We start from the raw sequence: 72,089 nt of genomic DNA on the forward strand, positions 1-72,089 counted from the left end.
CTGCCTCAAGGAGAGGGTGTATAGTTTGTTTAAAAGGCTGAAACACTCAATGATCCTGAGGTACACTACTGATGAATGTGTCCTAAATTTCTAAAAGTAATCATATAGAAATGCGGAGAAATAACAAATAAGGTGTTCTTAACCACTCTTAACAACTTGAAACAAAAAACAAATAAGGTGTTCTTAACCACTCTTAAAGAAAACAACTACGTCTACCAACAACTAATAAAGCATCTAAACAACAAATATAAGACAAATTACTCTGGACCTATACTACTAAGAGGAAACAAGCATCCTTTTAAATGTAAGTCACCTTAAACCCTGGTTAGGGGACTTCTCCTTGAAGCCAGAATATGCCTATATTCTTTAACCCAAATGGGATAACTACAAAACATGAACCTGACACTCTACCTAACATAATACGGGATTGGAGAATCTTGATAACGTGCGACGGCCCGTGCATTACCTTTGGTCCCCTATACCAAACTGACCATGCTGGCCAGGGGGGAACATAGGAAAAGTACTCACCAATACATACCAGGCTACCCAAACTGGGTAGACGGGATCATCAATACAGTACTCACCCAACCTAATCTAGCCTGTGCCTCGGAAAGCAGATTCTCCTTATAACCCATTATATGTATTATCTAACCAAATCTCTCTCCCCTTTCTTTCCTCCTCTTAAAGGCATTGACATGGCGCAAGATAAGGTGTACAACAACTTCCAACTATTGTTTAGAGTCTATTCTCATAAATTAACAACTATACAAAATAACTTAGCTTACAATTTTTTTTTTTTTTTTCTCTTTTTTCATTCTTTTTCTCACTCTCTTCCCCTTCTCTCAGGAAACTGAGAGAGCTGGGACGGTAGAGAATAGCCCGAACAGGCAGGAGGAGAATGCAGTCCGAACAGACGGCTCTCCTTCCCTCTACCTCCCTTCTACATATACGTCTCCTCCACTTCCCTCTCCTCTCCATCCCTAATCCTAAAACCCTGACCCTAACCCTAACCCTAACTCTAGCTCTAAACCTAACCCTAACGTTAACCCTAAGACTTAACCCTAAACCTAACCCTTAGCCTAACCCTAAACCTAAGCCTAGCCCTGGTTCTAAACCTAACCCTAACCCTAACGTTAACCCTAAGACCTAGCCCTAAACCTAACCCCAAACCTAACCCTAAACCTAACCCCTATCCTAACCCTAAAACCAAATCCTAACCCTAACCATTGACGAATAGAGGTCGTACCCAAACTCAACAAAATCCAAGGAAAAAAAAGATCCCACTGACAAATAGAGGTCGTACCCGAACTCTACAAAATCCAATTGAAAATGGAAGAAGTTTCCCAATGACAAACAGAGACGGAACTTACCTATACTCAACTAAATCTAAGAACATAGATATCCCACGGACAAATAGAGGTCGTACCCAAACTCATCAAAATCCAACCAACAAGAGTAGAAATATTTCCTAAAATAAACCAATTGACCGGGGGACACACACCAGGGTCTTGACGAAGCCCAGGTGGCCTGCCTCAAGGAGAGGGTGTATAGTTTGTTTAAAAGGCTGAAACACTCAATGATCCTGAGGTACACTACTGATGAATGTGTCCTAAATTTCTAAAAGTAATCATATAGAAATGCGGAGAAATAACAAATAAGGTGTTCTTAACCACTCTTAACAACTTGAAACAAAAAACAAATAAGGTGTTCTTAACCACTCTTAAAGAAAACAACTACGTCTACCAACAACTAATAAAGCATCTAAACAACAAATATAAGACAAATTACTCTGGACCTATACTACTAAGAGGAAACAAGCATCCTTTTAAATGTAAGTCACCTTAAACCCTGGTTAGGGGACTTCTCCTTGAAGCCAGAATATGCCTATATTCTTTAACCCAAATGGGATAACTACAAAACATGAACCTGACACTCTACCTAACATAATACGGGATTGGAGAATCTTGATAACGTGCGACGGCCCGTGCATTACCTTTGGTCCCCTATACCAAACTGACCATGCTGGCCAGGGGGGAACATAGGAAAAGTACTCACCAATACATACCAGGCTACCCAAACTGGGTAGACGGGATCATCAATACAGTACTCACCCAACCTAATCTAGCCTGTGCCTCGGAAAGCAGATTCTCCTTATAACCCATTATATGTATTATCTAACCAAATCTCTCTCCCCTTTCTTTCCTCCTCTTAAAGGCATTGACATGGCGCAAGATAAGGTGTACAACAACTTCCAACTATTGTTTAGAGTCTATTCTCATAAATTAACAACTATACAAAATAACTTAGCTTACAATTTTTTTTTTTTTTCTCTTTTTTCATTCTTTTTCTCACTCTCTTCCCCTTCTCTCAGGAAACTGAGAGAGCTGGGACGGTAGAGAATAGCCCGAACAGGCAGGAGGAGAATGCAGTCCGAACAGACGGCTCTCCTTCCCTCTACCTCCCTTCTACATATACGTCTCCTCCACTTCCCTCTCCTCTCCATCCCTAATCCTAAAACCCTGACCCTAACCCTAACCCTAACTCTAGCTCTAAACCTAACCCTAACGTTAACCCTAAGACTTAACCCTAAACCTAACCCTTAGCCTAACCCTAAACCTAAGCCTAGCCCTGGTTCTAAACCTAACCCTAACCCTAACGTTAACCCTAAGACCTAGCCCTAAACCTAACCCCAAACCTAACCCTAAACCTAACCCCTATCCTAACCCTAAAACCAAATCCTAACCCTAACCATTGACGAATAGAGGTCGTACCCAAACTCAACAAAATCCAAGGAAAAAAAAAAAAAAAAAAAAAAAAAAAAAAAAAAAAAAAAAAAAAAAAAAAAGATCCCACTGACAAATAGAGGTCGTACCCAAACTCTACAAAATCCAATTGAAAATGGAAGAAGTTTCCCAATGACAAACAGAGACGGAACTTACCTATACTCAACTAAATCTAAGAACATAGATATCCCACGGACAAATAGAGGTCGTACCCAAACTCATCAAAATCCAACCAACAAGAGTAGAAATATTTCCTAAAATAAACCAATTGACCGGGGGACACACACCAGGGTCTTGACGAAGCCCAGGTGGCCTGCCTCAAGGAGAGGGTGTATAGTTTGTTTAAAAGGCTGAAACACTCAATGATCCTGAGGTACACTACTGATGAATGTGTCCTAAATTTCTAAAAGTAATCATATAGAAATGCGGAGAAATAACAAATAAGGTGTTCTTAACCACTCTTAACAACTTGAAACAAAAAACAAATAAGGTGTTCTTAACCACTCTTAAAGAAAACAACTACGTCTACCAACAACTAATAAAGCATCTAAACAACAAATATAAGACAAATTACTCTGGACCTATACTACTAAGAGGAAACAAGCATCCTTTTAAATGTAAGTCACCTTAAACCCTGGTTAGGGGACTTCTCCTTGAAGCCAGAATATGCCTATATTCTTTAACCCAAATGGGATAACTACAAAACATGAACCTGACACTCTACCTAACATAATACGGGATTGGAGAATCTTGATAACGTGCGACGGCCCGTGCATTACCTTTGGTCCCCTATACCAAACTGACCATGCTGGCCAGGGGGGAACATAGGAAAAGTACTCACCAATACATACCAGGCTACCCAAACTGGGTAGACGGGATCATCAATACAGTACTCACCCACCCTAACCCTAACCCTAACCCTAACCCTAACCCTAACCCCTAACCCCTAACCCCTAACCCTAACCCCAACCTAACTCTGAATCTAAACCTAACCCCAACCCCTACCCTAACCATATTCCCCACCCTAACCCTAACCCTAACCCTAACCCCTAACCCTAACCCTAACCCTAACCCTAACCTAGCCCTAAACCTAACCCTAAAACTAACCCTAGCCCTGGTTCTAAACCTAACCCTAACGTTAACCCTAAGACCTAGCCCTAAACCCGACCCTAAACCTAACCCTAGCGCTTAACCTAACCCTAAACCTAACCCTAAACTTAACCCTCAATCCAACCCTAAACTTAACCCTCAATCTAACCCTAAACTTAACCCTCAATCTAACCCTAAACCTAACCCTAAACCTAACCCTAAACCTAGCCCTGTGCCTAACCTTAGACCTAACCCTAAACCTAACCTTAGCTCTAAAACCATCACTGTTACCCAATCTTTTTTATATTAAAAAAAAAAAAAAAAAAAAAAAAAAAAAAAAAAAAAAAAAAAAAAACCCACCCCTTTCCCCAACCCTAAAATCTCTAATTACTACAGATGTAGTTAAAATGAATAGTTATGTGGGAAGGTTTGTTTTTATATATATATATTTTTTTCATATATATTTTTTTATTATGTTTTTATTATATTTTTTATATATATTTTTTTATATATTTATAGATTTTTTCTAAATTATTTATGTATTTATTTATTAGTTTTTTCTATTTATTTATATATTTATATAATAACTACGGACATTCCAACACGGAGCGTTCTCCGTGCCCAGGTGTATAGCCCCACGCGTAGTGTGTGTAGTCAGCCGGATCCACCGAGAGTGATGGAGTGCCACTTTAATCGCGGCGCGAGTTTCGCTCGCGATGCCGATGGACTGCCTTTACTTCTCTTTGAGGGCCGGTTTTCTCGGCGGCGAGTTGCTCGCTGTCGACCGGATTGTTTTGGACAGAAGTTGTCCACCCGGAGATTATTTTGTTTTCCCGCTGTCATGTCATTACAAGCGCTACCGCTATCGCTCATGGTACCGTTTTTTTTAAAAAAACCTACAACATCCCCACGTTAATGAAACACTTCCGCGATGTTTTTTCTGGTTAAAATAATTTCAGTAGGCTATTGAAAATTATTTAACATACAAAAACATAGTCAACTAATAAAATAGAGGAATTATGGGATAATTATAGAGGACCAATCAGAGGATGAACATCACGCTAGAGACTCCACTTCAGGAAGTAGCGGCCGTTCCTACCGAAAAAAACCGCTATGAACCATGGGTACTTTTAATTTTAATTTCTTCACGCATTTTATTGCACGAAAAAATATTTATATGCCACCAATCGTTTAATGAAATTCTAAATATAATATTCAGGACCCCACTACATTATTAAAAACATAAAATCCCAGGAACCAGGAGGGTGAAAGATATAACCCGAGTAGACCCTATACGAAATTTAAGTGATAAAATAATGAAGACCTGGCTGGGGTAAGTGTTATCCAAGGTTTCTAGGTGTAAAACTAAAAAAAACATAGATATATTGGACAATTCCTGGAGTTGTGCGGTGTACGGGACACAGGAATTGTTCCTTTAAAAGTAGAATGCTGTTTTTACAGCAATTTAAATTTTCACACCCTTATTTCCTCATCCCTTGGTCCAAACTTAGGGACCAGGCCGTGGATGCACCGGGACCTAGACCTTTTAGAACTAACTACCTATCTCCATCCTTTAACCCAACCTGTATAATAATACCTAGGAGATAACAGTAACCACTTACTCTACTAGGTCTAATTTATCCTTACTCCCAAGACATACCCGTAATCAGATCTTATTATCCATTATAACCGAAGTAACCAAACTATCATCAAACAGACGATAGCTTACCCAAGAAAATAACCAAAACCCGACCAACTTGAATAACGTTAGAACAACGGTATTTCAATTTAGCCAAACTCGACTATCTCGTCTAACAACAGCAGAAATGTACCTGGGATAAATTAAAAGGCAACGTATCCAAGCTCAACAAAGTCCAACCAATAATACCGGAGGCACCTTAAGAAAAAACAGTGATACAAACTTACCCAAACTCAACAGAATCCTAGGACAGAAATATCTTACCGACAAAGAAAGACCGTACCCAAACTCAACAAAATCCGAATGACCATAGTAAGAACTACCCAATGACAAAGACAGAACCTAACCAAAAAAAACTCAAAGTCTAAGAAAAAGAATATCCTACCAACGTATAAAGGTCGTACCCAAATGCAATGAAATCCAACTTACACATTTTTTTAAATAAAACCAATTGACCGGGGGACACACACCAGGGTCTTGATCAAGCCCAGGTGGCCTGCCTCAAGGAGAGGGTGTATAGTTTGTTTAAAAGGCTGAAACACTCAATGATCCTGAGGTACACTACTGATGAATGTGTCCTAAATTCCTAAAAGTAATCATATGGAAATTCAGAGAAAGAAGAAACAGGGTGCGCTTAACCATCCGTAACAACTTGAATCAAAAAACAATAAGGTGTACCTAACCAGGCTTAAACTCGTAATAAAAAACAAACAAGGTTTTCTTACCATCCGTAACAACTTTAAACAAGAAACTAACAAGGTGTACTTAACCACGCTTAAACCCGTAATAAGGAACAAACAAGGTGTTCTGAACCAATCCGTAAAAACTTGTAACAGAAACAAATAAGGTGTACCTAACCACGCTTGAACCCGTAACCAAAAAAACAAACAAGGTGATCTTAACCATCCGTAACAACTTTAAACAAGGAACTAACAAGGTGTACTTAACCACGCTTAAACCCGTAATAAGGAACAAACAAGGTGTTCTGAACCAATCCGTAAAAACTCGAAACAGAAACAAATAAGGTGTAGCTAACCACGCTTAAACCCGTAACCAAAAAAACAAACAAGGTGATCTTAACCATTCGGAACAACTTGAAACAAAAACAAACAAGGTTTATTTAACCACGCTTAAACCCATAACAAATGAACACCCAAATAAAACAAATAGGGTGTTCTTAACCATCCATAAACAACTGGAAACAAAAACAAACAAGGTGTATTTAACCACGTTTACACCCAGAACAAAAAACAAACAAAACGTTCTTAACCATCCGCAACAACTTGAACAGGAACCTAACTCTCTACCTAACATAATACGGGATTGGAGAATCTTGATAACGTGCGACGGCCCGTGCATTACCTTTGGTCCCCTATACCAAACTGCCCTTGCTGGCCAGGGGGGAACATAGGAAAAGTACTCACCAATACATACCAGGCTACCCAAACTGGGTAGACGGGATCATCAATACAGTACTCAACCAACCTAACCTAGCCTGTGCCTCGGAAAGCAGATTCTCCTTATAACCCATTATATGTATTATCTTACCAAGACCGTGCATTACCTTTGGTCCCCTATACCAAACTGCCCATGCTGGCCAGGGGGGAACATAGGAATATTACTCACCAATACATGCCAGGATACCCAACTGGGTAAACGGAATCATCAATACAGTACTCAACAAATCAAACAAGGTGATCTTAACCATTCGTAACAACTTGGAACAAAAACAAATAAGGTTTATTTAACCACGCTTAAACCCATAACAAATGAACACCCAAAAAAAACAAATAGGGTGTTCTTAACCATCCATAACAACTTGAAACAAAAACCAACAAGGTGTATTTTGCCACGGTTAAACCCAGAACAAAAAACAAACAAAACGTTCTTAACCATCCGCAACAACTTGAACAGGAACCTAACTCTCTACCTAACATAATACGGGATTGGAGAATCTTGATAACGTGCGACGGCCCGTGCATTACCTTTGGTCCCCTATACCAAACTGCCCTTGCTGGCCAGGGGGGAACATAGGAAAAGTACTCACCAATACATACCAGGCTACCCAAACTGGGTAGACGGGATCATCAATACAGTACTCAACCAACATAGGAAAAGTACTCACCAATACATACCAGGCTACCCAAACTGGGTAGACGGGATCATCAATACAGTACTCACCCAACCTAATCTAGCCTGTGCCTCGGAAAGCAGATTCTCCTTATAACCCATTATATGTATTATCTTACCAAATCTCTCTCCCCTTTCTTTCCTCCTCTTAAAGGCGTTAACATGGCGCAAGATAAGGTGTACAACAACTTCCAACTATTGATTAGAGTCTATTCTCATAAATTAACAACTATACAAAATAACTTAGCTTTCAATTTGTTTTCTCTTTTTTCATTCTTTTTCTCACTCTCTTCCCCTTCTCTCAGGAAACTGAGAGAGCTGGGACGGTAGAGAATAGCCCGAACAGGCAGGAGGAGAATGCAGTCCGAACAGACGACTCTCCTTCCCTCTACCTCCCTTCTACATATACTTCTCCTCCACTTCCCTCTCCTCTCCAACCCTAATCCTAAAACCCTGACCCTAACCCTAACCCTAACTCTAGCTCTAAACCTAACCCTAACCCTAATGTTAACCCTAAGACTTAACCCTAAACCTTACCCTTAGCCTAACCCTAAACCTAAGCCTAGCCCTGGTTCTAAACCTAACCCTAACCCTAACGTTAACCCTAAGACCTAGCCCTAAACCAAACCCCAAACCTAACCCTAAACCTAACCCTTATCCTAACCCTAAAACCAAATCCTAACCCTAACCATTGACGAATAGAGGTCGTACCCAAACTCAACAACATCCAAGGAAAAAAAATATATCCCACTGACAAATAGAGGTCGTACCCAAACTCTACAATATCCAATTGAAGATGGAAGAAGTTTCCCAATGACAACCAGAGACGGAGCTTACCTATACTCAACAAAATCCAAGAACATAGATATCCCACGGACAAATAGAGGTCGTACCCAAACTAAACAAAATCCAACCAACAAGAGTAGAAATATTTCCTAAAATAAACCAATTGACCGGGGGACACACACCAGGGTCTTGACGAAGCCCAGGTGGCCTGCCTCAAGGAGAGGGTGTATAGTTTGTTTAAAAGGCTGAAACACTCAATGATCCTGAGGTACACTACTGATGAATGTGTCCTAAATTTCTAAAAGTAATCATATAGAAATGCGGAGAAAGAACAAATAAGGTGTTCTTAACCACTCTTAACAACAGGAAACAAAAAAACAAACAGGGTATTCTCAACCACTCTTAACAACTTGAAACAAAAAACAAATAAGGTGTTCTTAACCACTCTTAACAACTGGAAACAAAAAAACAAACAGGGTATTCTCAACCACAAATATAAGACAAATTAATCTGGACCTATACTACTAAGAGGAAACAAGCATCCTTTTAAATGTAAGTCACCTTAAACCCTCGTTAGGGGACTTCTCCTTGAAGCCAGAATATGCCTATATTCTTTAACCCAAATGGGATAACTACAAAACATGAACCTAACACTCTACCTAACATAATACGGGATTGGAGAATCTTGATAACGTGCGACGGCCCGTGCATTACCTTTGGTCCCCTATACCAAACTGACCATGCTGGCCAGGGGGGAACATAGGAAAAGTACTCACCAATACATACCAGGCTACCCAAACTGGGTAGACGGGATCATCAATACAGTACTCACCCACCCTAACCCTAACCCTAACCCTAACCCTAACCCTAACCCTAACCTAACCCTTAGCCTAACCCTAAACCTAAGCCTAGCCCTGGTTCTAAACCTAACCCTAACCCTAACGTTAACCCTAAGACCTAGCCCTAAACCTAACCCTTATCCTAACCCTAAAACCAAATCCTAACCCTAACCATTGACGAATAGAGGTCGTACCCAAACTCAACAAAATCCAAGAACAAAAATATCCCACTGACAAATAGAGGTCGTACCCAAACTCTACAAAATCCAATTGAAAATGGAAGAGGTTTCCCAAAGACAAACAGAGACGGAACTTACCTATACTCAACAAAACCTAAGAACATAGATATCCCATGGACAAATAGAGGTCGTACCCAAACTCAACAAAATCCAACCAACAAGAGTAGAAATATTTTCTAAAAATAAACCAATTGACCGGGGGACACACACCAGGGTCTTGATCAAGCCCAGGTGGCCTGCCTCAAGGAGAGGGTGTATAGTTTGTTTAAAAGGCTGAAACACTCAATGATCCTGAGGTACACTACTGATGAATGTGTCCTAAATTTCTAAAAGTAATCATATAGAAATGCGGAGAAAGAACAAATAAGGTATTCTCAACCACTCTTAAACAACTTGAAACAAAAAACAAATAAGGTGTTCTTAACCACTCTTAAAGAAAACAACTACGTCTACCAACGACTAATAAAGCATCTAAACAACAAATATAAGACAAATTACTCTGGACCTATGCTACTAAGAGGAAACAAGCATCCTTTTAAATCACCTTAAACCCTCGTTAGGGGACTTCTCCTTGAAGCCAGAATATGCCAATATTCTTTAACCCAAATGGGATAACTACAAAACATGAACCTAACACTCTACCTAACATAATACGGGATTGGAGAATCTTGATAACGTGCGACGGCCCGTGCATTACCTTTGGTCCCCTATACCAAACTGACCATGCTGGCCAGGGGGGAACATAGGAAAAGTACTCACCAATACATACCAGGCTACCCAAACTGGGTAGACGGGATCATCAATACAGTACTCACCCAACCTAATCTAGCCTGTGCCTCGGAAAGCAGATTCTCCTTATAACCCATTATATGTATTATCTTACCAAATCTCTCTCCCCTTTCTTTCCTCCTCTTAAAGGCGTTAACATGGCGCAAGATAAGGTGTACAACAACTTCCAACTATTGATTAGAGTCTATTCTCATAAATTAACAACTATACAAAATAACTTAGCTTTCAATTTGTTTTCTCTTTTTTCATTCTTTTTCTCACTCTCTTCCCCTTCTCTCAGGAAACTGAGAGAGCTGGGACGGTACAGAATAGCCCGAACAGGCAGGAGGAGAATGCAGTCCGAACAGACGGCTCTCCTTCCCTCTACCTCCCTTCTACATATACTTCTCCTCCACTTCCCTCTCCTCTCCAACCCTAATCCTAAAACCCTGACCCTAACCCAAACCCTAACTCTAGCTCTAAACCTAACCCTAACCCTAACGTTAACCCTAAGACTTAACCCTAAACCTAACCCTAGACCTAACCCTTAGCCTAACCCTAAACCTAAGCCTAGCCCTGGTTCTAAACCTAACCCTAACCCTAACGTTAACCCTAAGACCTAGCCCTAAACCTAACCCTTATCCTAACCCTAAAACCAAATCCTAACCCTAACCATTGACGAATAGAGGTCGTACCCAAACTCAACAAAATCCAAGAACAAAAATATCCCACTGACAAATAGAGGTCGTACCCAAACTCTACAAAATCCAATTGAAAATGGAAGAGGTTTCCCAAAGACAAACAGAGACGGAACTTACCTATACTCAACAAAACCTAAGAACATAGATATCCCATGGACAAATAGAGGTCGTACCCAAACTCAACAAAATCCAACCAACAAGAGTAGAAATATTTTCTAAAAATAAACCAATTGACCGGGGGACACACACCAGGGTCTTGATCAAGCCCAGGTGGCCTGCCTCAAGGAGAGGGTGTATAGTTTGTTTAAAAGGCTGAAACACTCAATGATCCTGAGGTACACTACTGATGAATGTGTCCTAAATTCCTAAAAGTAATCATATGGAAATTCAGAGAAAGAAGAAACAGGGTGCGCTTAACCATCCGTAACAACTTGAATCAAAAAACAATAAGGTGTACCTAACCACGCTTAAACTCGTAATAAAAAACAAACAAGGTTTTCTTACCATCCGTAACAACTTTAAACAAGAAACTAACAAGGTGTACTTAACCACGCTTAAACCCGTAATAAGGAACAAACAAGGTGTTCTGAACCAATCCGTAAAAACTTGAAACAGAAACAAATAAGGTGTACCTAACCACGCTTAAACCCGTAACCAAAAAAACAAACAAGGTGATCTTAACCATCCGTAACAACTTTAAACAAGAAACTAACAAGGTGTACTTAACCACGCTTAAACCCGTAATAAGGAACAAACAAGGTGTTCTGAACCAATCCGTAAAAACTTGAAACAGAAACAAATAAGGTGTACCTAACCACGTTTAAACCCGTAACCAAAAAAACAAACAAGGTGATCTTAACCATTCGTAACAACTTGAAACAAAAACAAACAAGGTTTATTTAACCACGCTTAAACCCATAACAAATGAACACCCAAATAAAACAAATAGGGTGTTCTTAACCATCCATAAACAACTGGAAACAAAAACAAACAAGGTGTATTTAACCACGTTTACACCCAGAACAAAAAACAAACAAAACGTTCTTAACCATCCGCAACAACTTGAACAGGAACCTAACTCTCTACCTAACATAATACGGGATTGGAGAATCTTGATAACGTGCGACGGCCCGTGCATTACCTTTGGTCCCCTATACCAAACTGCCCTTGCTGGCCAGGGGGGAACATAGGAAAAGTACTCACCAATACATACCAGGCTACCCAAACTGGGTAGACGGGATCATCAATACAGTACTCAACCAACCTAACCTAGCCTGTGCCTCGGAAAGCAGATTCTCCTTAGAACCCATTATATGTATTATCTTACCAAGACCGTGCATTACCTTTGGTCCCCTATACCAAACTGCCCATGCTGGCCAGGGGGGAACATAGGAATAGTACTCACCAATACATGCCAGGATACCCAACTGGGTAAACGGAATCATCAATACAGTACTCAACAAATCAAACAAGGTGATCTTAACCATTCGTAACAACTTGGAACAAAAACAAATAAGGTTTATTTAACCACGCTTAAACCCATAACAAATGAACACCCAAAAAAAACAAATAGGGTGTTCTTAACCATCCATAACAACTTGAAACAAAAACCAACAAGGTGTATTTTGCCACGGTTAAACCCAGAACAAAAAACAAACAAAACGTTCTTAACCATCCGCAACAACTTGAACAGGAACCTAACTCTCTACCTAACATAATACGGGATTGGAGAATCTTGATAACGTGCGACGGCCCGTGCATTACCTTTGGTCCCCTATACCAAACTGCCCTTGCTGGCCAGGGGGGAACATAGGAAAAGTACTCACCAATACATACCAGGCTACCCAAACTGGGTAGACGGGATCATCAATACAGTACTCAACCAACTTATCCAAGGTTTCTAGGTGTAAAACTAAAAAAAACATAGATATATTGGACAATTCCTGGAGTTGTGCGGTGTACGGGACACAGGAATTGTTCCTTTAAAAGTAGAATGCTGTTTTTACAGCAATTTAAATTTTCACACCCTTATTTCCTCATCCCCTGGTCCAAACTTAGGGACCAGGCCGTGAATGCACCGGGACCTAGACCTTTTAGAACTAACTACCTATCTCCATCCTTTAACCCAACCTGTATAATAATACCTAGGAGATAACAGTAACCACTTACTCTACTAGGTCTAATTTATCCTTACTCCCAAGACATACCCGTAATCAGATCTTATTATCCATTATAACCGAAGTAACCAAACTATCATCAAACAGACGATAGCTTACCCAAGAAAATAACCAAAAGCCGACCAACTTGAATAACGTTAGAACAACGGTATTTCAATTTAGCCAAACTCGACTATCTCGTCTAACAACAGCAGAAATGTACCTGGGATAAATTAAAAGGCAACGTATCCAAGCTCAACAAAGTCCAACCAATAATACCGGAGGCACCTTAAGAAAAAATAGTGATACAAACTTACCCAAACTCAACAGAATCCTAGGACAGAAATATCTTACCGACAAAGAAAGACCGTACCCAAAACTCAACAAAATCCGAATGACCATAGTAAGAACTACCCAATGACAAAGACAGAACCTAACCAAAAAAAACTCAAAGTCTAAGAAAAAGAATATCCTACCAACGTATAAAGGTCGAACCCAAATGCAACGAAATCCAACTTACAAATTTTGTTTAAATAAAACCAATTGACCGGGGGACACACACCAGGGTCTTGATCAAACCCAGGTGGCCTGCCTCAAGGAGAGGGTGTATAGTTTGTTTAAAAGGCTGAAACACTCAATGATCCTGAGGTACACTACTGATGAATGTGTCCTAAATTCCTAAAAGTAATCATATGGAAATTCAGAGAAAGAAGAAACAGGGTGCGCTTAACCATCCGTAACAACTTGAATCAAAAAACAATAAGGTGTACCTAACCACGCTTAAACTCGTAATAAAAAACAAACAAGGTTTTCTTACCATCCGTAACAACTTTAAACAAGAAACTAACAAGGTGTACTTAACCACGCTTAAACCCGTAATAAGGAACAAACAAGGTGTTCTGAACCAATCCGTAAAAACTTGAAACAGAAACAAATAAGGTGTACCTTACCACGCTTAAACTCGTAATAAAAAACAAACAAGGTTTTCTTACCATCCGTAACAACTTTAAACAAGAAACTAACAAGGTGTACTTAACCACGCTTAAACCCGTAATAAGGAACAAACAAGGTGTTCTGAACCAATCCGTAAAAACTTGAAACAGAAACAAATAAGGTGTACCTAACCACGCTTAAACCCGTAACCAAAAAAACAAACAAGGTGATCTTAACCATCCGTAACAACTTTAAACAAGAAACTAACAAGGTGTACTTACCCACGCTTAAACCCGTAATAAGGAACAAACAAGGTGTTCTGAACCAATCCGTAAAAACTTGAAACAGAAACAAATAAGGTGTACCTAACCACGCTTAAACCCGTAACCAAAAAAACAAACAAGGTAATCTTAACCATTCGTAACAACTTGAAACAAAAACAAACAAGGTTTATTTAACCACGCTTAAACCCATAACAAATGAACACCCAAATAAAACAAATAGGGTGTTCTTAACCATCCATAAACAACTGGAAACAAAAACAAACAAGGTGTATTTAACCACGTTTACACCCAGAACAAAAAACAAACAAAACGTTCCTAACCATCCGCAACAACTTGAACAGGAACCTAACTCTCTACCTAACATAATACGGGATTGGAGAATCTTGATAACGTGCGACGGCCCGTGCATTACCTTTGGTCCCCTATACCAAACTGCCCTTGCTGGCCAGGGGGGAACATAGGAAAAGTACTCACCAATACATACCAGGCTACCCAAACTGGGTAGACGGGATCATCAATACAGTACTCAACCAACCTAACCCTAACCCTAACCCTAACCCTAACCCTAACCCGTTTTCTTACCATCGGTAACAACTTTAAACAAGAAACTAACAAGATGTACTTAACCACGCTTAAACCCGTAATAAGGAACAAACAAGGTGTTCTGAACCAATCCGTAAAAACTTGAAACAGAAACAAATAAGGTGTACCTAACCACGCTTAGACCCGTAACCAAAAAAACAAACAAGGTGATCTTAACCATTCGTAACAACTTGAAACAAAAACAAACAAGGTTTATTTAACCACGCTTAAACCCATAACAAATGAACACCCAAAGAAAACAAATAGGGTGTTCTTAACCATCCATAAACAACTGGAAACAAAAACAAACAAGGTGTATTTAACCACGTTTAAACCCAGAACAAAAAACAAACAAAACGTTCTTAACCATCCGCAACAACTTGAACAGGAACCTAACTCTCTACCTAACATAATACGGGATTGGAGAATCTTGATAACGTGCGACGGCCCGTGCATTACCTTTGGTCCCCTATACCAAACTGCCCTTGCTGGCCAGGGGGGAACATAGGAAAAGTACTCACCAATACATACCAGGCTACCCAAACTGGGTAGACGGGATCATCAATACAGTACTCAACCAACTTTAATGAAACACTTCCGCGATGTTTTTTCTGGTTAAAATAATTTCAGTAGGCTATTGAAAATTATTTAACATACAAAAACATAGTCAACTAATAAAATAGAGGAATTATGGGATAATTATAGAGGACCAATCAGAGGATGAACATCATGCTAGAGACTCCCCTTCAGGAAGTAGCGGCCGTTCCTACCGAAAAAAAACGCTATGAACCATGGGTACTTTTAATTTTAATTTCTTCACGCATTTTATTGCACGAAAAAATATTTATATGCCACCAATCGTTTAATGAAATTCTAAATATAATATTCAGGACCCCAACTACATTATTAAAAACATAAAATCCCAGGAACCAGGAGGGTGAAAGATATAACCCGAGTAGACCCTATACGAAATTTAAGTGATAAAATAATGAAGACCTGGCTGGGGTAAGTGTTATCCAAGGTTTCTAGGTGTAAAACTAAAAAAAACATAGATATATTGGACAATTCCTGGAGTTGTGCGGTGTACGGGACACAGGAATTGTTCCTTTAAAAGTAGAATGCTGTTTTTACAGCAATTTAAATTTTCACACCCTTATTTCCTCATCCCCTGGTCCAAACTTAGGGACCAGGCCGTGGATGCACCGGGACCTAGACCTTTTAGAACTAACTACCTATCTCCATCCTTTAACCCAACCTGTATAATAATACCTAGGAGATAACAGTAACCACTTACTCTACTAGGTCTAATTTATACTTACTCCCAAGACATACCCGTAATCAGATCTTATTATCCATTATAACCAAAGTAACCAAACTATCATCAAACAGACGATAGCTTACCCAAGAAAATAACCAAAAGCCGACCAACTTGGAAAAAGTTAGAACAACGGTATTTCAATTTAGCCAAACTCGACTATCTCGTCTAACAACAGCAGAAATGTACCTGGGATAAATTAAAAGGCAACGTATCCAAGCTCAACAAAGTCCAACCAATAATACCGGAGGCACCTTAAGAAAAAATAGTGATACAAACTTACCCAAACTTAACAGAATCCTAGGACAGAAATATCTTACCGACAAAGAAAGACCGTACCCAAAACTCAACAAAATCCGAATGACCATAGTAAGAACTACCCAATGACAAAGACAGAACCTAACCAAAAAAAACTCAAAGTCTAAGAAAAAGAATATCCTACCAACGTATAAAGGTCGAACCCAAATGCAACGAAATCCAACTTACAAATTTTGTTTAAATAAAACCAATTGACCGGGGGACACACACCAGGGTCTTGATCAAACCCAGGTGGCCTGCCTCAAGGAGAGGGTGTATAGTTTGTTTAAAAGGCTGAAACACTCAATGATCCTGAGGTACACTACTGATGAATGTGTCCTAAATTCCTAATAGTAATCATATGGTAATTCGGAGAAAGAATAAACAGGATGCGCTTAACCATTCGTAACAACTGGAAACAAAAAAACAATAAGGTGTACCTAACCACGCTTAAACTCGAAATAGAAAAACAAACAAGGTTTTCTTACCATCGGTAACAACTTTAAACAAGAAACTAACAAGATGTACTTAACCACGCTTAAACCTGTAATAAGGAACAAACAAGGTGTTCTGAACCAATCCGTAAAAACTTGAAACAGAAACAAATAAGGTGTACCTAACCACGCTTAAACCCGTAACCAAAAAAACAAACAAGGTGATCTTAACCATTCGTAACAACTTGAAACAAAAACAAACAAGGTTTATTTAACCACGCTTAAACCCATAACAAATGAACACCCAAAGAAAACAAATAGGGTGTTCTTAACCATCCATAAACAACTGGAAACAAAAACAAACAAGGTGTATTTAACCACGTTTAAACCCAGAACAAAAAACAAACAAAACTTTCTTAACCATCCGCAACAACTTGAACAGGAACCTAACTCTCTACCTAACAAAATACGGGATTGGAGAATCTTGATAACGTGCGACGGCCCGTGCATTACCTTTGGTCCCCTATACCAAACTGCCTTTGCTGGCCAGGGGGGAACATAGGAAAAGTACTCACCAATACATACCAGGCTACCCAAACTGGGTAGACGGGATCATCAATACAGTACTCAACCAACCAAAAAAACAATAAGGTGTACCTAACCACGCTTAAACTCGTAATAAAAAACAAACAAGGTGATCTTAACCATCCGTAACAACTTTAAACAAGAAACTAACAAGGTGTACTTAACCACGCTTAAACCCATAATAAGGAACAAACAAGGTGTTCTGAACCAATCCGTAAAAACTTGAAACAGAAACAAATAAGGTGTACCTAACCACGCTTAAACCCGTAACCAAAAAAACAAACAAGGTGATCTTAACCATTCGTAACAACTTGAAACAAAAACAAACAAGGTTTATTTAACCACGCTTAAACCCATAACAAATGAACACCCAAAGAAAACAAATAGGGTGTTCTTAACCATCCATAAACAACTGGAAACAAAAACAAACAAGGTGTATTTAACCACGTTTAAACCCAGAACAAAAAACAAACAAAACGTTCTTAACCATCCGCAACAACTTGAACAGGAACCTAACTCTCTACCTAACATAATACGGGATTGGAGAATCTTGATAACGTGCGACGGCCCGTGCATTACCTTTGGTCCCCTATACCAAACTGCCCTTGCTGGCCAGGGGGGAACATAGGAAAAGTACTCACCAATACATACCAGGCTACCCAAACTGGGTAGACGGGATCATCAATACAGTACTCAACCAACCAACTCAACCAACCTCACCCAACCTAATCTAGCCTGTGCCTCGGAAAGCAGATTCTCCTTATAACCCATTATATGTATTATCTAACCAAATCTCTCTCCCCTTTCTTTCCACCTCTTAAAGGCATTGACATGGCGCAAGATAAGGTGTACAACAACTTCCAACTATTGATTAGAGTCTATTCTCATAAATTAACAACTATACAAAATAACTTAGCTTACAATTTTTTTTCTCTTTTTTCATTCTTTTTCTCACTCTCTTCCCCTTCTCTCAGGAAACTGAGAGAGCTGGGACGGTAGAGAATAGCCCGAACAGGCAGGAGGAGAATGCAGTCCGAACAGACGGCTCTCCTTCCCTCTACCTCCCTTCTACATATACTTCTCCTCCACTTCCCTCTCCTCTCCAACCCTAATCCTAAAACCCTGACTCTAACCCTAACCCTAACTCTAGCTCTAAACCTAACCCTAACCCTAACGTTAACCCTAAGACTTAACCCTAAACCTAACCCTTAGCCTAACCCTAAACCTAAGCCTAGCCCTGGTTCTAAACCTAATCCTAACCCTAACGTTAACCCTAAGACCTAGCCCTAAACCTAACCCCAAACCTAACCCTAAACCTAACCCTTATCCTAACCCTAAAACCAAATCCTAACCCTAACCATTGACGAATAGAGGTCGTACCCAAACTCAACAAAATCCAAGAACAAAAATATCCCACTGACAAATAGAGGTCGTACCCAAACTCTACAAAATCCAATTGAAAATGGAAGAAGTTTCCCAATGACAAACTGAGACGGAACTTACCTATACTCAACAAAATCTAAGAACATAGATATCCCACTGACAAATAGAGGTCGTACCCAAACTCTACAAAATCCAATTGAAAATGGAAGAAGTTTCCCAATGACAATCAGAGACGGAACTTACCTATACTCAACTAAATCTAAGAACATAGATATCCCACGGACAAATAGAGGTCGTACCCAAACTCATCAAAATCCAACCAACAAGAGTAGAAATATTTCCTAAAATAAACCAATTGACCGGGGGACACACACCAGGGTCTTGACGAAGCCCAGGTGGCCTGCCTCAAGGAGAGGGTGTATAGTTTGTTTAAAAGGCTGAAACACTCAATGATCCTGAGGTACACTACTGATGAATGTGTCCTAAATTTCTAAAAGTAATCATATAGAAATGCGGAGAAAGAACAAATAAGGTGTTCTTAACCACTCTTAACAACTGGAAACAAAAAAACAAACAGGGTATTCTCAACCACTCTTAACAACTTGAAACAAAAAGCAAATAAGGTGTTCTTAACCACTCTTAAAGAAAACAACTACATCTACCAACGACTAATAAAGCATCTAAACAACAAATATAAGACAAATTACTCTGGACCTATACTACTAAGAGGAAACAAGCATCCTTTTAAATGTAAGTCACCTTAAACCCTGGTTAGGGGACTTCTCCTTGAAGCCAGAATATGCCTATATTCTTTAACCCAAATGGGATAACTACAAAACATGAACCTAACACTCTACCTAACATAATACGGGATTGGAGAATCTTGATAACGTGCGACGGCCCGTGCATTACCTTTGGTCCCCTATACCAAACTGACCATGCTGGCCAGGGGGGAACATAGGAAAAGTACTCACCAATACATACCAGGCTACCCAAACTGGGTAGACGGGATCATCAATACAGTACTCACCCAACCTAACCCTAACCCTAACCCTATCCCCTATACCAAACTGACCATGCTGGCCAGGGGGGAACATAGGAAAAGTACTCACCAATACATACCAGGCTACCCAAACTGGGTAGACGGGATCATCAATACAGTACTCACCCAACCTAACCCTAACCCTAACCCTAACCCCTAACCCCTAACCCCTAACCCCTAACCCTAACCCTAACTCTAACCTTTGGTCCCCTATACCAAACTGACCATGCTGGCCAGGGGGGAACATAGGAAAAGTACTCACCAATACATACCAGGCTACCCAAACTGGGTAGACGGGATCATCAATACAGTACTCACCCAACCTTAAACCCTCGTTAGGGGACTTCTCCTTGAAGCCAGAATATGCCTATCTTCTTTAACCCAAATGGGATAACTACAAAACATGAACCTAACACTCTACCTAACATAATACGGGATTGGAGAAACTTGATAACGTGCGACGGCCCGTGCATTACCTTTGGTCCCCTATACCAAACTGCCCATGCTGGCGAGGGGGGAACATGGGAAAAGTACTCACCAATACATACCAGGCTACCCAAACTGGGTAGACGGGATCATCAATACAGTACTCAACTAACCCTAACCCTAACCCTAACCCTAACCCTAACCCTAACCCCTAACCCTAACCCTAAAATAAACCAATTGACCGGGGGACACACACCAGGGTCTTGATCAAGCCCAGGTGGCCTGCCTCAAGGAGAGGGTGTATAGTTTGTTTAAAAGGCTGAAACACTCAATGATCCTGAGGTACACTACTGATGAATGTGTCCTAAATTTCTAAAAGTAATCATATAGAAATGCGGAGAAAGAACAAATAAGGTGTTCTTAACCACTCTTAACAACTTGAAACAAAAAATAAATAAGGTGTCCTTAACCACTCTTAACAACTGGAAACAAAAACAAATAAGGTGTTCTCAACCACTCTTAACAACGTCAAACAAAAACAAATAAGGTGTTCTTAACCACTCTTAACAACTTGAAACAAAAAACAAATAAGGTGTTCTTAACCACTCTTAAAGAAAACAACTACGTCTACCAACGACTAATTAAGCATCTAAACAACAAATACAAGACAAATTACTCTGTACCTATACTACTAGGAGGAAACAAGCATCCTTTTAAATGTAAGTCACCTTAAACCCTCGTTAGGGGACTTCTCCTTGAAGCCAGAATATGCCTATCTTCTTTAACCCAAATGGGATAACTACAAAACATGAACCTAACACTCTACCTAACATAATACGGGATTGGAGAATCTTGATAACGTGCGACGGCCCGTGCATTACCTTTGGTCCCCTATACCAAACTGCCCATGCTGGCCCGGGGGGGAACATAGGAAAAGTACCCACCAATACATACCAGGCTACCCAAACTGGGTAGACGGGATCATCAATACAGTACTCAACCACCCTAACCCTAACCCTCTAACCCTAACTCTAACCCTAACCTAGGGGAGATATTGGTTACCGCCGGGTACCGGTCTGGATCCTCCGACCCGGGGGCTACCAGGAAAGCAGGGCTTCTGCTGAGTTGACCCTGGTCCCTGATGGAGGATTCGGACTGGGAGTACTCAAGTTCTCAACTCGGGGGCTACCAGGAAAGCAGTGCCGATGCATTGTTTACCCTGGTCCCTGACTGAGATCTCAGTTAGGTCCGTCTCGATATTCGTTCCAGGGACTAAAATGGGAAAACAGCGCCCCGGCCTGGTTGACCATGGTCCTGTAGTGGCACGGTGGCGCAGTGCATTGCACTGCTGCCTCGCAGCAAGAAGGTCCTGGGTCCGATTACCGCCTGGGGCGCTGTTGGCACCGTGCTCCGGCGGGTTATCTCCTAAATAGGAGCCTTTCTGTGTGGAGTTTGCATGGACCCCCCCCAAAAACATCGTCTGACCAGCGATTGACACTTGTCCCCGGGCGCGTCCACTTATGCTGCCCACTGTTCCTGGCTGTGCCCCCGGAGGAAGGACAAGCCAGGATGGGTCAAATGCAGAGGATCCATTTCACCGGCCACCATCAAAGCGTGTGTGTGTGTGTGGTGTGTTGCGTGACGAATAAAGACTGTTTCTTCTTTCTGTTCTCCTTAGCGGTATTCTGGGACGTTCCTCCCACTGTGTGCACTCTGGTCCGGGGGTTACTAGGAAAGCAGTGCCGATGGAGGACTCACACTGGGCTCCTGGTACTGGGTCCCAGAACAACCGTCTGGCCCCGGATGGTTACTAAGCCCCCTTGGTACTTCCATACCCTTTATAAACTCCAGAATTTTTATACGGTCTCCAGGCCTTAGTCTGAGCGGACCGTGGCAACCTTGCGGTGTTAACAAACAGTCTGTTCGGCTAGGGGGTAAGTATGCGGCCCCCCTTGCGTCCACTTGGACAGCACGCAGGGTGTGGTGGGCATCAGGACCTTGATCGTTGCCCAGTCTTCTATGAGGGTTAGCTTCACCCATGCAACAGCACATTACACTACACATGGTTAATCCAACCCTGCCCCAAAACTGATTTGACATCTTTAAATCATTCACACCCTCATTTCTTCATCCCCTGGTCCCTAAGTAGAGCCGTGACCCTTAAGCCCCGCCGCCTCCATCGCCAACTTTTTTTTTTTTTTTTTTTTTTTTTTTTTTTTTTTTTTTCAAAAAAATGGATGTGTGGTTTATTTTTTATTTAATTTGTTTAACCCCACTCACCTGTTTTTTCCCAACGAGGATATTTTCATCCACATTCCCCAAAAAAATATTTTTATAAAAAGATGTGTTGTTTTCATGCCCCATCCTCTCACACCTGGCCACACAGCCAAAAGGAGCCGGAGGTAAGCCATCTCCAGATGCCACTCTTTTTATTATTTTTTCTTCTCACACAGAAGTCATTTTCTCATATGTGTCCCACCACAGCAAAACTCGCCATCTCGCACATTTTCTAAAATGGCCAGGAGAAGGCAAATAAGTTGACAAAACCTTTCTTGAAGGAAAATGAGATTTATCCAGATTCGTCTTCCTTTGTTTTTTCTTTTTTGTTTTTTTTAATCTCTCAACGTATTTTCAAAACCGAGTTTGATTTATAAAAAGTACAAAAATGTTAAACCGTGGAGTTAAATATTCCCATTAGATTAAATGGGGAAATGCAGTTCACTTACAGGGACGTGGAACAGCGCTGAATAATGCCATTTGATCGTTTCCTTTAAAGCGAGCGTCCAGGTGAAGATCATTCATCCATATTCCATGTGATGTTAAGTCACAATGTGAAACCGTTTTGACAGAATTCAAACTTTAAATCATACTAAGCTTCCATACACAGAGCCACTGTTAATGAAACGGCGAAGAAGAAAATCCCTTCATGTCACGCACCTACGTCACTTCCGTAAACAGCCGGTTAAAGCGCAGCATGGGGGTGTTTCGGTCTCACTTGTCTGTGAAAACTTTCTTCTCTGTATCATTATGTTTTACGCGAAGTGGTTGGAGGAAGCTCTGAATCATATTTCGGACCTTAATCTGACCACTGCGATAGATCGAAGTCAGTGTTAGCAGCGCTTACTGGACTTCATTTTCTGCAATAATAGTCAGTTCTCCGACGGTGACGCGGAGAATGACAGCGACGCTGAATGTGGTATTACTCTGGACTTCGAGAACATTTAGCAAGCGGATTTCAAACTTAATGTGACGATGAAACTGAATATTTTCAAGAACCACCGGTTGAGACCGACGATACGTCCGTTGTTGCTACAACGGAAGAAGTTGATGATGTGATGAAGACAATTGAGGTTGGTGACAGACTTTCAGATTTGCATTGTGGGAGCTGAATGAATGAATCAGCCTCAATCTCAGAATCAGTTTGCCACACCCTTGTCATTAACAAGTCTTGGCTTTAAAAAACATTTGCTTGATTTGCACAAGTCACACCTTGTTTGGAAGCTCTGATTCTCCACTTTCAAATGATGCAAAAAAAATCTTGAAGCCACCAAATGACCCTAAAGTATGCGGTGGGTCACATATTTTGTTTCTTTCCCCTCATTTCATGGACACGCCTAGCCTGAAGTCAAAAAATGCCGAAACACAGCACGAATAGGCATGTCCAACGACGTCATTACCATTCAGCCAAAATGGCTATTTTTTTTAAACAGAAACCGTATACTTGGCTGCTACCCAATGGTTTTTTTAGAGTCTTGGGTGATGTCCCTCTCAGATTCCTGTGATGGCCAGTGCACATCCATTTTTGGGAAGGACTTTCCTTCCTAAACACGGCATTACCCACCTCCCTAACCCCTAACCCTACCCTAACCCTAAATCTACCCTAACCCCTAACCCTCATTCACAAACTTCGGAACATGTCATTCACATGCCAGACACCCGCATCCCCAAGCAAGTGCTCTACGTCCAGCTAAGGGAAGGACCACCAAAGGGGGACAAAAAATAAAAACGGTACAAGGATAACATCAAAACCCACTTGAGGAAGTGCCGCCTCAACCTTGACAACGGTGAAGAGACTGCTCTGGCGGAGGAGTCTCTGAAAAAACGGCAAGAAAATAAAAGAAGTGCCACTGTAAGAGGCATCATCGCAACAGAAAGATCCAACACGGCTCCAACCACCACTACAACCGCTCATCACTGTCCCCGCCGCCACCACACCTGTGGACCAGGAATCACAGGGATTGGTGGAACAAATGCTGCGCTTTTATAATCTCAGATCATCCACTGGAGGGAGCTGTTGGAAGCCGTTCTTGAGGATCATTAAAGTTTGGCTTTGGAAGTTGAGAGTTTGAACTCCACTTGCAGATTGGCAGCACAAGATAAAAACAACAACAAAAAAGCTGACCTTTTACCCTGACACCAGTAAAGCGGGGAGCTTGAACCAGACAAACATAACAACATTTCAGATTTATTAAAAAATTTAAACGATCATTTACAAATTCACACTAAAATATACAAAATGATTCTTTCAGAAAACAAAAACAATTATTAAAATTAATCCTCGAAGAAACAAACTGAACTTTAAACATTTCTGGACAGGAAGTTCAGACTGGCTGGAACTAGTTCCACTGGTTCCCTGCTGCAGTAGCCAGTTCCAGCAATTTGAGTTTAGAATTGATGCTGACTTTTCTGTAGATTATAAAAATATGTCAAAACTTGTGTGAATGTAAACAAACTTCAATATTATTTTTCTACATTTTATTCACATTTTTTTGCTCCTTCTGAGAAAAGAGCAAAGGGACGGACATTTCAACTGAGACACCGGACCTGGATGTTCTGAGGTTGGCGCTCCAGGTGGAACATGACAGCCATGTTGTCCAGATCTGAGGATGGAACATTTATCTGGAAATGGAGATTCCTGACTCCAATGGAAGCAACAGCAGCCTGGACCTGCTGGGACACCATCAGGTCTGCATGTTCTGAAGTGGTCTATGGTCTGGACTCTGATCCACATGAAGTTCCTCCTAAAGTACTTCCTGTGAAGAACATTCCATCTGAAGAGACAGAACCATCAGAACCAGACCAGGTCTGGGTTCTACAATGAGACCAGAGGAGAGCTCAGAAGACCCCCCCCTTCCCGGTAGAACCGGTCCATTCCCGGTCCCAGGTCACACCTGGAGCCGGTTGTGTTTGAGTTTCCACGTCCTGGAGCGGATCCTGAAGAAGAAGAAGAGCATCATGAGAAGCAGGCAGGAGAAGACGTACAGGACCAGACACAGGCTCATGTCCACGCTGGTGAAACCCAGGGTCCAGGCTCCTGATCCGGACGGTGTGTGTACTCCATCCTGGGTCTTAACTCCTCCCTGCTCCTCCCCGGGTGACTCTTTCTCTGCCTGCAAAGCCCCCTGCAGGTCGTGGGAAGGGGGTGCAGGGAGGTACTGAGGAGAGAGGTTGGCCGCTCCGTAGTGTCCCCTCAGAAAGACCAGGACCTCCTCCTGGTTCCATATGTGGACTCCATCCTGCTCCTCATGGCAGGACGGGCAGAGCAATGGACCGGGCCAGGAGGACTTGGGGAAGAGGGGGTCCTCGCTCAGAGATCCTAAGGAACAGAACCAATCAGTAGAAACATCTGGTCAGCTGGTCAATAAGAACATCTTTTCAGCCTGAACATCTGGTCAGTAGAAACATCTGCTCAGTCAGAACAACTTGCGAGTCGGAACATCTGGTCAGTAGAAAAAACTGATCAGTCAGAACAACTTGCGAGTCGGAACACCTGGTCAGTAGAAAAAAATGGTCAGTAGGAACATCTGGTCAGCTGGTCAGTAGGAACATCTGGTCAGGCGAAACAACTGGGCAGTAGGAACAGCTAGTCAGCTGGTCAGTAGGAAAATATGGTCAATAGGAACATCTGGTCAGTAGGAACAGGAATATCTGGACGATAGAAACATCTGGTCAGTAGGAATATCTGGACAGCTAGTCAATAAGAACACCTTGTCAATAAGAACATCTTGTCAGCCTGAACATCTGGTCAGTAGAAACATCTATTCAATAGAAACATCTGCTCAGTCAGAACAACTTGCGAGTCAGAACATCTGGTCAGTAGAAAACTGGTCAGCAGAAAAAACTGGTCAGGAGGAACATCTGGTCAGGCGGAACAACCGGTCAGTAGGAACAGCTAGTCAGCTGGTCAGTAGGAACATCTGGTCAGTAGGAACATCTGGTCGATAGAAACATCTGGTCGATAGAAACATCTGGTCGATAGAAAAATCTGGTCAGTACAAACATCTGGTCAGTAGGAATATCTGGTCAGCTGGTCAGTAGAAACATCTTGCCAGCCTGAACATCTGGTCAGTAGAAACATCTGCTCAGTAGAAACATCTGCTCAGTCAGAACAACCTGCGAGTCAGTACATCTGGTCAGCAGAAAAAACTGGTCAGGCGGAACATCTGGTCAGGCGGAACAACTGGTCAGTAGGAACAGATAGTCAGCTGGTCAGTAGGAACATCTGGTCAGTAGGAACATCTGGTCAATAGAAACATCTGGTCAGTAGGAATATCTGGTCGATAGAAAAATCTGGTCAATACAAACATCTGGTCAGTAGGAATATCTGGTCAGCCTGAACATCTGGTCAGTAGAAACATCTGCTCAGTAGAAACATCTGCTCAGTCAGAACAACCTGCGAGTCAGTACATCTGGTCAGTAGAAAAAACTGGTCAGTCAGAACAACTTGCAAGGACTTGCAAGGAAGGAAAAGCTAGTCAGTTGGTCAGTAGGAAAATATGGTCAATAGGAACATCTGGTCAGTAGGAACATCTGGTGGATAGAAACATCTGGTCAGTAGGAATATCTGGTCGATAGAAACATCTGGTCAGTAGGAATATCTGGTCAGCTGGCCAGTGGGAACATCTGGCCAGTGGGAACATCTGGCCAGAAGGAACATCTGGTCAGTAGAAACATCTGGTCAGTAGGAATATCTGGTCAGTAGGAATATCTGGTCAGCTGGTCAGTAGGAACATCTTGTCAATAAGAACATCTTGTCAGCCTGAACATCTGGTCAGTAGAAACATCTGCTGAGTCAGAACAACCTGCAAATCAGTACATCTGGTCAGTAGAAAAAACTGGTCGGTAGGAACATCTGGTAAGCTGGTCAGTAGGAACATCTGGTCAGGCGGAACAACTGGTCAGTAGGAACGGCTAGTCAGTTGGTCAGTAGGAAAATATGGTCAATAGGAACATCTGGTCAGTAGGAACATCTGGTCAGTAGGAACATCTGGCCAGTAGGAACATCTGGCCAGTAGGAACATCTGGTCAGTAGGAATATCTTATCAGTAGAAACATCTTGTCAATAGAATAATCTGGTCAGTAGGAACATCTAGTTGGCTGGTCAGTAGGAACCGCTGGTCAGTAGGAACATCTGTGTGTACTGAGTGTGACTCAGTGTGTACTGGGTGCTTACTAGGTGTGTACTGGGTTTGTATTGGGTGTGTACTGAGTGTGTACTGAGTGTGTACCGGGTGTGTACTGTGTGTGTACTGTGTGTGTACTGTGTGTGTAATGGGCTGTATTGGGTGTGTACTGGGTACAGGGTGTTTACTACCTGCCAGCCGGGTGTTGACCAGGTTGTGCTTGGACCAGAGCCAGATCACGGCTTCTTCTGTGGTCTTCACTTGTTCCAGACTCTCTGCCGCCATCTGCTCGAAGTGTGCCCCGCACTGCCGGCAGCCGAAAAAGGAGGTGACGTAGCCGTGCACCGCCTGCAAGACAGCCGCCGGGTCCCCGTCCAGAGCTGGGCCACCAAACAGGACCAAGAAAAAACAAAACCCATCAAAACCAATTCCTTCCTCCAGAATTTGGTCCTCTTTGGACCATGCCCAAGGAGGACGATATGACATTGTTAAAGGTGCAGTGTGTAGAATTTGGCAGAAATGGAATAAAATATTGATAAGTATGTTTTAATTAGTGTATAATCCCATGAAAATAAGAATCATTGCATTTTTTGTCACATTACAATGAGAAGTTTCTACCTACATAGGGAGTGCGTACGCTTCATGGAGGCCGCCAAATTGCGCCGCCATGTTCTACAGTTGCCCAGAAAGGACAAACCCATCACAAGCTCCAGAGAGGGATTTTCGTGTTTCACTGTCCCTTCCACAGAGGCCACGGCAAGGGGGGAGGAGTATTGAGTTGGTTGCAATCTGCAACCTCTCCACTAGATGCCACTAAATTACACTACACCTTTAGGATAAGACTTCAGGACTGGTATCTCCCCCTGGTGGTCGGTGCGTACCTGTGTTGGCCAAGGCGTGAGGGGCGGCATCGTACTGGACGCTCAACAGGTGGAACAGGGTCCACAGAGCGCAGGGGTACCCGCGGAGTCCGGCCCTGCTGCCCTGGCACCCCACCCAGCGCAAGTCGGAGCCAAGAAACATGTCCGGGATCTGGGACAGGAAGTCCACAGTGAACATCCTCATCTGAATTAGGGCTGTCAAACGATGGTTCCATATTTGAATTGAAAATAAAATGCCGTTCCAATCTAAAAATAAACATTAAAAACACATGCAGTGTTTCAGCAGAACTGTATTGTTTTATTTCTTTAATTCATTTAAAGATTAATTAATTAATTTATTTATTTATTTATTTAAATCTTTCGCTTCGTCCACATCCACTCTGTGCTGCTGGTCAATGAGCTTTGTCTGTGCGCTGCTGCTCCGCCCATCGCTCTCCGCCGAGCTTGAGCCTAGGTACACAGTCCTAAGCCGCCGACCACCACCGACTAAGATGGAATGTACTCTAGTGCAGAGGTTCCCAACTACCGGGCCGTGGCCATTTGCCACTGGCCGAGAATGCGGGCGGGAAGGTTTTCAGAAGTGATCTGCTCCGCAGCAGCAGGAAACGGAGTACATGAAATACATCTAGAATAAAAACACTGTTTATTTTTGCTTTGTTTGGAAAAAAGGTTGCTCAGATTGAGCTGCCCCCCCACCCACATTTTAAAATTGTGATAGATATTGGAATATATTGAAACAAATGTGTTTTTTCAGAATTCAAAGATGATTGTCGGCCAATGACAGCCCTATTCTTAACCTCTGGTTAATGTGCTGTAACTACGGTAACCAACCATCATCTTGTTGTCCAGCAGGTCCAGCACGGCCTGGTAGGGAATGGACCCCATGGTTTCCACTGGAAGACTGAAGAGCCAGTCTGAGACAGTCTGTAGGAGCTTCTGGACACAAGTCCTCCCTGGGTACAACTAGGGGACAGACGAAGGAGTGTGGATCAGGTGGGACAGTCTGGATCAGGTGGGACAGTCTTGTTCAGGTGGGACAGCCTGAACAGTCTGGTTTAGGTGGGACAGTTTGGTTCAGGTGGGATAATCTGAACAGTCTGGTTCAGGTGGGACGGTCTGGTTCAGGTGGGACAGTCTGGACAGTCTGGTTCAGGTGGGACAGTCTGGTTCAGGTGGGACATTGTGGACAGTCTGGTTCAGGTGGGACATTGTGGTTCAGGTGGGACAGTCTGGTTCAGGTGGGACAGTGTGGACAGTCTGGTTCAGGTGGGACAGTCTGGGTCAGGTGGGACAGTGTGGGGTCAGGTGGAAGAGTTACCTTGGTAACCACAGTGATAAAGTTTCTGAAGGTCTTAAGCTCGTCCCCCTGCAAGGCATTGTGGGTCGCCATCTCTACTCTCAGCAGGTAGTGAAGAGCTGACTCCAGGTCGACCATGTAGAGATTAGAGCTGGAAAGACAGACAGGAAGAGAGAGACAGGTAGACAGAGGAGGAGACAGGTAGGCGGGGGGGAGACAGGTAGACAGGAAAACAGACAGGGTCTTGTTAAGTCTGACGATTTGATGAACACAGACAGAAAAAGCTGATTGACCTGCAGCACAAAGCGGAGCAAAACATGTTGATATGAAATTATGTTTCTGTTGATGTTAAATAATATTTTTCTGTTGATGTTAAATAATGTTTCTGTTGATGTTAAATAATATGTTTCTGTTGTTATTAAATAATATTTTACTGTTGATATTAAAAATGTTTCTGTTAATTTTCAGATTGGAACGACATTTTATTTTTCGTTTCAAATGGAAATCATTGTTTGACAGTCCTAGTCTGTTTGTTGGACTGTTTGTTTCTGTCTCATGTCTGTTAGCCTATCTGTCTACGTAACTGTTTTATTAGATTAGATTACATCACATGTGTCTGTCTGCTGATGGATTTAGAACAAACAAATTAATGTGATGTAATGTTATGTAATGTAATACCAAGTGATGTAATGTGATGGAATATAACATGTTGTGATGTAATGTGACATGTGATGTAATGTTATTTGTGAGATGTAATGTAACATAATGTGATATGTGATGTAATGTGACATGATGTAATGAAACATGATGTGATGTTAAGTAACATGTGATTTAATGTAATGTGATGTTATATATTGTAATAATGACGTAACATGTGATGTGATTAAATGTAAAGTAATGTGATGTAACATGATGGATGTAATGTAGCATGTGATGTAACATGACGTGATGTAATGTACCATACAATATGTTAAGTAATGTGATGTAATGTAACATGATGTGATGCAATGTGATGTAAAGTAATGTGACGTGATGTAATGTAACATGATGAAACGTAATGTGATAAGTGTAATGTGATGTAACACAGTGTGATGTAACGAAAAGTAATGTGATGTAAAGTAACGTGATGTACTGTAGTTTAATGTAATATGATGAAATATAAAGTAATTTTATTTTTATGTAATTTAACATGTGGTGGGTGTAATGTGATGTATTGTAACATGTTCGGTGTAATGTGATGTAAAGTAACATGAGGTGATGTGATGTTACATGATGTAAAATGCGATCTGATGTAACATGAAGTTATGTAATGTGATGAAATGTGATGTAATGTAACATGATGTGATGTAATGTGATGCAATGAAATGTGATGTTATGTAATATGTGATGTAATGTAAAGTAATGTGATGTAATGTGACATTTGTGAAATGTAAAGTAATGTAATTTAATGTGATTTAACATGTGATGAAATGTGATGAAAAGTAACATGTGATGTGATGTTTTGCGATGCAATGTGATGCAACGTGATGTGATGATGCTGGGGATGGTAGCTCAGGAGGTAGAGCTGGTCGTCTAGTAATCTAAAGGTTGCTGGTTCGATCCCAGGCTCCTCCTGCTAGCATGCTGTAGTGTCCTTGAGCAAGACCGTAACCCTAATTGCTCCTGATGGCTGCGTCCGTCGGTGTTTGAATAATTGTAAGTCGCTTTGGATAAAAGCTTCTGCTAAATGTAATGATGTGATGAAATGTAACGTAATGTGATTTAAAGCCATGTTTAAGAGGTTTATACGTCACATATAGTGGGGCAAAAAAGTATTTAGTCAGCCACCAATTGTGCAAGTTCTCCCACTTAAAAAGATGAGAGAGGCCTGTTATTTCCATCATAGGTAGACCTCAACTATGAGACAAATTGAGAAAAAAAATCCAGAAAATCACATTGTCTGATTTTTAAATAATTTATTTGCAAATTATGGTGGAAAATAAGTATTTGATCAATAACAAAAGTTCATCTCAATACTTTGTTATATACCCTTTGTTTGCAATGACAGAGGTCAAACATTTTCTGTAAGTCTTCACAGGGTTTTCACACACTGTTGCTGGTATTTTGGCCCATTCCTCCATGCAGATCTCCTCTAGAGCAGTGATGTTTTGGGGCTGTCGCTGGGCAACACGGACTTTCAACTCCCTCCAAAGATTTTCTATGGGGTTGAGATCTGGAGACTGGCTAGGCCACTCCAGGACCTTGAAATGCTTCTTACGAAGCCACTCCTTCGTTGCCCGGACGGTGTGTTTGGGATCAGTCATGCTGAAAGACCCAGCCACGTTTCATCTTCAATGCCCTTGCTGATGGAAGGAGGTTTTCACTCAAAATCTCACGATACTTGGCCCCATTCATTCTTTCCTTTACACGGATCAGTCGTCCTGGTCCCTTTGCAGAAAAACAGCCCCAAAGCATGATGTTTCCACCCCCATGCTTCACAGTAGGTATGGTGTTCTTTGGACGCAACTCAGCTTTCTTTCTCCTCCAAACACAACAAGTTGAGTTTTTACCAAAAAGTTCAATTTTGGTTTCATCTGACCATATGACATTCTCCCAATCCTCTTCTGGATCATCCAAATGCTCTCTAGCAAACTAGAGCCCGGACATGTACTGGCTTAAGCAGGGGGACACGTCTGGCACTGCAGGATGAGTCCCTGGCGGCGTAGTGTGTTACTGATGGTAGCCTTTGTTACTTTGGTCCCAGCTCTCTGCAGGTCATTCACTAGGTCCCCCCGTGTGGTTCTGGGATGTTTGCTCACCGTTCTTGTGATCATTTTGACCCCATGGAGTGAGATCTTGCGTGGAGCCCCAGATCGAGGGAGATTATCAGTGGTCTTGTATGTCTTCCATTTTCTAATAATTGCTCCCACAGTTGATTTCTTCACAACAAGCTGCTTACCTATTGCAGATTCAGTCTTCCCAGCCTGGTGCAGGTCTAAAATTTGGTTTCTGGTGTCCTTTGACAGCTCTTTGGTCTTGGCCATAGTGGAATTTGGAGTGTGACTGTTTGAGGTTGTGGACAGGTGTCTTTTATACTGATAACGAGTTCAAACAGGTACCATTAATATAGGTAACGAGTGGAGGACAGAGGAGCCTCTCAAAGAAAAAGTTACAGGTCTGTGAAAGCCAGAAATCTTGCTTGTTTGTAGGTGACCAAATACTTATTTTACTGAGGAATATACCAATTAATTCATTAAAAATCCTACAATGTGATTTCCTGGGTTCTTTCCCCCCATTCTGTCTCTCATAGTCGAAGTGTACCTATGATGAAAATTACAGGCCTCTCTCATCTTTTTAAGTGGGAGAACTTGCACAATTGGTGGCTGACTAAATACTTTTTTGCCCCACTGTACATATACATACTTCCATACATATATGCAGTGACATGTCAAAAAATTAGTCATGTAATGTAATGTGATGTAACATGATAAAATGTTATGTGATTGAATGTGATGAAATGTAACATGACGTGATGAAATGTAATGTGATTTAAAGTCACGTCATGCAATGTGATGTAAAGTTATGTCATCGAAAGCAATATGATGAAATGTTATTCAACATGTGATGGAATGTGACATGATGTAAAGTAATGTGATGTAATGTGTTGTCATATAACATGCAATGTAATGTGACGAGATGTAATGTGATGAATAACATCGGTCCTCGCTTATCGACCAATTAGCTTAACGACCTGGTTGTAGGAACAGAACTCGGTCGTTAAGTGAGGAATATCTGTACTGTGATGTAAAGTAATGTTATGTAATGTGTTGTAATGTGACATGATGTGATGTGATATGATGTGTTGTGTTCCGCTCCCCCTGTCCGTATTGTGACATCATAGCATTGTGATGATAGTATGACATAAGAACACAGGCAGGTAAGATGGTCAGACAGAGACACACGCAGTCAATGTGAAGAGTGTTTAGCTTGCTGTATAGTCATGTATGGCTACACGTGGTGAGGGCAGACATTTATGTAATGTAACATGATGTGATGTAATGTAATATAATGTAATGTGATGTGACATAATGTAACATGAAGAGTTGTAAAGTAACATGATGTAATGTAATGTGATGTAATGTAACATGATATAATGTAACATGATGTGATTTAATGTGATATGATGTGGTTGATAGTGGTTGCCTCCTTTGGGGTGCAGGTTCAGTCCCAGTTCAGCCTGAGAGTTGAACCAACGACTCACCACTAAAGAGCTGTTTCAAAGCTTTGCTCATGTTCATACATGTTAACTATATAGCACCTGTCGAATTCCCTCCACGGCATGCTGGGCACTGGCTCCCTCGTGTGGCTGCTGGAGCTGATCTGCACACGCTTGCGCTGAACTCCTGGAAGAACCCTGAGAAAAGAGGAGAAGAAGAACCGCAAGCGCTTCTGACTGGAGGAGATCAAGAGGAGCAAGAGGAGAGGGAGGAAGAGAAGGAGGGGAGAGCAAGAGGAGGGGAGAGCAAGGGGAAGAGGAGGGAGAAGACGAGGAGGGATGAGAGTGTTACTTTCAGGTTTGTAGTATTGTGTGTGTGTGTGTGTGTGTGTGTGTGTGTGTGTGTGTGTGTGTGTGTGTGTGTGTGTGTGTGTGCGTGTGCGTGTGCGTGTGTTCGGTTTATGTTCAGTGTGTGTGTGTGTGTGTGTGTGTCCTTACACATGCAGCTGGGTGTGTGTTGTGTTGGGATGCAGCAGGTAAACTGAGGGAAAGGCTACAGTTTCCAGTTTGTCCCGCAGAGCGCGATCTGTGGACAGAGCCCTCCGCACCACCACACCAGTGTACTGCGACAGGTCCAGGATCACCTGGAGAGACAGACAGGCAGGGAGAGGGATACAGTGGGGGAGAGAGAGACAGGGAGAGACAGTGAGTGAGGGAGACAGACAAACAGGGTCTTATGAAGCATTTCAGTGTAATACTTAATGTGGTTGCCTTACTTAAACTGCTTTAATACTTCTACTGCAACACTACTGCTGTAACACTACTACTGTAGAACTATTTTAACACTAACTGTACCACTACTACTGTAACACCGCAACTGTAAAACCACATCTGTAACACTACTACTTTAACACTGCTACTTTAACACTGCTACTGTCGAACTCTTACTGTAACACTTATTTTAACACAAACTGTAACACTACAACATTAAAACTACTACTTTAACACTGCTACTGTAACACTGCTACTGCAACACTGCTACTGCGACACTGCTACTGTGACACTAACTGTAACACTGCTACTGTAACACTGCTACTGTAACACTGCTACTATACCACTGATACTGTAACACTGCTACTATTACACTACTACTGTAGAACTTATATTTTAACACAAACTGTAATACTACTACTGTAGCACTACAACTGTAACATTACTACAGTAACCCTTGTACTTTAACACTACTTATTTCACACTGACTGTAACACTACTACTGTAACGCTACTACTGTAACCTTAACCCTAACACTACTACTGTAACACTACTACTTTCACACTGACTGTAACACGACTACTGTAACTACTACTTTAACACTACAACTTTAAAACTACTACTTAAACACTACTTCTGTAACATTGCTACTGTAACACTTCTACTGCGACACTACTACTGTGACACTACGACTGCGGCACTACTACTTTAACACTATTGTAACATTACTACTGTAACACTACTACTGTAACATTACAATGGTAATACTACTACTGCAACACTAACTGTAACACCTCTACTTTAACACAACTACTTTGACACCACTACTTTAACACTACTACTGCGACACCACTACTTGAACACTAACTGTAACACTACCGCTGTGACATTACTACGGTAACACTACTACGGTAACACTAACTGTGACACGACTGCTTTAACCCCGACTACTGTAACCATGACTACTGTAACACTTACTTAGTGTTACAGTACTTACTTATTACTATAACACTAACTGTAACTCTACTACTGCGACACTACTACGGCGACACTACTACTGCGACACTACTACGGCTTCACTACTAATGTATAACACTACTACTGTAACACTACTATTGTAGCACTGCTACTGTAGAACTATATTAACACGAACTGTAACACTACCACTGTAACACCGCAACTGTAAAACTACTACTGTAACACTACTACTGCAACGCTGCTACACTTCTACTGTAACACTACTGCTGCGAAACTACTTCTGCAACTCTACTACTGCGACACTACTACTGTGACACAAACTGTAACACAAACTGTAACACTGCTACTGTAACACTTCTACTGTGACACTACTACTGTGAAAAAAATGTAACACTGCTACTGTAACACTACAACTGTAACACTTATATTTTAACATTAACTGTAATACTACTATTGGAGCACTACAACTTTAAAACTACTACTGTAACACTGCTACTGTAACACGAGTGATGTAACACTACTACTGCAACACGACAACTGCAACACTACTACTGCAATACTACTACTGTAACACTACTACTGTAACCCTTCTACTTTAACACTTCTACTTCAACATTACTACTGTGACACTTCTACTGCGACACCACTACTGCAACGCTACAACTGTGACACTACTACTGTGACACTGCTACTTTAACACTGCTACTGTCGAACTATTACTGTAACACTTATATTTTAACACAAACTGTAACACTACAACATTAAAACTACTACTTTAATACGACTACTCTATCACTGCTACTGCAACACTGCTACTGCAACACTGCTACTGCAACACTGCTACTGCAACACTGCTACTGCAACACTACTAGTGCAATACTACTACTGCAATACTACTACTGCAACACTACTACTGTAATACTTATATTGTGACACCACGACTGTGACACTACTACTGTGACACTACTACTTTAAAACTGCATCTTTAAAACTGCATCTTTAAAACTGCTACTTTCACATTTTGACTTTTAACATTACTACTGTAAACCTACTCCTGTAATACTACTACTGTAACATTACTACGGTAACCCTTCTACTTTAACACTACTACTTTAACATTACTACTGTGGCACGGTGGCACGGTGGCGCAGTGCATTGCACTGCTGCCTCACAGCAAGAAGGTCCTGGGTTCGATTCCCGCCTGGGGTGCTGTTGGCACCGTACTCCGGCGGGTTATCTTCCAAAAACAGGAGCCTTTCTGTGTGGAGTTTGCAGGTTCTCCCCGTGTTCACATGGGATTTCCTCCACCTCACGTCAGTAAGGACCCCCACCCAAAACATGCACCCATCATGGTCTGACCAGCGATGGACACTTATCACCTGGTCCCCGGGCGCGTCCACGTACGCTGCCCACTGCTCCTGGCTGTGCCCCCGGAGGAAGGACAAGCCAGGATGGGTCAAAAGCAGAGGAGCCATTTCACCAGCCACCATCAAGCATGTGCATGTGTGTGTGTGTGTGCAAGCATGTGTTGTGGAGTGTCGTGTGACGAATAAAGACTGTTTCTTCTTTCTTCTTCTACTGTGACACTTCTACTGCAACACTACTACTTTAACACTACTACTGTGACACTACGACTGTAACACTACTACCTTCACACTGACTGTCACACTACTACTGTAACACTACTCCTGTACCCTTAACCCTTGCACTACGACTGTAACACTACTACTTTTACACTGACTGTAACACGACTACTGTTACTCTACTACTTTAACACTACAACTTTAAAACTACTACTTTAACACTGCTACTGCAACACTGCTACTGCGACACTGCTACTGCGACACTACTACTGTAACATTACAATGCTAATACTACTACTGTAACACTAACTGTAACACTTCTACTGTAACAATTCTTCTGTGACACCACGACTGTGACACTACTACTGTGACACTGCTACTTTAACACTACTACTGTAACACTAACTGTAACACTTCTACTGTGACACTACTACTGCGACACTATTGTGACACCACTACTGTAACACTACTACTGTAACATTACAATGGTAATACTACTACTGTAACACTAACTGTAACACTTCTACTGTAACAATTCTACTGTAACAATTCTACTGTGACACTACTACTTTAACATTACTACTGAGACACTACTACTGTGACACTAACTGTAACATTAAGGGTCTTGCTCAAGGACACTACAGCATGCTAGCAGGAGCCTGGGATCGAACCAGCAACCTTTAGATCACTAGACCACCAGCTCTACCTCCTGAGCTACCACCCCCTAGTAGTAACACTACTACTGTAACACTACTACTGTAACACTAACTGTAACGCTACTGTAACCAAGACTACTGTAACACTATTACTTTAACACTAACTCTAACACTAACTCTAACACTAACTCTAACACTACTACTGCGACACTACTACTGCGACACTACTACTGCTACACTACTACTGCTACACTACTACTGCTACACTACTACTGCTACACTACTACTGCTACATTACTAATGTATAACACTACTACTGTAACACTACAAATTAAACACTGACTGTAACACTACTAATGTAACACTACTCATGTAACACTATTACTGTAACACTAACTGTAACACTACTACTTTCACACTGACTGTAAGTCTACTACTCTAACTTCTACTTTAACACTAGTACTGTAACACTACTATTGTAGCACTGCTACTTTAACACTACTACTGTAACACTGCTCCGGAGCGACTGCTGGAACTCAAGTGTACCACCACATCTACGAGCTCGCCGGCGACCGCCAGCTGCAGTCCGCCGCGGCCCCCTTCTCTAGACGGATTACTGACGGAACGGCTCGAACTTATTATTATTTTAAATGTATAATAATGATAACAGTAATAATAATAAAAATAATGCCTTTGTGACACGGGTAAGTCAGCACTGCCAAGAATGCCTTTGTGACACGGGTAAGTCAGCACCCGGCCCTCCAGGTTGGGGGTTGGGCGTGGGGTTAACAACCTCACCCCGTAAAAAAAAGCATGTTACGGAAACAACGAGAAGAAGCCATTCTGGTCAGGAGCAAATGGTGGGGGCTCGTCGCCCAATGTTCCAGAAGGAACGGGAGGAACTAACTAACTAACTAACTAACTAACTGTAACAGTACTACTGTAACACTGCTACTTTAACACTGCTACTGTAGCATGTGTTGTGGTGTGTTGTGTGACAAATAAAGACTGTTTCTTCTTCTTCTTCTACTTTAACACTGCTACTTCAACAGTTCTACTGTAACACTTCTATTGTAACACTACTATTTTAACAGTACTACTGTAACACTACTACTATAACACCCATCTCGACTACTGCAACGCCCTCTTAACAGGCTTGCCGGCCTGTGCGGTGAAGCCACTACAGATGATACAGAATGCGGCGGCGCGACTGGTGTTCAACCAGCCAAAGAGGGCTCATGTCACTCCGCTGCTCATCGAGCTCCACTGGTTACCTGTAGCCGCTTGGTTACCTGTAGCCGCTTGGTTACCTGTAGCCGCTTGGTTACCTGTAGCCGCTTGGTTACCTGTAGCCGCTCGCATCAAGTTCAAGTCTCTGATGCTGGCCTACAGAGTGATTGCTGGGAATGCTCCCGCCTACTTAAATGCTCTTGTAAGAGCACATGTTGCCCCCCGGATGCTGCGCTCGTCAAATGAGCGTCGCCTGGCTAATCTAGTCTAATACTACTACTGTTATACTACTACTTTAATGCTGTAATACTGTAAAACTACTGTAATACTAGTACTGTTATACTAATAGTATTACTGCCACTAGTTAGCACTGTGCTCCTTTATCTTTTATTGCTTATCTCATTTCCATCCATATCTTGGAAGTAAGTTGACAGGAAGTTGACAAAAAGCAGACAGGAAGCAGACAGGAAGCTGATAGGAAGCTGACAGGAAGATGATAGGAAGTTGATGGGAAACTGACAGGAAATTGATGGGTAGCTGACAGGAAGCTGACAGGAAGTTGACATGGAACTGACAGGAACTGACAAGAACCTGATAGAAGGTTTATAGAGGGCTAACAGGAAGCTGACATGAAGTTTACAGAGGGCTAACAGGAAGCTGACCTCTCGTCCTACGTAGGACTCTGGTTCCTCCACAATGACGGCCGTGTAGTGAACTGACCTTTGACCCAAGAGAGGAAGCAGCTCTGCTGAACTACACACACACACACACACACACACACACACAGACAGACACACAGACACACAGGTGCTTAATTCAATTCATCTGAACAATCCCCAAAAATATTCCTGGTGTATTTTGATGTAGTAGTAGAAGGGGGTGGTGTATTTGGGTGTAGTACCTGTACGGCTCCAGCGGGGGACAGCCTTCAGGCCAGTTGTGTTTCGTGTGATTCTGGAGAACATTTATCATCAACTGCCTCAAGGTCTGGACGTCTCTATCAGCAGCTGGAGAGACAGACAGGTAAAAGGACAGGCAGGGAGGGAGAGAGACAGACACAGACAGAAAGGTGAGAAGCACAACATTAACAATCAGCAAATAATAACATTGTGTGGTCATGTGACTAAGCCCCGCCCCATGCTAACCTCTGTAGGTGGTTCCCAGGTCGGCAGGAGGTCCATGGGCCCTGAAGTACTGGAGACAAGAAGCAGGTCAGTACATAGAGTACAAGTACTACGAGGTACACTCCTAGTAGTACAGGTACATACCACCCCTATATACTTCTAGTATGTACTAGTAGTATGCATGGGGTGGTATACATTACATTTCATACATTACATTTCACTGCATATATTACATTTCACTGCATTTAATTACATTTTACTGCATATATGTATGAAAGTATGTATATGTATGTGACGAATAAACCTCTTGAATCCTTGAATCCTATATACTAGTATGTACTAGTATGTACTAGTACATACCACCCTGCATACAACTAATACATACCACCCCTCCATGCTACTAGTATGTACTAGTAGTATGCAGGGGTGGTATATACTAGTATGTACTTGTATGTTCTAGTACATATCCCCTTTGCATACTACTAGTACATACTAGTACATACCACCCCTGCATACTACTAGTATATACCCACCCTGCATACTACTAGTATATTCCACCCCTGTATACTTCTAGTACATACTAGTACATACCACCCCCGTATACTACTAGTATATACCACCCCTGTATACTACTGGTATATACACTAGTACATACCACCCCTGCATACTACAAGTACATAACACCCCTGCATACTGCGAGTACATACTAGTACATACCACCCCTGCATACTACTAGTACATACTAGTACATACCACTCCTGCATACTACTAGTACATACTAGTAGATACCACCCCTGCATACTACTAGTACATATTAGTACATACCACCCTTGCATACTACTAGTACATACCACCCCTGCATACTACTAGTACATACTAGGGCTGCCTCCTGAAAGTGGATGAGTGGAATCACCAGTAGGAAACCTGTCGACTGAGATTCTTCACCGTCGGAGAGGGACACAGGTGCACAAAATGCGCCCAATTGCTACCTCTCCGCGCCCCCCCTTGGGATGGGGGAGCCCCGACGCCGATAGTCCAATATTCAAATTCTGAGTCGGGTACAACCGTAGTGGGCACGGTGGGCCAAGAAGGTCCTGGGTTCAATTCCGGCCTGGGGCACTGTTGGCATCGTGCTCCGGAGGGTTATCCTCTGATTCGGGCCTTTCTGTGTGGAGTTTGCATGTTCTTCCTGTGCTCACATGGGGTTTCTTCCATGTAACATCAATAAGGACCCCGATACCAAAACATGCAGAACATTGTCCTCTGACCAGTGATGGACATTTGTAACTGGTCCCCTGGCGTGGCTGAATGCTGCCCACTGCTCCTGGCTGCCCCCCAGAGGACAGACAAGCCAGGATGGGTGAAAAGCATTGCACCATTTGAAGCGTGTGTGTTGGGTGCCGTCAGTGCGTGTGACAAATAAAGCTTCTTCTCCATATACAGTACATATCACCCCTGCATGCTATTTGCGACCCAGGTATATTAACAGCTGCCAGAGTATACTTTGGGATTTTTTTACCCGTCTGAGAGTACGACGCCATCGGCGATCGATTTTAGAAGGCGGACACGGCTCTCTGCAGCTCTGCTATCCGAGTAGGAAGTGATGCTGCGTTCAGGGGAACTTGGAAAACTGAAAGTGATGCTGCATTCAGGGGAACTTGGAGAACTGAAAGTGAGGCTCCCCTGTCATTCGATTATGAGGCACCACCGCAGGAATTACAGTTGGAGCTGATTGAAGTTCAGCTTCGTCAAACTGGATACGTTTTATGCTTCACTGAATGAGACAAAGTTTTCAAACATATACAGTTGGCACTGAAGATGCTGGTGTTATTTGGCTCTACCTATGTGTGTGAACAGACGTTCAGTGTGATGAACAAACAAAACATGCCACAGAGCCAGCTTACTGATACCACCTGAGCGCTGTCCTACAAATTTCCACAACGAAAATGGCACAAGGATTTTGATGTGCTGGAAAAAAAAAGGGTGACCAGCAACACTGTTCTCATTAAATCCATCAATGGTGGGTTGTTGTATTTTTTATTTAAAAATGAATTTATTCATTAAAAAATGGGATCAGAGGGAATACATTTCACATATATTTTTACCCTTTTTGCTTGCTCAATTTTCATCTCATCTACTAATGGTCTGGCCCGCCGGTGAGTTTTAAAACTAGATTTGTGGCACTCGAGCCAAAAAGGTTGCCCACCCCTGTACTAGTACATACTACCAGTACCAGTACTTAGCAGTACACACTATCAGTACATAGCAGTACATACTAGTACATAATATCAATACATAGCAGTACATACTACCAGTACATAGCAGAACATACTAGTACACACTACCAGTACATAGCAGTACATACCAGTACATAGAAGTACTAGTACTTACTCTGAAGGTAGGGTAGAAGGTAACTCCGTATTCTTTGCAGATGTCAAAGTTTTCCTCCTGAGCACAATCCAACACCGCTACACGGATAGCCTGGTCCCAGTCTGAGAGACAGACAGGTGGAGAGACAGATAAGACATTCAGACAGACAATCACTCTGCACTTTACAGACATGTCATGAAATTTGACTTAATTAATAAAGTCAGAACAACGTCCTGGTTTTATTTATGCTAGAGCAACTCATCACAGAGTGAAGGAACAAACAGGACTCCAACGTGACCAGAGTTCTGATTCATTTACACACTTAAACCATATACAGTTTATACTGTATATATACACACAGATCAGCCACAACATTGCACCACTAATAATACTAATATAGTGTAGCTCCCCCTCGTGCTGCCAAAACAGCTGTGATCCATGGAGGCATGGACTCCACCAACTCTGAAGGTGACCTATGGTATCTGGCACCTAGATGTTAGCAGCAGATCCTTTAAGTCCTGGAAGTTGGGAGGAGGGGCCCCCATGGATCAGGCTTTTTCTAGCACATCCCACAGATGCTCCATGGGATCGGACCCTAAACCCCATCCATCTGCATAGTGTAGAAGAAAAGGAGATTCATCAGACCAGGCCACCTTCTTCCATTGCTCCATGGTCCAGTTGTGATGCTGACGTGTCCACTGTAGGTGCTTTCACGGGTGGACAGGGGTCAGCATGGACACTCTGACCGCTACCATACGCAGCAAGCTGCCATGCACTGTGTGTTCTGACACCTTTCTATAATAGCGCCATACATTTTTTTCACCAATTTGTGCTACAGTAGCTCTTCTGTGGGATCGAACCAGACGGACTAGACTTCACTTCCCACGTGCATCAATGACCCTTGGGCCCCATGACCCTGTCGCCGGTTGACCAGTCGTCCTTCCTTGGAGCACTTTTGGTAGGTACCAACCACTGCATAGCGGGAACACCCCACTAGACCTGGCATTTTGGAGATGCTCTGACCCAGTCGTCGAGCATCACAATGTGGTCCCTCTCAAAGTGGCTCAGATCCTTACGCTGCTTCCAACACATCAACTTCTGCAACTGATCACTGCTCACTTACTGCCTAATATATCCCTCACATAAAAATAATAATATATAACAGTATATAATAATAATAATAATAATAATAATAATAATACCAACCCCTCGTCAGGTGCCATTGAAACCAGATGCACTATTGAAGGAAGGCAAGGCGGCAGAGGCAGTGTGATGCTCTGGGCCATGTTCTGTTCTGCTTATTACACATTCAACCACTTCCTCTGTTACGCAGACAGACAGTCAGGCAGGCAGACTCTGAAGCAGGAGTTCAGTGTGTTGAAAGGAAGGGGCCTTAGGCAGAAATATACCCACCAACACCCAAGACCCAGATTGCCAACGAGAAAACACAGAAACAGCCTCCAGTTATCTGTCTGTCTAGGTGGTCTAGTGTGTGGGTGTCTTTTATTCCGGGTGTCTGGGAGACTGGGTGTTCGGGTGTTCGGATATCTGGGTGTCTGGGTGTTAGGGTGTCGGACCTTGCACGTCCTGGGCCAACTGCTTCCATGTGCTGGAGAACTGGACGCAGTGTCCACACCAGGAGGAGTAGAACTGGAGGAGGCAGGCCGAGGGGGAGTTCCGCACGGCGGGCTCAAGGCTGTGGCTGTCCAGTACCAGCAGCGGGTCCTTCTCGGTGTACAGGCGGCCCGCGGCGCTGTGGCAACCGGCGAGCCGCTCCAGCAGCACGGCGCCCAACAGCCACAGCGCCGCCGCCGTCAGGCAGTTACACTCCGCCGGGTGGAGGCTCCGGTCCGCCGAGTAAGACGATCTTCGGGGCCGCTGCTCCGCCGGGTGGAGGCTCCGGTCCGCCGGGGAAGGGGGCCGCTGCTCCCCCGGATGGAGGCTCCGTTCCACCGGGGAAGGGGGCCGCTGCTTAGACGGGGAAGATGGTCTTCGGGACCACTGTTCTGGGTCCGACATGACGGCAGTTTAGACTGGATTGATGACGCTGCACCGCGGTGCATGATAGGAAGGTTCACTGCTGCGGCAGGAAGGCGCAAAACCTGCGCAAAACTGCGCAACATGGCGGATTTACATGCAAAAGGTTTCTTAAAGTTGAACAAAACATTTCACCACACATTTCATAGTGGAAATAACAATTAAATATTAATAAAGAAATACATATTACATAAATTGATTTCCGTTTCGACGATTTCTTTCAATGGCTGATCACAACGTTATTGTAACGTATTTATAATGAATCATCTACAGTATATATGCATATTATGATTGACGGTCATGTGCCAGGTCATGACTAACCACTGGGGTTTGGCTCCCGTGCCCTGTTGTCTCTATCTGGAAATATTGTTGAACTCAATTCCTCCCTCGTAGCTTTTCTTCCATCTTCAAAAAGAGAGAAGGTTCACAGAACCCAGGGCCAAGCTCTGAGTTGCTGACATGGTAGTGTGTGTATGTTCCACTCCACCAACACATGCTGCTCCAATGAGCTTTCAACATACCAAAACAAAACAAACCAAAAAAACACCCTTCCATCTGATGAATGTTTTATTGTGCCGTCATATCAGTAATAGAAGAAGAATCTTTATTCGTCACACGACACGTCACTACAACACACACACACACACACACACACACACACACACACACACACACACACACACACACACACACACACACACACACACACACACACACACACACACACACACACACACACACACATAGGGGTAGGGGTCCAGCCCTGCAGGATGGACACCTACTACGACCATTACTACTACTACTACTACTACTACTACTACTACTACTTCTACTAATAATAATAAAAATAATAGTAATAATAATAATAATAAATATAGCTGCAGGGATAAGGTGCATTTTATATAAAATGTTTTAAATGCATTTTATATAGAATGTTTTAATGTGTTTTGTATAAAATGTTTTTAATGTATTTTATATAGAATGTTTTAATGTATTTGTATAAAATGTGTTCAATGTATTTTATATAGAACGTGTTAAATGTATTTTCAATAGAATGTGTTTCATGTATTTTATATAAAATGTTTTTATTGATTTTATGTAGAATGTTTTTAATGTATTTTATATAGAATGTTTTAATGTATTTTGTATAGAATGTGTTTAATGTATTTTATATACAGTAGAATGTTTTTAATGTATTTTATATAGAATGTTTTAATATTTTATAGAGAAAATGTGTCCAATGTATTTTGTATAGAATGTTTTAAATGTATTTTCTAAAAAATGTTTTTAATGTATCATATATAGAATGTTTTAATGTATTTTATATAGAAGGTGTTCAATGTATTTTATACAGAATGTTTTAATGTATTTTTTATAAAAATGTTTTAATGTATTTTATATTAAATGTTTTAATGTATTTTCTATTTAATGTTTTAATGTATTTTATATATAATGTTTTGATGTATTTTATAAAGAATGTTTTTAGTGTATTTTACATAAAATGTTTTTAATGTATTTTATATCAAATGTTTTTAATGTATTTTATATCAAATGTTTTTAATGTATTTTATATAAAAAAATTTTAATGTTTTTTATATGAAATGTTTTACTGTATTTTATATAAAATGTTTTTATTGTATTTTACATAGAATGTTTTTAATGTATTTTTGCTACAGCCCCCCCGCGATCCCACGAGGATAAGTGATATAGATAATGTATGGATGGATGAAATATAGAATGTTTTAATGTATTTTATATAGAATGTTTTAATGTATTTTATATAAAATGTGTCCAATGTATTTTGTATAGAATGTTTTAAATGTATTTTCTATACAATGTTTTTAATATGTTTTATATAGAATGTTTTTAGTGTATTTTACATAAAATGTTTTTAATTACTTTTATATCAAATGTTTTTAATGTATTTTATATCAAATGTATTTAGTGTATTTTATATAAAATGTTTTTAATCTTTTTTATATGAAATGTTTTAATGTATTTTAAATAAAATGTTTTTATTGTATTTTATATTGAATGTTTTTAATGTATTTTCTATACAGTAGAATGTTTTAATGTTTTTTATATAATTCCTAGTCCTTCTGGTCTTCCTGGTCCTCCTAGTCCACCTGATCCCCCTTTTCTTCATAATCCTCCGATTGCTCCTGGTAATCCTGATCCTCCTGGTCCTCCTGGTCCTCCTTTTCTTTCTCCTAGTGCTCGTGGTCCTCCTGGTCTCAGTGGGACTACTGGCGTCCCTGGGACGAATCCACTTCTTGTGTCTCTTGTGGAACCATGGACCGGGTTGAGTCCAGAGAGCCCAGGGCGCAGCAAGGTCTTCTGGGTAATCTCAGCTCCACTATCAGACTGAACAATGTTAATGGGCTGTTATCACTGGTCCTAGTTTGGACCAGTTCAGGATCTGCTGCTGCTTCCTTGTTTGGTCCGACTGCAGCTCCAGACCTCCTCCAGGAGCCTATAAAACCCAGAGGAGCTCCACGCCAACCACCACTCTGCCTGTCTGTCTGCTTGTCTGTCTGACTGTCTGTCTGCCATCATGGCCCCTAAGAAAGTGGAGCCAAAGAAAGCGGAACCCAAGAAGCCAGAGGTGAAGAAGGAGGAGGTTCTGTCCAAAGCAGCCGATCCTCCGCTAGAGCCCAAGGCTTCGGAGCCGGACTTGAAGATCCCAGTGGTGGACTTCACCCCTGACCAGGTGGAGGAGTTCCGTGACGCCTTCACGCTGTTCGACGAGACGCCGATGGGGGAGATGAAGATCAGCTGGGCGCAGTGCGGGGACGTGATGCGCGCCCTGGGACACAACCCCACCAACGAGGAGGTGCTGAAGCTCCTGGGGAGGCCCAAGCCTGAGGACATGCGAGTCCAGCTGCTGGACTTTGACACCTTCCTGCCCATGCTGCAGCACATTGCCCGCTCGAAGGAGCAGGGCTCCTTCGAGGACTTTGTGGAGGGCCTGAGGGTCTTCGACAAGGAGGGCAACGGCACAGTGATGGGGGCGGAGCTCCGCCACGTCCTGGCCACGCTGGGAGAGAAGCTGACGGAGGACGAGGTGGAGCGGCTGATGGCGGGACAGGAGGACACCAACGGGCACGTCAACTATAGCGACTTCATCAAACACATCCTGGAAGGATAGAGATTAAATAATACAATTAATAAAAATGATGATAATATGAATATGAATAATCATCATCATGCTCAATGTCCTCTCTCTTTCAGAACATCCTTCATGTACAACTCTGTCTGAAACTATATTTAAACATAAAAACAAATCAAACTGTTTCTTGAATCATTTATCCATTTGAAATACACACACTAACAAACACACACACACACACACACACACACACACACACTGACACACACACTGACACTGACACACACACGCACACACACACTGACACACACTGACACTGACACACACACAAACACAAACAAACATAAACACACACACACACACTGACACTAACATACACTAACACAAACACACACACGCACACAAACAACTGACACACTGACACACACTGACACTGACACACACACAAACACACACGCACACTGACACACACGCAAACAAACACACACACATGCACACACACACTGAAACACACACACACCAGAAGCTCCAGACACACGAGCAGCTTGTTACCTCACACAGTCATGTGACCTGCATGTCCTCAGGGAAATGCCTGTCAATCATATTTAGTTGTCCACACCCACAGCCATGTTCACCGTGCCATGAGTGATTCATACATTTCTTATATTATGTATATCTAGTATTATTACTAGGGTTCCAGGCCTCAGGCCCTATTGTTATTGTTCAGCAACCCCTTATTTTTATTGTTCAGGGGAAAATACACTTGATTGAAGCCTAAAACTAATTTGAACACCAAATTCAGCATAACAGATGGGTGACGTCTTGTTTAAACCGCACTGTCACCCAGATCTCATGGTTTAACTTTCATCCAAATCGAACCACATACGGAGCAGATATTAATGAAAAAACAAACAAATTCTGAGCGACACCGACGAGTCAGTACAACCTGACTGAAAGTGTATGGAAGAGAAACCTCAGCATAAGCTACGACCACGTTTGAAGTTTAAACAAGATTCAAGATTCAAGACTTTATTTGTCACATTTATATACATACGATCATATATTTACGCAGTGACATGTCATAAAATGCTATGTAACAAGGATCTTATGGTTTCAATTTCATCCAAATAGATGCACATACGGAGCAGATATAAGTGAAAAATCAAACAAATTTAAAATATTCAGTTGGTCTTGGTTAACTGAGACGTCTGGTTCAAAAATGAAGGAGATGATATTTATAGTAAGATGCTTAATGACATCATCATATTATTTACTATGAATGATATTTACAGTAAGACAGTTTATGACATCATCATATTATTTACTATGAATGGTATTTACAGTAAGACGCTTGATGACTGTCATATTATTTACTATAAATAATATTTACATTAAGACGCTTCATGATGTCATCACATTATTTACAATAAATGATATTTACAGTAAGATGCTTCAGGATGTCATCGTTTTATTTACTATAAATGATATTTACAGTAAGATGCTTGATGACGTCGTCATATTATTTACGATGAATTATATTCACAGTAAGACGCTTTGTTACTTACTTACAGCTCATTATGTCTTCTGACATGTAGGTCAACAACGAAGGTTATTCATTCCCATCCGTTTTTGGCTGTTTTCTGGACACTTCCCCAGGTCAAGTTCATAGCTCTCATTTCGTCCGACGCCAGGTAGTTTTGGGCCATCCTCTCATTCCTTTTTCCATCTGGTGTCCAGTGAAGGGCTACTTCTGTGATGCTGTTTGGCTCTCTCCTCATCACATGCCCAATCCAGTTCCAGCGCCGTCTCGCAGTGATATTATCCATGCTGTCTTGCTGGCATCTATTAAGAAGGTCTTTGTTAGATATTGTGTTGGGCCAAAAGATCCTACAGATTTTTCTCAGATATTTTGTGTGGAAGACCGACAGCTGTTTGATGTCACTCGCTGTCATTCTACAGCATTCCAAGCCATACAGGAGGGTGGAAAGGACACAGCTCTGATATAGTTTGAGTTTGGTCTTGGTGCTGTATTGCTGAGACCGACATACATTGTTGAGCATTCTGAATGCATTCCTAGCCTTGTTTATTCGGTTCTTGATATCGCTGTGTGGTCCCCCATCATTTCTTACGGTGCTTCTAAGATAGGTGAACTCCTCTGTTGTAGGAAGATATTTTCCATCTATTTGGATTGCTAAGGGGTTTGGGATGTTTAGTGTCATAACTTCGGTTTTCTTGTGATTTATCTTCAGGCCGATTCATTGTGCAAAGTCACTGAGACGTGATGTTTTTTCTTGTATGTGTTTGTGCGTGTGGGAGACCAGAGCCAAGTCATCAGCTAACCCTAACCCTAACCCTAACCCTAACCCATCAGCCAAATCAAGGTTTTCTAATGCTGAGAAGAGGGTCGATCGTATGCCTTTTGTTTGGTCTTCTGTTGTCCGACGCATCAACCAGTCGATAGCGATGTTGAAGAGTAGCGCTGACACCACACACCCTTGTCTTACTCCCGTCTTCACCTGGAATGCGAGGCTACCGTTTCCCACTCTACAAGTGAAGTAAGCATAGAAGTTCTTCATCAGGACCACCATGTGCTCTGGGATCCCATACGTTACGAAGGGCAAATATCTGGTCAATGCATCCCCTCATGCTATAAAATCCTGCCTGTTCATTTCTAAGCTGTTCATCTGCTGCATCTGAGATTTGTTGTATGATAAGCTTTGCATCTTTATGATAAAGACGCTTTATGATAAAGACGCTTTATGACGTAGTCATATCATATATTATGCATGCTATTTACAGTAGGACGCTTCATGACATCATCATATTACTTACTATGAACTATATTTGCAGTAAGACACTTTATGTAAGACGCTTTATGACGTTGTCATATTATTATTATTATTATTATTATTATTTTCTTTATTTATTTTATTTTTTTTATGCAACTGAAATGTCTACATAAAGTGACTAATCTTATTGTTCATTCACGTTGAGCATTCTCCCAAGAAACAATATTTTTGCACTCAATCACCAGAGGAAGTCGTGTCTCCTTGGACCAAAGGAGGAAAGGGTGGCAGGACAGGATGGCCAAGTGGGCCAAGTGTTTTTCTTCTTGTTACATACTTGATATTATTACATATGTCACACTTGAACTCATGGTACACTCCAGTAGAATCCTATAATGCCATTTGCTCATATCAGCTCTTGTTTGTTGTCACCTGAAACATGGCACAACCTTCTTCAATGTATAAATGTTACTATAACTGTTAAACATGACTTTAAACACTTCACGACACAGGCAAAAGGCCATGCCCTCACAGCTGTACACTCTGCTTTCATTGAAAAAGCCAAGGAATTGTATAAATGGTCATCAGAGGTCTGGAGGTCAGCTGGAAACATGTGCTCATACCATTTGCCTTAAATGGTTACGACCCCTGATGCATGTGAATTCCTTAACTGACTTATTAATCACTTCTTTATACCATTTTGTCTTATCAGTGAGAAACAGGTATTTGTCTGTTACCTGAGCAGGAAGAAGAAGGAAAGCTGAAAAGTGAAAAGAGCTTTGGAGTCAGAGGAGTTTTCAGGAAGGCTTTAACATCAGTGACTGGCTCAGGGCCTCCACCTCCTGGATGTTGCTGTACATCAATCCTGGCTGTTTACTTCTCCTGTTGGAGGAGTTTTTCTGTTTGATTTTAAGGTAAATATTTTAAAAGTTTGTATATTGGACATTTATATGTATTTATACATAGGGTTGTTTTGTAAATGTATGACACTCAATTTCAAGTTGTATTTTATACCGTGTGCAACATGTGTGGTTAAAATGTTTGTCTTTTAAAAGCTTGACTATTGAACAATGTCATCTTTTCCATTGTAAAGGTTGTTTGATAGTTGGCTCAGTTGGTCAGGAGTATCATTATTAAAAAGTTGTTCAATAATTTCCAACATTTCCCTTTGAATTGAATTATTCTTAGACCACATATACAGTACATACAGCACCAATGGATGGATTGCAGGGTTCTTATGGCTGTTTAACATTTTTTTTTTTTTTTTTTTTTACCAACAATTTATGTTTGTTATTACTAAAAACTAAAAATGACCCATTTGTTCAAATCTCTCCCATCGCACCTCAAAGAGGCAGCTTTAATTAGTTGTGTTTTTAATTCCATTACTATATTACATATTACTAATATTAACGTCTCCCTGAAATCCGGCACGGTTCCCACAAGCTTCAAAATGGCCTCAGTCACATCGATCCTAAAGAAGCCTTGTCTCGACCCTGACAACCCCAACCACTACTGCCCGATCTCCAACCTTCCGTTCCTAAGCAAAATCCTGGAACAAACAGTTCCCGCCTAACTCCAACAGTACATGTCCAACCATGAGCTTCACAAACTCTTTCAATCTGGATCCAAAACTCACCACAGCACAGAGACCGCCCTCATTAAAATCATCATTGTCAAATCCCATATTTCCTACAAAACCCTACTAATAACCTACAAATCCCTCCACGGCCTTGTCCCGCAGTACCTAACAGACCTCCTCCACCCCCACGCCCCGTCCCAGAAGCCGCAGTCCTCAGACACGGGTTTGCTCTCCACCCCCCCGCTTGAGGCTACGAACCTTTGGGGACAGAGCCTTCAGTGTGGCAGCCCCCAACCTCTGGAACTCTCTCCCCACTGACATTCAAAGTGCTCCATCCCTGGTCACCTTCAAAAACCTCCTCAAAAACTACCTGTTCAAGGTGGCCTTCTGCCCCTGACCCGTTTCTTTTTTCCTGTTCTTTATTTATTTAGATGTATCCATCCCGTCTTGTTTTAGTTTTTTTCAATTGTAAAGTGTCCTTGGCTTTATGAAAGGCGCTATATATGTAAATCGCAGTTATTATTACTACATGATCAACTGTTTCTATTCATCTCTGGTGTTTATGGGTGAGGCCATTTTTTTCACTTTAGAGCACAAATTGTAAGTATTCAAAATGTATATACTATATGTCTATCTGGATGCCTCTGGGGGTACAAGGGGAGTTTCAAGGATCAGGTTTACTGCATTTATGACATGTTGACACTGCCTCCTGTTTACACCATCCACCTGAATGTATGTCCACAGTTTCACCAGCAACTAGGTTTTACTATTTTCATGTTGTACACATTTCCTGCAGTTTGACACATGATTATAAACCTTTTTATAAAGAATGTTTATATAGTTGTAGAGTTGTTTCAGTTCTGAAGAGTGAATGTTTAATTCAAATAAGTAAAGTGTGGACAAATAAGTCATATAAGTCAATAATCATCCTAAACAACGAACAACTAAACAGGAACTTGAGCCATGACGTCTGTGTGGAAGGTAAAGAAACATCTACAGAAGATTCCTGTAAAGCTTTTGTAATGGACCCCGGTACTGTTGACTCATCAGAAATAAATTACAAACATAGCTGCAGGCAGCAACACACGGAGTCCAGGTTAGTCGTGTTAGTTATGAATGACAGTTCACTGAGTTCCCATGAAATGCAGCATCACTTTACACCTACACCAATTACAAATTTCCGTGTTCACAGGGAACACAGGGTGGACGTTCTACCCACTGCTTCGCTATCGTCTCAGACTTCGGGCTTCTATTCGGCATCTGGAACAAGAAAACACACAAATAATGCAATTATTTCAAAGCATCTCTTGAAACCAAAAAACTAGACAGTTAACCAAGTTCCATTGAATCTAGCATTAATACGGAGTTTTCCACAAACTAAACAAGGTACGCCAACACTCTGCTACTTCTGGCAGAGTTTTTTTTACTAATTCCTGCTGCAAATGTAGATGCGGAGATATTTGAGAGGTCCCGGTTCTAACGATACTTCAACCACGTGCTTAGTTCAGCGGCTGTCGTGTTCCAGACACTTTTTGAGCGAAAAATGCCAAGGAGAAAAATGAGAGTCCAGAGTCCAGTTTAGTCATGTTGGGTATGTATTACAGTTCTCCAGATTTTGTGCAACGTAACACGAGTTATAATGTTTCGATTTTTACAACGACTGAGAGACAAACTGTTGATTTACAGAGCATTGGTTGATGATGTCACAAAGTGACTGTTCTCAATGTAACACCAGTGTTCTTCAATTTTCATTGAGTTTGTAAAGTTTGATCCATATTTCCTGATACAAATGTAAATCGGTGTGAATCAAACCCTGCACGACAAGATTCAAAATTCACATACGCCAACTTTTGGCTTTTTTTCAGCATCTGGAACAAAAACAAACTTTGTAATTACTTTGCCCATCAATAATAACAAATACATTTTATTTTATAAAAAATAAGTAAATGTTAGTTGTAATTAGTACTTCATTGTATTTTTTTTGTTAATAATCTACAATTGTAAAATTCAGTTTAATAGATTACTTTTCTATATTGTAATAGAGACAACATTTATGGAAATCTTACATTAATTTGTCATTAGAATGGTTATGGAAGAATAGTTTTATGAGCACTCGGAGACGAACCCTAGACTTCTTCTTCTTGTCGTGTCCACAAAACAGTCAGTTACAAGGCTTGGCTAGATGTGGTTGAGCCACAGCTGAACACATTGCTGTCCCTTCTCATTAAACTCTGCTAAGTCCGATGGTGTGCAGGGCTGTTCCAGCAGCGGACATATCAGGAGGTGCTCCATGGTCTGTGGTCCAGTTCCACAGTCACACACAGCGTTCCCGTCATTCAGGTATCCCCATTTGGCAAGAGTGGCTTTTGCACATCCAACACCAGATCTTAGTCTGTTAAGGCATTTCCACACTGCGTAGTTGGTGTCTGCTCCAGGGGGCAGTGCCTCACTCGCCTTTAGCTTCATTGTTGTTTCTGATGGGAGGTTGTCAAGTCTTTCTTTCCACCGAGTGACTCTTTCACTGCTTGCGCTTGGTGTTCTGAGAGGTGGGACGCTCTTCAGGAAACTTTTTCTGGATTTAAGGCAGCTTTTGGCTGGCACATGGCCGAAGAGAGGATGTCTTTGATCATTGGACTGTTGTTGCCGCTCTTCCTTGCTTGCTGCATTTCGTCGTATCTCTGGTGGGGCTATGCCTGCCAGGATGTATAGCCGGTCTGTAGGTGTTGGTTTCAGGCAGCCAGTGATAAGGCGGCAGCTAGCATTGAGGGCGGGGTCCAACTTCTTGGCATGGGCAGCTCGCTCCCATACTGGGCAGGCATACTCGGCAGCTGAGTAGCAGAGAGCCAGTGCGGTTGCTTTCAGAGTCTGTGAGTTAGCACCCCAGGTTGTTCCAGTGAGCTTGCGGATGATGTTGTTCCTCGCACTCACTTTACACTTGGTCTTCTCAATGTGGGTCTTAAAAGAGAGGCATCTGTCCAGGGTTACCCCTAGGTAGACCGGGTGCTCAGTGTTCGAGGGAGGTTCCTGACCAGTTGACCTTCAGTTGCTGCTTGGCTTCACGATTTCTCAGGTGGAAGGCATACACCTGTGTCTTAGATGGATTTGCACGTAGGTGGTTCTCTTCATAGTAAGGTGTTAGCTCTGCCAGAGCATTGGAGAGTCTGTCTTCCTCAACTTTGAAGTCAGTGGCTTGTGCACCTATGCCAAGGTCATCTGCATAGATGAAGCGGCGAGTGTCTGCACTTTTTGGTTGGTCGTTGGTGTAGATGTTAAAGAGAAGTGGTGCAAGCACACTTCCCTGTGGAAGGCCATTCTTGAGTCTTCGCCACCTGCTTTTCTTTCCTCCAAGCTCAACAAAAAAGCTCCTGTTTTCAAGCATGCTTTCGATCAGTTCTGTCAGACGGATGTCCCTTGCGGTCTCCAGGATCTTGCTGAGGAGACGTTTGTGGTTGACTGTGTCATAAGCAGCTGAGAGGTCGACAAACACCACACCAGTTACCATCCCTTCCTCAAAGCCGTCTTCGATGTACTGAGTGAGTGAGTACTTGGCTAGTTGTCGACTTGCGAGGGCGGAAACCTGCTTGTTCAGGGATGAGGTGCTTGTCAACAAAGGTGCCAATTCTGTTGAGGATCAGACGTTCGAAAAGCTTGTAGGTATGACTCAAAAGTGCGATTGGTCTGAAGTTCTTGGGAGCGGATGGATCTTTCCCAGGTTTCAGCAGTGCTATAATGTGGGCTTTCTTCCAGATGTTAGGGAGTTTGTGTGTTGTTAAGCACTCATTGTAAAGCTGTAGAAGCCATGTCTTTGCCTTGTGACCGAAGTGCGTGACCTGTTCGGTTGCGATGTTATCCAATTCGATTGCCTTTCCCGGTTTGAGGGTAGAGATTCCCCCTTCCAGCTCTTCCATAGTAAGCTGTCTTGTAAAAGCAGGGTCCTCGATGTATTTCTTGCGGTTCAGCTTGGTCTTTTTCCCTCTCTTTCCACTCTTTCCATTCAAGAGCAATTAGTTGGCAACTTGGTTGGCAGTGACTTTTGGGTGCTGAGGAGCTGCTTTAGGATCACCCCCTAGCTTGTGAATAAGTGTCAATGCTTTCTTTCTGTTTTTTGACATGTCTGTGGACTCAATAAGAGCATTCCAGGTCTTGCTTCGCTCTTGGGCAATGTTTTCCATTACCTTCTCAGCTTGGGCAGATGTTTCATCTGAGAAGGGATCTGCTTCAAACATGCTGACATAGTTGTCATAGAGTCCTGCACAGTCCTTTGAAAGCCCAGGTATATATTCAACTCTACAGCCTCGTGGGATGTGTTTCCGAGCAGTTTTCAACACCAGGTTAGCAAATTGGTCGTAGTTCTTGCTAACTGGTATTATATTTTTGATTTTCTCTTCCAGCTCGTTGGTGAAGCCTTTCCAGTCTGCTTTCTTGTAGTTGAAACGCCTTTTAAAGGGCACAATGGTTGGGACTACAGCAGCATTAATTTTGATCCCAATGGGACGGTGTTGGCTTGATGGAATAGGGTCCAGCACAATCTTTTTACACAGTCCAGCGATGTTACTTGTGACCATGATGAGGTCTGGATTGTAGCCACGTTTCCAGCAAGCACTGATAAACGAGTGTGGTAGCTTGGGGTCAGGGATAAGACTTAGTTGGTTGGTATCCATCCAGTCCTCTACTGCTTCTCCATCTTTGTTCATTTCAGGGTAGCCCCACTGGGTGCTGTGGCTGTTGAAGTCCCCAATGATGATCTGTGGTTTGCTGTGTACTTTGGGGATTGGCTGGGAAAATATAAAGTCTACAGGTGGTGGTTTATAGACAGATGTTACTACAGCACTGCTTAGCTCAACAGATAGGACTTCGGTGTCATGGTCGTCTGACATATCTGTATCTTCTATAGCTAACCCTGTTTTTACAAATATAGCACTGCCGTACTGCCGGTGAGGTCGCTCAGTGGTCAGGACCATTCCTGGTATGGTGGGGCAGTTACTTTCACTCCCTCTGTGAGTCTCTTGCAAGCAGAGAACATCACAGTGTTGCTTGCTGCAAAAGTCGGCTAAGATGGTTTGTTTTGCAGAGGAGAACCCTTCAATGTTCACAGATATGACTGTCAATGCTGGTCTTGAAGAGGTTCCTCGTTTCCGACATTGTGTCTAACTCCAGGCATGATGTTTTCTCTTGTGTTCTGTAGCTTTGTGGGTTGTAGCTTGCAGCTTTCAGCGTAGCTTGTAGCTTGTAACTGTTGCTTGTAGTGGTGATAGGATTAGCAGTATCTTGTAGATCTAGTCGATCTCGTCAATACTCCCAGGGCCACGACGTGGACGCTCCTTTCTTGGCCCCACCCTGGACTTATATAACATTGGTTCAGGATGTCACAAAGTGCCTTTCTTCTCAAAGTAATTAAGGTACACCAACGTTGGTACACCAATGTAGATCGAAGTGAATGAAACTCGGAGGACAACGTGTCTGAAACGTACTGATGGGTCCTGGTGAATCAACAACTGAATACCACGATCCCAATTTGATAATTGTACATGTATTACCTGAAATAGTTAATAAACATGCATCATTATTATTTAACAGTCATTTCTGAATTGCTCTCTTAATTGGCATAGCTATATTATATAGCCTATATATTAACACAGAATCATAGTGATCTACACCAATGCTCCCAGTAACCAGAACTGCATATGTTATTTGGAATATTGTATTAAACATTGTTTGTCTTCTTGGCAATTCTGCTATTGCAATACAACCTCTTCCTGGAACATTGTCTTTTGTTCTACAAGACTTTTTCATATACCGATAGAGATTATTTCCTTGAATCAAAACATTATCTATGTGAATACATTCTGGATCTTGTTTTTAAGAACTGCTGTTAAACTGATAGCTACACACTGCTTGTTTCTTGAGTCTCCAAACTGTGAATCATCCTGATGAAATGAGACTCTCAACACTGATGCATATGGGGAAACAACATTTATTGTAGATTGCATATTTAGAGGCTTCTCATCTATATTAACTTTTTTCATATATATCATTTAATATCTTTTTTTTCACCATTTTTTTTCAATTTCTGTTTCATAGGTCTGTTTCTTGAGTGTTCTCTTTTAGAACAGTGTAACTAACCTTGAGGGCTGGATGTTTGGACAACTCATTCTTTATTGTTTTGGACTAATATTCGGCATCTGGAACAATAAACACAAACTTTGTAATTATTTTACATAGCAATATTAATAAATACATGTGATTTCACATGCATAATAACCAAATGTTAGTTTTAATTAGTACTTCATTGTCATTGTCATTTTCTGTTAAAAATCTGCAACTGGAAAATCCAGTTCAATAGATTTATTGCCTGTAATTTAATACAAACAACATGCATTGAACATTAACATAAATTTGGAATTTGAATTATTTTGCGAGGATATTTTAATACTTAACAACTTCTCCCTTTTAATTTAAGTCTGGTTCATTTAGCTGTAGGAAACTGCATGGACATGAACTTTCTTCAAAACAACCATTTATGCCTCGAAACCAAACCTTATCATGGTTATAACTTACTGTGTTGTGTGTGTAAATAGATCTTTAGTTATAGTGATGGCAGGTGATGTTTTGTCACATGCAGGTCAATTATGATCTTTTAAGTGAAGTCAATTCACATTTTATTTATATAGCGCATTTCATACCAGGGCAACACAATGCGCTTTACAAAGATATATACAAAAAAAGAAAGAGAACGTAGTTGTCAGCCAGTCATTACAAAAGAATGCCCCTGAAACAACAGCAACAACAAAAGCAACAACAAAAACAACAATAAAAGCGACTCCAATCACAGTGGCAACAACAGCAACAGAAAACAACAACAGCAGCAACAACAGCCACAGAAACAACAACAACAGAAGCAGCAACATCGACACAAGCAGCAACAACAGCAAAACAACATTAAAAACAACAGCAGCAACACACACACAAAGACAGCACCGGAACTGGAAGTGGTAGCTCTGACCGGAACCAGAAAGGTCACTCAGGTTAGAGATGGTTAAGTCGAGGTTTAAGGTTACGTTAAGTTGAGGTATAAGGTAAGCAAGGGTTAATTTTAAGTATAACGTTAGCAGCAGCAACGACAACACCAGTTAAGGTATAAGGTTAGCTGCTCCAACAACGCACCAGCAGCAACAACAACACCAGCAGCGACAATACCAGCAGCACACAAGAGCAGCAACAAAAACAGCAGCAACAGCAGCAGTAACAGCCGACGTTTTCTGACGTGTTCCTAGTACATGAGATTGTAGATTCGATTCGACGTAGTCACGAGTTTCTGTGGATTAATCTTTTTTCGTGTTTTTTCATGAATCCTGCAAAGTAATGAAGACCAAAGAGATAAAATGTGACCCACCACATACTTTAGGATCATTTGGCGGCTTTCCAATTTTTTTTTTTTTTTTTTTTTTTCTTCCGCATCATTTGAAAGTGGAGAGCTTCCAAACAAGTTGTCACTTGTGCAAATCAAGCAAATATTTTTGAAGTTATGACTTGTTAATGACAAGGGTGTGGCGCGGTGTGCAGGGGCCATGTTTTGTATAAGGTATGGTTTGTAGGGCCATGTTTTGTAGGAGGCGTGTTTTGTAGGAGCCGTGATTTAAAGGAGGCGTGGTTTGTAAGGGCCGTGGTTTTTAGGGTTGTAGCTGTAAACTGCAGCTGGATATACTTCGAGAAACCAAATGTATGATCTTGCGATTCCGCAACTCCACGGCAACGGAGGTGTGCACAAGATCAAGTGTTGTAATTGGCTATATATAGGCACGCGGGGGTGACGTCAAGTAATTTTTGGATCCTGGCGTTTGATTGGATCAGAGCTCTGCCCTGGTGTTTGTATCTTCAATGTGATTCAGTGACTCGTAATGTCATCAACTCACACACACACACACACACACACACACACACACACACACACACACACACACACACACACACACACACACACACACACACACACACACACACACACACACACACACACACACACACACACACACACACACACACACACACACACCCTGCAATACTCGGACAGTAAAAGGGAATGTAAAGGAGGAAATCCTAGACTTATCTATGGCAAAACATGGGCATGGTTGTATAGCTATTACCTTGAATGCACTGTGCCATCACCCTCTAACCAACTTCAGTGACACCCATTTAGTTTGTTAGTTGGAATGTGAGAGGCTTGGGCTCGCCTGCTAAATGTAGCAAAATCCTAACTCACCTCACTAAGATGAACCCCAGCTTCTGTCTACTGCAAGAAACCCACCTCACTGCATCTGAGCACCTCAAACTCAAAGCTAAATGGGTTAATCAGATGTTTTCCGCATCATACAACTCAAAAAAAAAGAGGTGTATCTATATTGATCAATAAAAGTATCCCATATCAAAATAAAACCACAAAATCAGACCCAGAAGGGCGTTTCATAATGATTCATGGGATTTTAGGTAACATCAAAATAACCATAGCTAATATTTATGGCCCCAATGAGGATGACCCAAATTTCTTTCACAATATATTTTCAAAACTTTTAGAATTTTCTGAATCAATTATAATATTGGGAGGGGACAACACAGTACTGGATCCAAATATAGACTGCTCTCAAACCACAAATATTTCCAAATCCTGGCGTTCGTCGGACACTATAAAACAATACGTGAGTGATCTTGCTCTTTGGGATTGTTGGTGAGCAAATAACCCACATTCTAGAGAACACACATATTACTCACTACCCCACCAAAGTTTCTCTAGAATCGACCTTTTCTTAACAAGTAACTCTGCACTGTCCAAAATCACTAATCCAGAAATCCACCCTATTGTAATTTCCGATCACGGGCCGATTAGTTTCAACCTGATAAATGAAACTAACCAGAACTCTCCAGCAGGTGGTGGTTTAACACCTCACTTTTGACAGATAAAGAATTTTATCATTTTTTTTCAAGAGAATGGACTTCCTTCATTGAAGTAAATGACTCCTCAGAAATCTCACCACCCTTACTTTGGGAAACAGCTAAGGCAGTTCTAAGAGGAAGTATTATTTCATTCTCCACTCACAAGGAAAAGAAAGGACAAGAATGCAGAAATAAACTCAAACAGCGACTAAAGGAGTTGCATTCCAACAAGCCCACTCATCTTCCGAGCAAATCCGAAATGAGATCAGGACAATGACATCTCAACTTGAAACTATCATCCATCAAAAGACACAAATCCTTATGACACGGACAAGAGCAAATTACTTTGAATTCAATGACAAAACAGGTAAATTTCTTGTCAATCAATTGAAACGTGATAGAGAAAAATTACTTATTACAGCCATCAAAGATTCACAGGGTAGAATAACATACTCTCCGCAAGACATCAATAACATTTTGAGATTTTTATAAGAACCTATATCACTCGGATAATGAATCGAATATATCAAACATTCACTCATTCCTTGGTGATATCGACCTTCCTAAACTTTCGACAGAACAATCCACCTTAGATCAACCACTTACTCTTGAAGAACCAACAATAAATCACCTGGATCAGATGGCTACCCAGTGGAATTTTATAAACACGTCTGACCACTTATCTCCCCATTATTCATCAGAATGCTTACAGAGGTCAAGTCAACCTCAACCATGCCTCTGCACATGAGCACTGCTCTTATCTCAGTTTTGCTGAAACCCAAAAAGGACCCAACCCTCACCTCAAGTAACAGACCCATAAGCCTTATTAATTGCAATCTTAAGATTATAAGTAAAACACTAATCAACAGAATTGAAAAAAGTAATCCCATTTATAATTCACCCAGATCAAAGAGGCTTTGTCAAAGGCAGACACTCATCCAGCAATATGCGTTGTTTATTTAGTCTGATGAGCATATCTAAAAGGAACAACTTACTGTCATTGCCTCTTTGGATGCCGAAAAAGCATTTGATAGAGTTAATTGGACATAGCTCTTTTCAATCCTCAACAAATTTGGCTTTGGAGAGTCCCTCAGTCAATGGATCAGAATCCTTTACAACTCCCCATCTGCTTCTGTCATCACCAATGGTTACACCTCACAGCGTTTCACTCTACAACGCGGCACAAGACCAGGATGCCCGCTCTCCCCTTCACTATTCGCCATCTTTATTGAACCCCTCGCAGCGGCTATCCGTCAAAACAGTAATATTGTAGGCATACAAACAGGAAACTCTTTTCATAAAATCAGTTTGTATGCAGACAATATCCTACTGTACATACAGAACCCAATATCATCTCTACCGGAGGTGTTCAATCTTATATCTAAATTCTCAGCTATCTCAGACTATTTAATAAATTGGACATTGGGGGGGACTGTAATGCTGCAACCCAGAAACTTCACTTTACCATCACAACGGGCAATATTAGATACCTTGCTAGTGATATCTCCCCCAATCTATCAGATTTGTTTACCCTTAACTTCACTCCATTGCTCAAATCCATTGAAGAAGACCGGATTTGAGTCTTCCTAAGTCGGTGCAATGTCGTTGCGCTTTGGGGCATGTGGGAGCCCTCCTGGTCTGCCGGGGCTCCGCGTTTGGGTGGCTGCCTGGGCGGCTCTGAGGACATCCGTGGTGCGTGGGCCGGTGTTCTTGGGGAATCCCGGGGCCCCACGGGGGAGTTGGGTGGTCTGGGGGGTGGCGCCCGCTCCTTTGCCTGAGCTGAGCTGGCCTGTTTCCGGGGGTGGTGGGGGGAGACTTGCTCCCGGGGAGTACCTGCAGCTGGCGTCCGTGTGTGGGTTCCGGGTGTGGTTGTGGGTTGTGGGGCTTGGGCTGGGGGCGGGGGGTGTGGGTCGCTGGTTCGGGTCTCGGGCCCCGTGGTCGGCGGGTTGGCGCGGTGGCTGGGCCTGCGTGTCCCTCTGTCCCCAGTCCTGAACCTGGCTGGCTGTGCTAGGCACGGGGCTCACCATGTGGCCTCCTTCATGGGTGGCGGTCTCCTGTCATCCCACCGGGTGGCCGGGGTAGCTGCCCTCTGACGCTCTCGGTGCACGGGGTGCTCGTCGCTGGGGGGTCGGGCTGTGGGTGGGGGTGCCGTCTGCCGCCCTCTGTTCTGTAGTCCGCATGCTCAGCGGCTGGGGGCTGACCAGGGGCCTGATGTGGGCACCACACAATAGACCGAGGGCTTGCGGGATGGCGGGGTGCAGGATATGTGGGTGGGGATGCGGCGGGCAGCTGCCATCTTGCCTGTCACGCTCCTGCCCAAGTATGCTTCTCGTCCGTTCCAAAATTTTAATCCCACTCACATTAGCTTCGAACACACGCATTGGCACACCAATCCTACTCCGAACAACACTCCATCGAACCAGGGTCTGCGAGACAGGAGGGGTGCGAGTGATTTGGGTTCGACTTGCCTGAAGGGCTCGCACCCCCAGCCCTGCAATTTTAACTGCAGTTACCAACAGCACACATCGAGCACTGGGGTCCGTGCCTTGCACCAGTGGCCCGGGTTCTGTGCCGGCGGCTGCGGCTTGTGCCTGAGCCCGGGGGATGGTTGTATGTGTGCGCCCCTGGGGCGCGGGGCCTCCTCGTGCTCCCTGGGACTTAGTCATGCTCCTCGGGCTGGGCGCGGGAGTTGCTCCGCGCCCTCTGGCTTCTCTGGGGCCGGGGGTCTTCCGTGGCCGCAGGGCGGGGTACCCGGGGATCTCCTGCAGCCGGGGGTTGTCCGCGGGGCTGTGGAGTTCGGGGGGCTTCGGGGCCCCTTGCGCTGCCTGGAGGCGCTGCAACATAATACCAACCTTCTACACCAGTGCCAATGGGGATAAGTCATGTACACTCACCGGGGGACATCTTACACATACACACACGCACGCACGCACACACACATGCACCCCTGATTGGAGTGCACCCGGGGGTGCTTTCCCCACCATTCCTCCCTTATTTACAGCCATAACTTTGACAGGAAGAGGCCACGGGACCAGTTGTAGTTCCAGTTTTCCTGGACCCAATTCAGTAACTGGGCCTAATTCAGTTTTTCAATGTTGTCATCCAATGTTCATGTTTTTGTGTAAATGTTGTTTGTTTCTATGTTTAATCATCTTGAGTGATATTATTCTAATGAACATATTCACCTCCAGGCCTAAAGGGGGAGCTGTACTCTCCTTCCTCCACCTCCTTCTTCACTTTCTCCTGTTGTCTTCCAGTCTGTCTGACCTTCCAGACTGGGGGGCGGGGGGGGAGAAGCAATGGTGAGGAGACGCTGCAGAAGGGAGGAGGAAGAGGAGAGGAGTGAAGAGAAGAGAAGAAGTCCAAATCCCACTGAACCTCCTTTAAGGAGAGCTGGAAAGAGGGGGAGGAAATTAGTAGGAGCAGATGAGGACAGAGGAGAGAAGGAGGAGAGGAGGAAAGGAGAGGGAGAGAAAGAGGAGAGGAGGAGGAGAGGAGGAGAGGAAGAGGAGAGAAAGAGGATCGGAGAAGGAGAGGAGGGGAGGAGAGGAGAGGAGGAAAGGGGAGGAGAGGAGGAAAGGAGAGGGAGAGAAAGAGGAGAGGAGGAGGAGAGGAGGAGAGGAAGAGGAGAGAAAAAGGATCGGAGAAGGAGAGGAGGGGAGGAGAGGAGAGGAGGAAAGGGGAGGAGAGGAGGAAAGGAGAGGGAGAGAAAAAGGAGAGGGGGAGGAGAGGACAGAAGAGGAGAGAAGGAGAGGAGGAGTAGGATTAGTTTCAGTTCATGTTTCTTCTGTTTATGTCAATGTCAGGTGGGTTATAAGACAGACAGTGAGACAGCCAGACAATCAGACAGGTAGACCGAAACAGACAGGTACCTGTCTGCTGATGTTGTCATGGAGACAGGTGCTGACTTTGTCTTTCTGCTCCACACTGAGCGCCTGCAGACTGAACGTGCACTGCCATCGCTCACATACAAACTCACACACATGTACGTGCATGGGCTCAGAGTTGGCTGTACACACACACACACACACACACACACACACACACACACACACACACACACACACACACACACACACACACACACACACACACACACACACACACACACACACACACACACACACACACCATGAGTACATTGTAGTCAGTTTGCATTACACATAGTCTACAAGTCCATCAGATCGTTACGGTCAACGGAGGAGTGTCAACATCGCGCCACCTGGTGGACAGTGTCTCCATCACAGCCCTCTGGTGGACAGTGTCTCCATCACAGCCCTCTGGTGGACAGTGTCTCCATGACAACCCCCTGGTGGACAGTGTCTACATCACAGCCCTCTGGTGGACAGTGTCTCCATGACAACCCCCTGGTGGACAGTGTCTACATCACAGCCCGATGGTGGACAGTGTCTACATCACAGCCCGATGGTGGACAGTGTCTACATCACAGCCCGATGGTGGACAGTGTCTCCATTGGCTTGGCCTGGACCGGCGGAGACAACATGGCAACCGTCCGTCTTCACTGACGACCCTGTGTCTCCCATACACACTCACTGTAAATTCTTAAGGGTGGGAGCATGCTGTGCTCTTGCGAGAACACGGAAGTGAACTCAGATCCAACATTCCAGACCCTAGCTACATGAAGTAAACACAGACAATCTGCTCCAACTCAGACAAATAACAAAGCCAATTGCAAAAATAAAATAAACAAATAAATAAAACACTACGCAAATCAAAAGTGGAGGACCTCAAGGATTATATAGATTATTACTATAACGAGTACGTTATGGAAGAGGACCAGGACCGTGACAATGGCAAAGAGGAAGAAGACAGACTCAGCAACCAACACAAACGATCTAATATCCATCGCTGTACATATTAGTGTTTTGGATTAGATTAACAAGAAGCTGGACATGCTTGGTCCACTTCACTACCGAGATCAAAGCCAGCCTTGATTTCAAGATGCAAAAAGACAACGCAGATCTAAAAACCTCAGCGAAGCATCCCACAACAGAGATGGAAGTTGTAAAAAAATTTAATAAAATAATGGAATAGACTATCCTGGATATACAATTCAGAAGTATGCGGGACAACCTCATATTTTCTGGGTACACAATTCCCCAGAAAACAGGCTGAAAATTTTCCTCCACACCGCCTTGAAGCTTCCCACGGACACTGTGAAGCAGATCACCTTCAACCGGGTTCACTGACTGGGACACCAAGTGGGGAACCGTTCCCGCTCCACCATTGCCAAGTTTGAACACTTCAAGGAAAAGGAGCTGGTTCAAAGCAAAGGACAGGAGTGGAAAGGAACCACGCTGGGCATGAACGATCAATTCCCCTGGGAGATCAAAGACCGACGGAAGGTGCTGTACCCAATCCTGAAAGGGAACCGGCAGAAGTATAAACGCGTATCGGTGGTTGTTGATAAACTATAGGTTGATTAGAACGGTCTGTTATTCCGAGACTCCTCCGCTACAATCCTGTTTATTTTGATAATTATGTATGTATTCTTATAATTCTGGTAATTATATACTGCAAGATGTAAAAATTAGCATGCCATCTATGTCAGGATTTAAAATATCGATCATTCTCATCATCTCACCCTCCTAATCCTTCCCTCCCTACTTCTCTCATCACTCTCCATCTATTCTGTCTCTCACTATATGTATGCTTAATACTGCAATGTTCTTTGTTTATCTTTGTCTACTTGTCATATGTTTGTCTAGATATGTATCCCTACAAACCTGCAATACTCGGACAGTAAAAGGGAATGTAAAGGAGGAAATCCTAGACTTATCTATGGCAAAACATGGGCATGGTTGTATAGCTATTACCTTGAATGCACTGTGCCATCACCCTCTAACCAACTTCAGTGACACCCATTTAGTTTGTTAGTTGGAATGTGAGAGGCTTGGGCTCGCCTGCTAAATGTAGCAAAATCCTAAGTCACCTCACCAGGATGGACCGCGGCTTTTGTCTACTAGAAGAAACTCACCTCAATGCATCCAAGCACCTCAATCTCAAAGCAAAATGGGTTAATTAGATGTTTTCTGCATCATACAACTCAAAAAAGAGGCATTTCTATATTGATCAATAAAAGTATCCCAAATCAAAATAAAACCACAATATCAGACCCAGAGGGGCGTTACATAATGATTAATGGAATTGTAGGTAACATCAAATTAACCATAGATCATATTCATGGCCACAATGAGGACGACCCAAATTTCTTTCACAATATATTTTCAAAACTCTTAGAATTCTCGGACTCAATTATTATATTGAGAGGGACTTCAACACAGTACTGGATACAAGTTTAGACTGCTCTCAAACCAGAAATATTCACAAATCCTGGCGTTCGTCAGACAAAAAACAATATATGAGTGATCTTGCTCTTGGGGATTGCTGGCGATCAAATTCTACATTCTAGAGAATACACATATTATTCACCACCCCACCAGAGTTCCTCTAGAATCAACCTTTTCTTGACGAGTAACTCCGCAATGTCCAAAATCACTAATCCTGAAATCCACCCTATTGTAATTTCCGATCACGGGCCGATTAGTTTCGACCTCATAAATGAAACCAGCCGGAACACCCCTGGCAGGTGACGGTTTGTGGCGGACCAAGAGGCGTGGTCAAGCACCGGCTCCAGACAACAGCATGGTTCCCTTTCCCACAGTCGCCAAGCTGCCTCGAATTGGCCCAATCAGTGTCAATCAGTGCTGTGGTGCTGATTGGTCCGACTCAAGGCAGGGAGCTTTCTTAGTGTTTGTTTAGATTATTGTTATTATTACTGTCATCATCATCATCATCATTATTATTATTATTTATACTTCTGGCCAGCGAGCCTTTTGTTCCTCTGTCCAATAAAAACTCTTGCTATGTTGAAAGATTCTGTCTTTAACAGTTTAACAAACCGGAACCCGCCCGGGAGGTAGCAGTTTAATGCCTCACTTTTGACACAAAAAGAATTTAACCATTTCTTTTCCAGAGAATGGGCTTCCTTCATTGAACTGGATGACTCCCCAGAAATATCACCATTCTTACACTGGGAAACAGCTAAGGCAGTTAAGGTAATATTATTTCATTCTCCACTCACAAGAAAAAGAAAGGACAAGAATGCCAAAATAAACTCGAACAACGACTAAAGGAGTTGCGCTCCCAAAAATACCACTCATCCACTGAGCAAATCCGAAAAGGGATCCAGACAATTACATTGCAACTTGATAATATCATCCATCAAAAGATACAATTCCTCATGCAACGAACAAGAGCAAATTAATACTCAACAAATTTGGCTTTGGAGAGTCATTCTTTCAATGGCTCAGAATCCTCTACATCTCCCCATCTGCTTCTGTCATCACCAATGGTTACACTAAACAGCGTTAGCTTCACACTCTACAACATGGCACAAGACAAGGATGTCAGCTCTCCCCCACTATTCGCCATCTTTATTGAACCCCTCCCGGCGGCAATTCGTCAAAACAACAATATTGTAGGCATAAAAAAAGTAAACTCTGTCCACAAAATCAGTTTGTATGCAGACGGTATCTTGTTGTATGGACAGAACCCAATACAATCCCTACCGGAGGTGTTCAATCTTATATCTAAATTCTCTTATATCTCAGACTATTCAATAAATTGGACTAAAACCACGGTCTTACCACCCAGTGTGGGGCGGGGGGCTGCAATGCTGTAACCCAGAAACTTCCCTTAACCATCACAACGGGCAACATTAGATACCTTAGTATTGATATGTCCTCCAATCTATCAGATTTCTTTACCCTTAACTTTACTGGATTGCACAAATGCATGAAACAAGACTTGTTGGAACAACCAACCCATCTCACTAATTGGTAGGATCACAGCAGTGAAAATGAATATACTACCAAAAATATATTACAAATTATCAATGACCCCAATCCAACCAACAGTAAATTGGTTTAATACTCTAGACTTAATAAATTATATTGGAAACACAGGAAACCCAGAATTAAACTAGCAAAACTACAGAAAAACAAAGACTGTGGAGGCCTAGTAGCCCCAAACTTCAGATATTACAATTTAGCGAACCATCTTCAATTTAAAATTAAATGGTTACAACTAGAGCAACAATTGGGCCATGGATGGCGAGACATTGAAGAAAGAGAATGTCAGGAGTTATCAATATCTGATCTCCATTTCTTACTGAATCAATAAAGAAACATAACTGCTTTAAAAAAACTATTTATGGCAACAACTCTATCAGCCTGGTGTAGATTCCTCAAACTCGGTGGTCAAACTCTATCTCCAAACAAGTTCATGCCAATCTGGCACAACCCAGATTTTCTGGTTAAAAACAGATCAGTAGTCTTCAGGCCTTGGAAAAGACAAGGAATTACTCATCTGGAACACGTTTAAGCAATTCGCTTATATCCTTCCCAACCTTAACCCAAAGGTATAATATCGGTGGCCATGGCTTCCTTCAATTTCTTCAACTACAGCAGTCTCTAAAAGTTAAAATCAAATGAACGAACAACATCCTACAACCACCTACGATGATGAACATCTTACTTATATTAGTGATGTTGTCCCTGACTGTATGTCTCCTCGGTGACCCCTCCTCAGTTGACCCACCACTTAAACACCACCAACCAATTTTGATCGCCTTAACAATTGCCAACGAAACAATATTAATCAACTGGAAAACAGCGACAATCTCAGCAGCGCACTTGGGGGGGAGCTTCAGATTGGTCCTGTGATCCGGGCGGGGACCTGAGCCTGGCCGGGTGTGCTCGGTGCGGGCTCTTTAAGTGATCTCCTTTGGGGGGTCGGACTCCCGTCATTGCATCTGGCTGCCTGGGTACCTGTTCTCTGACGCTTTCAGTGCATGGGGCACTTGTCGCTGGGGGGCCGGGCTGTGGGTGGGGGCCGTCTGCCACCCTCTGTTCTGTGGTCCGCATGTGTAGTGGCCAGGGGCTAGTCAGAGGCCTGATGGGGGCATAGAGCGGCCCGGGATGGCAGGGGTACATGGCGGATTTAACGCATGGCCTCCAGGTACGGGGAGTGGGGGGCACACGGGGGCACAGTTAGGTCCAGGGTGGTGTCTGCGTGGCTGCTGCCTGGCCTGCTGCACCCCTGCGCTGTCCAGCAATTGTAATACCACTCATATTAACTTAGAACACAGACACTCGCACATAAATCTTACTCTGAACAACACTCCACCAGACCAAGGTATGTGGGGCAGGAGGGGTGCGAGTGATTTGGGTACGACTTGCTTAGAGGACTCGTACCTCAACGACTCTCAATTTTAACTGCAATTGCCAACAGCACACTTTGAGCACTAGGTTTCTGGGGAGGCAGGGCACTGGTGGATTGGTGTGGGGGTGTGGTTGGCCGGTGGGTGACTGGGTGGGCCCCCTGCTGGCCCGGTTTGGGTCCTGCCGGCTTGCGGCCGGTGCAGGGTGGTTTCTGGCATGCTGCGACCCGGCAGAGTCGCCCAGTGCTTTCCAGGGCCCCTTGGGGTCTGCTCGCTGTCATTGGTGTGGGTTGGGGTTCGGGAGGCAGATGTTGGCCTTTGCTCCTGCTGCGTGCCTTCTTTGCGCTGGGTGCCCCGGGTGCCGGAGGTGGTGGAGGGCTCACATATCTGGTGGCCTGCAGGCGTGGGAAGGGTGGCTGAAATCCAGGTGTCTCAGCTACGTAGATGGGCTCTCGGGACTTGTGGCAGGGTGGGTTTCGGGCCGGTTGCCATGGGGCCGGCCTCGCCTTTGCGCAGGACGTTGGTGGGCATGGGGGCCAGACCTACTGGGTGGGCGGTTCAAACAGGGTGTCGGTCTCTTTGTGTGGGACCTGGCTCTGGGCCTGCGGTCTCCTCGCACTCCCTGGGACTGGGTTGTGCTCCTCGGGGCCGGGCATGGGGATTTCTCCGTGGGCTCCCGGCTTCTCTGGGGGCAGGGGGGGCCTTCTGTGGTCGCAAGACGGGGTGCTCGGGGCTTTCAGTCGTGGAGCGCCTGTACGGCTGTGGGACTCAGGGTGGCTTTGACGCCTTTTACGCTGCTTTGAGGAGCCACAATAAACAATAAAATATCGATCTCATACACCAGAACCAATTACCGGCTACTACAACTCGCAGACTTGCTCTGTCCTGGACACCCAGCACAGGTTTTAAGAAAAAAAAAAAAAAGTAAACGCTTAATCAATGCCCTCTGAGCAAAGAAAGAAGAGAATCTCTGAGAGCAACCTCGTCCTGGTAAGACCTATAGTAATTACATAAAGCTATCGTTAGGGCTACTACCGCATTATTACCTACACTATTACACCACTACTGCACTACTAACTAAATTACTACTGCACTACTACCGCATTACTATGTACACTGTGTGTGTGTGTGTGTGTGTGTGTGTGTGTGTGTGTGTGTGTGTGTGTGTGTGTGTGTGCGCGTGCGCACACACCCTCGTGTAGTCTGGTGCTATGCAGGTAGACTGGACTCTGCAGGACGTTGCAGCTTCTGGTCAATAAGAGGAGATCAGAGAAGATCAATACTGAGACCTGGAAGTGGAGGAGGAGAGGGAGAGGAGGAGGAGAAGGAGGGAGGAGAGGGGGAGGAGGAGAGAGGGGGAGAGAGGGGGAGGAGGAGAGAGGGGGAGGGGGGCGATGGGTAGGAGGAGAAGGGGAAGAGAGGAGGAGAAGGGGGGTGGGGAGGAGGA

General features: G+C 42.8%; 2 protein-coding genes across 2 annotated transcripts; one reads left to right on the forward strand and one right to left on the reverse strand.

Annotated features, from left to right (window-relative positions):
* Positions 1-25,033: 25,033 nt before the first annotated feature.
* Positions 25,034-44,978, reverse strand: qsox2 (quiescin Q6 sulfhydryl oxidase 2; the record flags this gene model as incomplete). The annotated part of the gene is made up of 12 exons (XM_080003723.1): positions 25,034-26,067; positions 28,066-28,254; positions 28,756-28,906; positions 29,587-29,718; positions 30,074-30,203; positions 34,350-34,484; positions 34,746-34,891; positions 40,128-40,218; positions 40,367-40,472; positions 40,611-40,659; positions 42,981-43,081; positions 44,537-44,978. The coding sequence occupies 12 exons, from the start codon at positions 44,976-44,978 to the stop codon at positions 25,637-25,639; spliced, it is 2,103 nt and encodes a 700-aa protein (XP_079859849.1). The 3' UTR covers positions 25,034-25,636.
* Positions 44,979-47,550: 2,572 nt separating this feature from the next.
* Positions 47,551-48,144, forward strand: cmlc1 (cardiac myosin light chain-1; the record flags this gene model as incomplete). The annotated part of the gene is made up of 1 exon (XM_080004121.1): positions 47,551-48,144. One exon carries the CDS (start codon positions 47,551-47,553, stop codon positions 48,142-48,144), a length of 594 nt encoding a protein of 197 aa, XP_079860247.1.
* Between the last annotated feature and the right edge of the window lie 23,945 nt (positions 48,145-72,089).

Source organism: Zeus faber, assembly GCF_960531495.2.
Source record: "Zeus faber genome assembly, chromosome: 7".
Lineage (NCBI taxonomy): Eukaryota > Metazoa > Chordata > Actinopteri > Zeiformes > Zeidae > Zeus > Zeus faber.